Consider the following 72089-nt stretch of genomic DNA (forward strand, 5'->3'; position numbering starts at 1 on the left):
AGGGAGTATGTTTACACTTGTGCTTATACCTACGATGTGTGGAGATACTTATTCTATTTTCTTCTTCTTTTTACAACTTGTTTTATTTATTTTTAATAATAATACTAGAGTAAGTATAATAATATTAGTTTGTAAGTTTCTTAAGCATCTTCACACCGTGATATGACACCAATAGATGTGGATGATATTTCGAGATAAAGGTTGGAATCGATTTAATTAAACATACTAGCAGGGAGTATGTTTACACTTGTAGTTGTGGTTATACCTACGATGTGTGGAGATGCTTATGCTGTTTTTCTTCTTCTTTTTACAACTTGTTTTATTTTTTTTTAATAATAATAATACTATAGTAAGTATAATAATACTAGTTTGTAAGTTTCTTAAGCATCTTCATCCACCGTGGTATGGCACCAATAGATGTGGGTGATATTTCGAGATAAAGGTTGGAATCAATTTAATTAAACATACTAGCAGGGAGTATGTTTACACTTGTGCTTATACCTATGGCGAGTGGAGATGCTTATTCTGTTTTTCTTCTTCTTTATACAACTTGTTTTACTTTTTTAATAATAATACTAGAGTAAGTATAATAATACTAGTTTGTAAGTTTTTTAAGCATCTTCATCCACCGTGGTATGGCACCAATACATGTGGGTGATATTTCGAGATAAAGGTTGGAATCGATTTAATTAAACATACTAGCAGGGAGTATGCTTACTCTTGAGCTTATACCTATGATCTGTGGAGATGCTTATTATGTTTTCTTCTTCTTTTTACAACTTGTTTTGTTCTTTTAATAATAATACTAGTTTGTAAGTTTCTTAACTATCTTCATTCATCGTGGTCTGGCACCAAGAGATGTGGGTGATATTTTGAGATAAAGGATGGAAGTGATTTAATTAAACATACTGGCACGGAGTATGTTTACTCTTGTGCTTATACCTACGATGTGTGGAGATGCTTATTCTGTAATCTTCTCCTTTTTATAACTTTTTACAAGTCTTCAAAGTTTAGTGCAAGTATCATCATAGCATTTTGCACAAACAACATGGTTGAGCTTTATCCAAAATTTCAAAAATATGATTTACAAGTATGTAGTACACATCAATAACGGCAGTGAAAAATATATGTAGTGTACATCAATATAATTTGGGACTTACTTGACTACATAAAATTTGAGGTTCTTTCTGAAATTTTGAATAGAACGACAGCTGGCAGTTGGTATCCGTTGAACTACAAATGATGGCTGACGGTATCGATTGGATAATGAGTCAGAGTTGGTGTCCATTGGACTACGAATGATGGTTGGGAGTTGGTATACCTTTGTATGGTTATGCACATACAATATATGGACATGCCTATTTGTTTATATCAATATTTCACAGGTTTGTGGAGTTTAGTGTAACTCTTTTCATATGCTGTATTACTGCGTACACTACCACGATAAATGGGCTCTCTTGAGAATATTATGTCGGTAGTCACTACTTATATGTCGTGATGTAGTTTGTCGGTTTACCAAGCTAATTTAAACAAACATAGTAGGCTACCAAATAATGTGGGCTAAATGTGTTATAAATGAGGGAGCAGAAATCACATCTTAAAATTGGTTGTGACATTGATTTCAAGTGTTGTATACTATGCGTAGACTTACCTATATCGAACTACTGTTATTTCTTTTTCTCTTCCGACTTTTATTATAAGAGATTTTAGTTTCTTTTGACATCACCAGTTTTGTATCAACATCTGTGTGGTTGGCATTGGTTTTTCACTGATAATGGTCGGCAATTGGTTCACGGTAGTACATTCATACATCAAGGTATTACATAAAAAATATGGGCTCATTCAAGATTTAGTTTGACATGGTACAAAAAGTACAAATAATGACTGGCACTTGGTTTGAGATTATACACTTTCACCTCTAATGAACGAAGATGTTTATATTTTGTTCGAGGTGCTTATTTTTTGTTCGAAATTCAGTTTGTACGTTTAAATGTCTTGATGCCTGTCGACAAAGGGCCAAACATGGCCATGCTATACCATCCATCAAGTATTAATTGAATTTTTGTTCATGAAACTAGAGACTCGTACAATTGTGTCAAGTTTTAAATTAGGTATGAAAGCTTTTATGCCTACCGAACTAACTATTATTTTAGACTAATTTTATTTGGTGATAATTTTTTTGCTTGAACTCTGAGCTAATTGGTTGGTTGAAGCAGAAATGTTGTTCTTTACAGTTTGATCAACATACTTCTCGGGTCTCGTGTTCCAGGCTTTGGATTGCCTTTTGTAAAGCCATACATGGTCGCTATTCAGAGTAAGAATGTCTCTGCTGTGAATGCGGGTCATGCTCTTGAAGTTGATACTTATGCTCATTTCGTTAGAAAGGAGTGTTTTTCTCCATGCCTCTTCTTTTGTTATGATACGCGTGATCCAGATGTTGCACTGGAGACCTGAATGAATAATATGGTGGTATCTTGTTTTAATTTGAATATGGCTTGTCTGAATTGGACTTGTTTTTAACAAAGATGCTATAGTCAACTCAGATTATTCATGCATTGAACCCTTTATTTTATTTTATGCTCGACTCAAATGGATTCAAAATACGAAGTCAGCCATTGAAACGAGTCAGATGCATGAGTCACATGGTCTTCTTTTTTCATTTCATATCTGAAATCTTTTATCGGTAACTTATGAAATTATGTATCATGAGAAACTTCATCAAAAGATTTTCATATTTCAACTTTAAGATCAAAGTACAGAAAAATACATTGTTCGAAGTTTTGCTATTCTGGTAAACAAGTATAATATAATACGATCGGAACAAATATGCTTGGAGTTTGTTTTATTTAAATGTTTCTAGGTTTGGTGTCACCAGTAAATTCAGCAGCTATTGTTTCATGTTGTATATTTGTCGTTTACGACCACTTGGCATGTTATGAATTTCTAAATCCCAAAAGCTGCAAGTGTAGATAGATCCAATATGGATTTGATCCAATTTCTTCTTATTAACGATGTCGTGGAATTATGTGCTCCATGTGCTCATATTTTATGTTGAGCATATGTGTGTTCTCGATATAATGCGCGAGTCCTGCGTATTTATGATTTTTCTCCAAATAGATACCCGATTGCATTATCTATGGAATCTATGTAGGAGGGAACTATGAAAGGCTGTGCGAATGAATGAATTAAGACACATGATAATTTTGATCCGATCGAGTCTTCCACAGAAGAAGGTAAAGATAATTAACTTGTGGAGGTTTTACTTTTCGCTTCTCCTACTAGAGTCTGTTATTTGGCTAAGAATTGATAATATCCGTTGAGCATGTTGAGAAACATGAGCTTCCTATCTCCTACTGGAGTTTGTTATTTGGCTAAGAACTGATAATATCCGTTGAGCATGTTGAGAAACATGAGCTTCCTAAAATGACTACGGTAGCTGGTTCTTTCTATAAGACAGCTGGTAGACGGAAGATGCCTAGACCTTCTGCTTCTGGTGATAATGAAATTTCAGAGGGTTGCTTGTTTCATTGCAGATATGCCAGGTAAAGCTCCCACACTTACCCGTTTCTATAATTTCCTTCAGGAATAACTTGTTGGTAATACTCTTAAAGCTTATAGTACTGATATTATGCTCTTGAAGTTGATACCTTAAGCTCTTTCCTGGTAAATTGTATTGATATTTTGTGTTATGCTCACTCAATCAGACAATGTGCACTTAGTTTATACTTCGTGTTGACTCATAGACCAAAATATACAGATTGTTCTTGAAGCTGATACTTATGCTCAATCATATTGCAGCGTACACGACCATGATAAGTGGGCTTTAAAAAAGTTGTGATGTAGTTTGTGGATTCAAAATGTTAATTTACACAAAGCAGTAGGCTCCCGAACAATGTGAGCCAATGGATGACAAATGAAGGGTGTGAGATCACATCTTCAAATTGGTTGTGACATTTATTTCAAGTGTTGTATACTATGCATAGGCTTCCCTATATCAAACTGCTGTTGTTTCTTTTTCTCTTCAGACTTACATCATACTCTTGATTTGGTTTCTTTTGACATCACCAATTTTTACCAACAATTGTGGGATTAGCATTAGTTTATTATAGATAATGGTCGACAGTTGATTTACGCTATTACATTCATATATCAAAGTATGACACAAAAGACATGGGTTCATTCGAGATTCAGTTTGACGTGCTACAAATTGAAGTACGAATAATGACTGGCAGTTAGTTCGTGGTTATACACTTCCACCATTGATGAGTCCTTATTTTTTGGCCGAGATTCAGTTTGTACGTTTTGATGTTTTGATGCATGTTGACAAAAGGCACAACATGGCAACTAGCTTATACTATCCACAACATCGAGTATGAATTGAATGCTTGTGCATGAAATTAGAGATGCATACAGTTGTGGTCACATTTGAAATTTGTTATGGAAGCCTTTATGCCTACCGAACTAACTATTATTTAACAGTAACTATATTTGGTGAAGATCTTTTCAACTTGAACTCTGAGCTAATTGGTGAGTTGAAGCACAAATGTTGTTCTCGACCATTTGAAGAATAACTTGCGGTTCATGCTCTTGAAGCTGATACTTATGCTCATTTAAGGTACAAAGGTATGTTTTGCTTCATGCCCCTTTGTTTGTTAGGATTTACGCCATCCAGATGTTACTTTGGAACTTGCCTGAATGAACAATATGGTGGTATCTTTCTTTTTTCCACTTTGAATATGAATTGCCTGATCCTAGCATGTCTGAGTCTGAATTTTTGAGTTTGACTTGTTTTTGAAGGGGTGCGATAGTCATTCAGATTATCCATTCATCTAGCTGTTAAGTTATATTTATTTTATGTTCGACTCAAATGGATTTAAAATATACGAAGTCAACCATTCAAACGAGTCAGACGCCCGAACCAGATGTGTTCTTTTTTGAATTCACATCTGAAATCTTATTTGATACTTTTTAAATTATATATTCTGATAAACTTTATCGAAGACTTGTCAAAGTAATGATAAATATATTATTATAAGTTTTGTTATTATGGAAATCAAGTATATTATAATTCGATCGGCACAAATATGCTGAGAGTTTTATTTATTCATGATGTTTCTTGGTTTGATGTCATCAGTAAATCCAAGAGCTGTATTTTTATGTTGTATATTGGTAGTTTAGGACCATTTTCTGAATTTGCAAATTTCAAGCAAGCTGCAAGTGTAGAAAGTTCCAATTGTGTGATTTGTGAATATAAGCTCCATGTGCTTGTAGAATTGATAACATCCATTGAGCATGATGAGAAACATGAGCTTCCGAAAATGACAGACACCTATTACAAAGCTGGTAGACCAAAGTAGTCCATGGTTTCTCAAAAAAGATAATCTTTACACAGAGACCTTGGCTTTCTGGTGATGGTGACTAAACAGAATGAGGCCGTCAATTATAGATGTAACCAAATGAAGCAATTTTTGTACGTAAGTACATTTTAATCTAACGGATCGAGAGATGTATGGATGTCATTGGATTAGCATATGGCTTTATTGCAGGAACCATGAAAGGTTAATGACTGGTTAGTATTGGTTTATATAAAGTATATAGGGGACTATCTAAGACACTACAGTGCTCTTGGTAGGAACTGTGAAACTGGGCAGGAAAAATAAATGGCGTCAACTCAAATAAGAAATTGTTTCTTCTAGATTATTTCGCTTACTGTGCTCTGTATATCATGGTTTCTGTCAACATACACTTGATGTGTTAAAAATTACTCAAGCTACGTTCTTGGGATATGAAATGTCCTTTTATTAGAGGTTGTCCACTTAAGAAGAAGATCGTTTGCTCTTAGTGTTCTTTTATGTCGTGGTTTTTAGTCTATCATAAACAACTCCTTTTATGGAATATTTGCTATATCATGATGTAGATTTTCTCTGGTGCTCTATATGTCAGCTACCTCGTGGCAGCAGTTGGCTTACAAAGCTTGTGGTGCCTATCCCTTGCCGTAGTTGATATATACGCCCGTCTTGTAAGAAGATGCTTACGGAATTCCAGGATGTCAGCTTGTTCACCGTTGGTGACGGGGTAAGAAAACATCTGTTTGATGCTATAGTGGTTCTGATATTTTTTCACTTTTATACTCTACCAAATATTTATCCACATTTGAGTGATCAGAAATCTTTAAACTACTTTTTTAATCATTCACTACCGGTAGACAATGTAGAAACATCAAGTTAGAAGCACTTCAAAAAATATTAAAATGTAATAGCAATTCCAAAGCTAACTTTAGTATAAACTTCCAATTGAAGGCTTGATGCAAAGAGAGTAAAACAAGTTGAAAAATGAAGAAGTGAGAGAAATCTTTAGAAATGAATCTAATTATCGAGGAACATGTAGTAAATATAAACTTAAGAGGGCTGAATGAGAAACCTTTAACAAAGGCTTCTAATTCTTTAGCTGTCTGAGGCAAACGTTCAGATATTCATGCTTTCAGTGACCTACAGATATTGAAAATGTTAGTCTACAAAAAAAAGTATTAAAGCCTCAACAGTCCACTCTATCAAACTTATATGTTCGAATACTCACATTAAGAATGGTTCTGGAATAATTTGGGTAGAGTACAAAAGTGATGTTTCTACATTGTCTACTTATATGCTCAAAGTTAGCTTTCACATTAAGAATGGTTCCGGTATGTTCGAAGCAAGTCTTAACAGTTCACTCAATCAAACTTATATGTTCGAATTGCTTGTTTAGTTGAGCAGGTAATTCTCCCACAATATTTGTTTCTATAATTTGCTTCAGGAATAATTTGTTGGTAATTCTCTTGAAGCTGATATGTACGCTCTTTCGTGGTAAGCTGGACTCATATAGTTTATAATTATTTTGTGTTAGCTCATGGAATATACATATGCTCATGAACAATCATACATACTTGTTTCTGAAATTGGCTTCAGGAATAAATTGTTTGTGATGCTTCTAAAGCTTATAAATGATTAATAATTTTGAATCTAATGCGTGAAGTAGATATTCTATGAAACAGTCAGCTGAAACGTAAAATACATGAGTGCACCATGCGCACATTATTCACGTAGTAGCTTAAATATATGTTAGAGACACAAGAAATTTCTCTACAATAAGCTCTTCACAATGAAATGAAAATATGAAAAGAAAATCATAACTTAGCTTATATTTTATTTTTATAAACAATGGAATTTTGTCTTTTCACACCAGAGCTTATAGTTTGATTTCTCAAATTCGAAACCATTTGGAAATGTCAAACTCTTAGTTCGTATTACGTACCCATCTCATTTGTATGGATTATAGTATCTATGATAGTAAACTTGCAAAGTTAACGAGCTGGTGAAGGACAAACTTGTTGCGTAAAGTGAACCACTTCAAAATAGACCACCCTTACTCATTGACAAGAGATTGATGAGTTAGAAATCTTCACTTACCCACTGTTCTAGACAGAAGAGAATCTGTTTAGTCAACTTGAACAACAAATGTCAAAGATAAAGAAGCAAGTTATTAGCTTCTCTTTAGCTTTCATGTTCTTAAAGAATTAGATAAATAGGTTGGATGAGTAACAAATTATGATTATTTCGAACTCTTGGTCCTACATAACATGAATAATTTTGAAAAGAAGACTCGCATCCTTGGGTCGACTGGAACACCTGTTCACACACAAAGACGGGGTCCTCCTCACGCACCCAATGCGCGAGATTCACTAAGAAAAATATTTACTTCATATTTTAACCACAATTTGGAGTACGAACTTATTATGTGTGTTTATTTGTTTGATCAAGAATTTGCTCTGCTTAGGAAACAACAAATATTTTTTTAGAACTAGTATATATTTGTAGTGGATTAATGTGGCATAGTCAGTTAAAACATATTATATTAGCTAATAGTGTTTTTAATTTAATTTTATATAGTAGTAACAATAATACTGATCTTAACTGTAAATGAGTGAAACATAGTTGCAAATTTTATATAGTAGTAACAATAATACTGATCTTAAATGTACACGAGTGAATTACTGTTTGAAGAGAAGAATGTATGAATATCATCATGATGTGCTTGTAGTATTTAGTATTATATAAGTGCGTGGTATGCACAAAATTAGGGGTTTGAGTTTTTCGTATTTGTATGATTTTGTTTGGTACTTTGGGATTATTAATAGTTTAGTTTGTTTGAGTGGGTTCTATTTGCATTAATATATAAGTACTTGTATGAGTTTGTTTGGTATCTGTGTGTGAATGCCCATGTAATAGACCGTGCAGCATTGGGTAAGTATTTGGATTCATCTGTATGCGAAAGTATTTTGATTGTTTTGCACATACGACTAGTCCGAGACCGAGCTAGGCTGTGAAACTTGGCCAAGACAGCAGGTACGGTATTTTCGCCCACCGTTTTCATATTATTAGTCAGCTGCACCAATCTTCTGTAATCCTGTTATTAATTTTGCACTATTACCTACACCAAACTGTTTGGTGGGTGGAAAAGGAATGATTAATAGGATTAGCAAGCCTTAGGTTTCGTAAGAAATAGGATTGGTAGAGAATGATTTTGTCCATAGACTATTTGATTTACAATTTCTAGGACAGCTAATCACATACCCACCTATTCCATTGGTTTGGGAATCACTCTAGGATGTGATTGCGAACCATTATTGCGCAATTCTGTACTTAAGTACGGGTGTGCAAAAGTACACCAAACCGGCCAACTGGTTTTAAACTCAAACAAAACAAAAAGTGGTGTGGTACGGTTGTAGATTTCCAAGAACCAACTGGTTTGGTTTGTAAGTAGATGCAGTTTTTTAGGAACCATTAAAACCAAACGGAACTAAGCAAATTCAATCATTATACACATATAATATGGTAATGTGATGAAGGGTCAAGATTAAAATCCATCTAAGATGAGATGATAACTCTAACCTAAGTCTCTTCCCTTTCCTTGTTCTTTAACTTTGACCTGTGAAAACAAAACCAATCATACTCACTTCAATCTTTATCTTCCTTTTTCTTTTACTTTGCGTGATTTACGTTGTAGCTTGACGTTGAACTGTTGCACATTTCTTCAATGTTTCCGATGTTTTTGGTTGTATTGTGTTAATTTGATTGTTTCTTCAGATTTTCAAAGAGTGTTGTCTTGAATTTTATGCATCAATGTATGAAGTAACTGGATTTGTTGATCTTCATGGAGCAAATTATTCCCATGGATGTTTTGGTATCCAGTAGTATCCAAATTGCTCATTGAGGATTTGGATGGTAACCAAACCAAATCATGATCGGTTTGGTAACGTTTTGAGAAATCATTAACCAAACCATGAGCGGTTTGGTAAGGATTTGAGAAATTACTAACCAAACCATGAGCGGTTCGGTAACTGATTGCTCCAAAATATCAGATACCGAACCAACGAACACACCTAGTTACAAGTCTTTTGTATGAATTTTATTTGGATACATGTTTTGGTTGTTTGTAATAGTATTTACCAATCTAGTATCTTGGTGTTTCTGGGAGTAGTATGAATTGAAATAGAATATTTTTTGTACATCATACTATTATATATTATGTTTTCCCTGACGTGCCTATGTATTATCTTCATTATTGGATGAGTCGTTCATACAAAATTATTAAAATGGTAGTTTAGCTGTATTTTGTTTTGTAGAGGTAGTATTTTGGTGTATTCAGTGGTATACTGGTATTACCATATTCGTGTTTTAACTTGTTTTGTATCTGTGTTATCTGATGCGTATTTATTCAAAATAAACACATATTAGTGGTTGTTTTTGTTCGATACATATATACACCATCCAATAAAAATAAGGTAGTTGGTAAGTTTATCTTTTCTGAGTTATGTTTGTTGCCAAATTGCAAGATTGGTGTTCTTTATTACTTGGAAAGAAAAAGTCACAGGGGCCAGTTCAGAGCATATTATATCTGAACCAGAGGTAACACTTCTAACCCATTAATCTCGTCAATGAATTAGAGCCCTCAATTTCAGTTAAATTTCAATAAGATAATTAGGCAACATTAATAAGTGGTGGCCTGTGGAGCCACATAAGTGGTGGCTTGTAGATGAAGTCTTCGGGCACACCTCATAAGTTGGGTTTACTGAGAAAAATGCCACTTAACGAAAAAAATATAATAATTGGTATCAGCGAACACGAACCGCTTGGTATGTGTGTGTATGTATGATCAATGATTCATTCTACTACGAAATTAAAAATTGTTGTGGATAAATTGATGTGGTGGGTAGTAAAGTAGCTAATTATTGTGAATGTGTGACAATAAATACTCCGGTCAGAAGTGTAAATGTATGAAACATAATTGTTGTCTACTTTTAGAACTTGTTATCTTTTTCTTCTTCTTTTTCGCGTGGGTTGAAGTTTGAAGGAATGATTTTGTGAATTTTATTTGTTTGTATGCGCCATGACTTGTGTACTTCTATGTCTTGTATAGAATGAGCGTGTAATATAAACAAAACCAGTGATGTGATTTTTTCGTAAAATTAATATTTGATGTGCCTGTATGGAATGAGCGCTTGAATGCTGAATAGAAGCAGTAGTTCAGTATTTCAGTGTGTAGATTTTCAAATACCTGGTGTTTTGATGTGTGAGTTTTATTTGTATAAATAACTGAGGTAGTTACTATGATGTGTACTTTTAGAAATTAGTATTTGATGTGCCTGTATTGAATGAGTGCAATATTCACAAAATTACAGTCATTTTTCTTGTTGGAACAATTTGCGATGTGTAATTTGTCCGTATAGTTGATTTTGGGTCCATTTGAGTCCGACATAACGTAAGTCCGAAAGAATAGTTGTTTGAAATAATGTTAAATTGCTATTTTGCGCACGACTGCGTCATGTTTGGACAATTCCAACTGGAACTTTTTTTGCAAGTCTTAGAATTCAAACTAGGTGGTTTTGTAAATTTTCATACGATCGGTGTGGCACTTTTGAATTAGAAATTGATATTTTATAGGTTGCTTAGGGGCAGTGATATGCATCGAATCAGTATTTTAGTATGTGTAGTATGAAGAATTAGCATCTTGGACCGTTTTGCATATACAATCTTTGGTTGGTTGACCATGCATTAAGCTAGTAGTTTGTGTGGATGTGAACCATGTCCATTTATCTGGATACTTAATTTGGTTGTTTGCAATATAGTATTTTAGTTTGGTATTATTGATGGGGGTATTATCGAAGTTCTTGTGAGCATGTAGGACATTAGGGTTGTCAATGTTCTTTTCTATTTTGTTATTGGATGGATTTTCATACGAAATTAATTATTTTGGTGACTTGGGTAATTATGTGGTTGTATTCTTTTCTGGAGTTGCAGTATTTTATTTATTTAGGAAAGTCTAATTCAAGTCTATCTAGGAAAGTCCAGAATCCTATAAAAGGATATCTAGTTTGTCCATTATTCCGTTGTTGAAGAGAAAACCCAATCAAGTTTAATCGAGTTTACAGTTATTTAATCGTTATTTAATCGTTATTTTATCGTTCTTCGTATTAGTTTATTTTATTCTTAAATTCCGCTGCGTTCTACATCATGTGGTATTCAGAGCCACCAAAGTTTTTGGCTAATGATTCTGGAAATTTTTTTCCAGACCAGTTACATCAGTATCAATCGTATTATATTCGTCAAGATGATTATATTCAATCAAATTATACTGATCAAGAGAAAACGAATCAATGCTCATGTTCTTCATGTTTATATGCGAATAACGACTCGTACAATTATCATTGGAATCCGGGAGAAATCGAACGAGAAACCCCTCCACAATCGTATTCATCATCACCGTCACCACCCCCACCATTGTCTTATACAGCTTCACATCCATATTCTTCTTCTACACCACCTCCGTACTCTTATTATTCACAACCGTTTTCACCACCTCTACCTTCATACACTTATTATTCACCACAATCACCACCACCACCGCAACCTTCATACTCTTATTTTACACCGACACCGTATTCACCACCTCTTATACAACCGTATTCACCTCCACCACCAACACAATCATCTTCTCTTTCCTATTCACCACCACAACAACCACAACCGTCTTTTTTCGAAACAGTTTCATCGCTAATACCCGATTTAGTTAAGGATCAACATGTGGTGAACGACATCAAAACAATAATACGTCAACCATATTCATCGTCTATTTTAACTTTCAATAAGGAAGAAGAAAGAGAAGAACACAAAGAAGTTGAAGAAGACGCTCATAACGATGTTCAAGTCGACGAAGAAGAAGAACAAGAAGAAAAAGAAACGTACGAAGAAGTTGAAGCTATAGGTATTTACGCAATTACTTCATCACAAACTACGAACGAAGGAAAACCTAAAATAACAATGGAGAATAATAATCCATTGGAGAAGATTACGAGCTTGAAAACTCTTAATAATATCCTTTTGAAAGAAACAAAGGAGTTCAGTGATGACAGAATTGAAGTGAATAACGATCGTGAGAAGAGGCAAAAAGAAGATAGATTGAGAAATTTAGTGAATGATTTGGAGAAGAGTAATGAAGAATCTCAGAATGAAATCAAGCAGATATGGAAGATTAATAATCGAATTCTCGAACAGAAATCAGACATGGAGATGAAGTTTTGTAATCTAGAGAAAGAAAAGATTGATCGAGATGTTGAGATCAAGAAATTGCAGAAGCAGCTTGATATCGTCAATGGAGAGTTAGGTCGTGAACGAAGTTCTTCTGAAGTTGTTGTTCGTGAGATGAATTTGATCTAGAAGAATCTCGATATTCAGGTAATTGAATCTAAAACTTTGAAATCAAATTTCATTGAACTTAATAAAATTAGATTAGAAATTCAGGAGAAACTGAATCAATTAGAGAAAGAGAAAGAAATACTTATTGAGGAAGGAAAAGTTAGGGAAATGAATATTCAATCTTTGATTAAGGAGAAAGATTTAGTTGATGGAAAGTTGATTGATTCCTTGAAATCAATTGAGAATCTGAAGAGAGAGAAAGATGAACTTGTTAGAGAGAAGGAAGAGATAAATGAAGAGATTAATGAACAGGGAACTAATCTGAAGATGAAGATGGATGACTTACAAAAGGAAGTTGAAAAGCTTAAAACCACCATATTTGTAATGGAAAAGAGTGAAGTAGAATTACAGTCGAAAGTTTCGAACACTTTGGATGAAGTAGCAAAAAAGTTTAAGAAAATAGACGAAGAGAAAGCTAATCTTGAGAAGGAAAAGGTTAAGAGATGTAGAAAATTATTGGACCTATATTCTCTAAGATCGATTCTCCGAGGATCTTTGCAACGTTGGATTCGGTATGAAGTTGGTGTTTTGGTCCTTATTCTTCTTCGAAATTCCGGCAAATGTCGAACAAAGTGGGAATTACGGATCGCCATAACAGAGTTCACCGTTTGCTGGTGCATTACGTTATTTTCTTCATCAAACGGTTCGGGACGAACCTCTTGGGAGAAGGGGATGCTGATGCAGGGGGACCCGGCGTGGAGGCTTTTTCCATGACTAAACCGGGCCATGGGCCATCCGGCCATGGAGAGTAGCTTTAGGAAGTCCCAATTTTAGTATGATTATGAGAGAATTTAGGTTTAGGAAATTATGTTTATTTCCAATAATTGGAAAGGTCCAGATTTGAGTCTAGTTATTTAAAAAGTTGCAGTATTTTATTTATTTAGGAAAGTCTAATTCAAGTCTATCTAGGAAAGTCCAGAATCCTATAAAAGGATATCTAGTTTGTCCATTATTCCGTTGTTGAAGAGAAAACCCAATCAAGTTTAATCGAGTTTACAGTTATTTAGAGTTATTTAATCGTTATTTTATCGTTCTTCGTATTAGTTTATTTTATTCTTAAATTCCGCTGCGTTCTACATCATATACACTCAAGGGTGCAAGTAGTGATACTTAGGTACTAGAGTGCACTTGATGTGAGAAGCCGGTGGGCGTAACGAGGGTCTCAATGAACAAGCAAACCAAGGAATCAGAACGTGGAGTACGTGGGTACGTTGGGTCTGATCCAGAGGTGAGTGACATTGAAGACGAGTTGCTTCGCGATGGTAACATTGCGAGCACATGGCAAGACGCAGTGGCGTCGAGATGCTAACTCGGGTGAAGGCAACGGTTGCTGAGGTACCAGAGTGATGAGTTGTGTCGCAGTTTACTGCGATACGCATGGCAAGATCGAGATGATAAGGTGTCGGATGCTTGAGACTAGATGGCAAGATCCGCATATGCGGCTTGGTGTGCTCCGCACATATGTTGGTATCCTTTATAGTGGGCGAGAGTCTATGACTCAAGGAAGCGTTATACGGGACGGCTCGAGCAATGCTCGTAGGTTGGGACACGTTGATGTCATGCCGCATTGTTGGTTGGGAACCAAGGTGACTTGATAGTCGAGATGCTCCGAATATGTTCGGGAAGGCTGGTTATGTACTAGGAGGGAGTACATGACGCCGCACGGCACGTTAGGATTTGATATTCCGCACTATCGACCCGTGTCTTTGAGCATAATATGCCGGGTCGACCTAACGGGACAAAAAGGCCGTGACAATTGTCATTTTTACCCTAATTATCATTTTTTCTTCCCACTGTTTTTTTATGATTTTACTCTCTAAAACTGAGTTGTTGAAAATCATCTCAATTTGATTGAGTTAGTATTGTTTCTTCTTTGATTGTAATAGATTATGGAGAGAGTTATTGGGGTAAATTCAAACTTGGAAGGAAGATTGGGAGTGGATCATTTGTTGAGCTTATTCTAGGTATGCAGACTCCTCTTTTTATCTAACTTGACTCTTAATTTCTTGGGAGAGGTACTGAAATCTCCACCTTTTAAAAATGCTTTTACATTAATCCATCTTTTTTTTTTTAATATTTATACTTTCCACCACCTTCTGCCAGAGGTAACCACTATTAGTGAAAGTGTAATTACAACTAAGCCCATTTGCTAAATAAGGACTAATTCGGTAAGACCAAAACTCTAGGGCGCCTTCAATAGAATGCAGGGGCGTTTATTACATAAATCCTTTCTCCCTAACATTTGAAGAATCAAGCTAACTCCTTTTTGTAATCCCCAAATTAACAGAAGAAAATCTAGGGTTCCATTCGAAGAAGATATCTAGGGTTCAATTCGAAGAATTAAAGTTAGGGTTACGTTCGAACGTGCACCAAATCTCTCTTGTCTCCAGGTACTCTCTCTCTTCGTACTCCATAACCTTTCATTTAAGTTCATATGGTTAGAAATGCACATTTACCCATTACAAAAATCATATATAATAGCTCGATTTAGATGAATTGTTATGGAGCTCGATTTAGATGAAAGGTGAGAATACCATATATATAATAGCTTGATGTAGACGAAAGATTTTAGAGCTTGTCTGAAATTTTATAATTCTCCGTGGAGTAAAAATCAAGTGGAGTATAAATTAATGATGAAATTTGATAACAACTCTTAAATCACTTGTCTGAAATTTCTTCATTGACTTATACTCCATTTGATAGCATTTCAGAGAAGTGATTTCAGGCATGGAGTATAAATCAACTAATGAAATGCTCTGAAATCACTTGTCTAAAATTTTATACTACATTTGATACTCCGAAATTCTTTGAAACTTATACTTCTGGTTATCGAACCAGGTCTTTTATCTGTCTCACCTCTCTGAAAGTTTATACTGAAATTCGCATAAATGGTGATTTGATATGAAGAACACCTTCTTATTTGACTAGTTAGATAGTTTGGGAATTAGCTCACTTTCTGTTCTCTACTTGATGTTTTAGAGTAAGAAATTCCACTTTCCTTAAGTTGTGGCCGTCCAAACCTACCCTACCTGGGTAGATCTAACGTGCTCCATTAGGGGAACTGGCCTGCCAAGGTCGGCCCTAATCCGGGCCCAAAAGGTCTCCCTTTTGCCCCCGACCCAAAAGGTCTCTCTTTTTGCCCCCGACCCAAACTCCCTCTTTGGGCCTTTTGTGTTATCTTTGCCTAAACTTCTTGTAGGTCTATGAGACATGCTTATGGGACTTTCCCATGATTATATGTCTCATCCCATTAGTCATATCATCCGATTAAATAGACATTCTTATGTGTAACCTGTTGGGATTTACACCCTTCTACTAGTGTTTATAGCGGAAATAAGACATCTAATGTCTACACTAGTATTCCCAGGATCACATGCATAAGCCCATAATAATACTAAGTAAAACTAGAAAGATAAATTCCTTATTCGCTAGTTTTCCCTCGAACCTTTCCAATTGCTTATGAGAAGACCAAGAGCTTCAAGCGTAGCTCCTCTACTTGGGACACGAGCAATCAACTTGATCTCCCACCTTGTTGTTTAGCTAGCACACTTTCTCCTCACTCTCTGCCCTAAAAGTGTTTATATAGAACCCCAATGAGAATACACCTCCTCAAAGGTTTCCTAAAACACCCTTTAGAATAAGATTTAGGGAAATAGTCGAAAACAACAACTATTGGTATTTTCTCAATTCCCTAATGAAGAGGTGTCCAAACACCACGAAATTTTGCATGCATACTACTGGATATGTCAGAAATCTGCCCTCAAAATTTCATCCCAATCCGATCCCTAGAAGTTCCTGAATCGGCTAAGACCCAAAAACCCTATTTTTGGCCTTTTTGTACTATCTTTGCCTAATTCCTTTTTAGGCCTATGAGATATGTTTATGGGACATTCCCATTGTTATATCTCACTCCCACTAGTCATATCCTAGATCAATTTTGACACTCTTGTGTGTAACCCGTTGTAGGATACGATCGAAGTTAGCCGCGAATTACTTCGTAATTCGACGATCGTAGTTGGTCTCTAGCTACAACTCTACGATCCCTAAATCAATCGGACTTGATGATCTTCCACATCAATTGTCCTATCCGACAAATTGTTCGCATTGTCACCTTGGTCGAAGGACATCTCCTTCAGACTCCCACTTGGACTTAGAACGAGTACAATGATGCTCGATTCCCATGTCACTTAGTATTCCATCTGATACGTCACGTCATTCAGATTTTCTTGATCTCGAGTACAACTGTCAAAACAAATGATTAAATTTTAATCCATTTGAGCACGACCATGCATTTTCAGTTGTTGCTCGTCAAGTGGCCCGAGGACACTGTATCCTAACATGGTTAGGAGGACATCAGGGGCGAGTCCACATAGGGGCCCATGGGGGCGCAGGCCCCCACGACCCTAACGTGGCTCGTTAATGTTATGCGACATTTGCCGCTATATTAGATATATATATATATATATGTATAATATATATATATATACATATATCTATTTTAAAACACAGTTCTTCCCTAGCTTAGTTGGTGAAGTGATTATGTTTCAACCTTGAGGTCAAAGGATCGAGCCCCACACACAACATTCTTTTTTTTTCTAGAAAATTTCTACTACTTACACTTTTTTTTTCTAAAATGTCTACTATTTGAAATTATTGTTTGGTTTAAGATGACTACTTATTAAAAATACATTATAAAGGTCATGCTTGACTTAAAATTGGTTCTTATTAATTGAATAACTCAATTTTAACCTCCTCAAAGTGACCAACTACATGAAATGGTCTCGAAGAGATGACGAGTTTTCTAAACGTCCCCCTTAATTTTGATTTTGTCTGATTTTTCGGTGACTTGTATTTTGAATTTCAAAATTGTCTTTTTTAGACTTTTGCTATGGTAAACATGTTATTAGAAAGAAAACTTAATCTTCATCTTTTCTTCAATTACGATCACTTCCTCTTCATCATCTAGCATCGTTCTTCTTAATCTTCACCATTATCTCTTCATCCCTTCCTTTGTTTTGTATTTCAGTATATTTTGGGAATCCAGTTGGAGGAAAGATTTTTGATCCATATTGAGAAAATTAGAGATTGATTGTCAACAACCCTTGGTTGGAGTGGTAAGAAGTATAATCTTCCACCTAGAGGTCAAGGGTTCAACGCACCCGCTGAACAATTCAAAAAAAAAAATTACCACGAAATATCTAAACTATAAATAAAATTTTGTTAAGAATTTGCTTTTCGATCCTAGCTTGATCGTGTACTGTGGAATTCTTTCATTACCTATAACAAAGAGGTGCCCCCACTCATAAAAGTTTCTGGCTTCGCCACTGGAGGACATAATCCATTCTTGCGCTCCCATTCAACTTCGTGTCTATCCTGTCCTTCCTAGTATCCGTTTTTATAACCTCCTTTTACGGCGCGGCGTTTCACAGAACCAAAGTCAGAGATTCCTTACATAAGATGAGCTGAGCACTCATGTTTTGAGGAATCTCTTTAATCTTGTCTTTATGAGAAGTTTGACAATTCATCATTCTTTGGGTGAACTTCTCATGTTGAGGGTTATTCCAGCGTATAATCCTTATTATGCACTCACGTAGTCGAATCGAATACACTATTCCTATAGGCCATGAAACTGCGCTATCCCATGCACTGACCTTGGCCAAATTACCATAATATTCTTGACTCGAAATGACCAAAGTACCCTTTATGTATATTTTTTCTCATCTTTAACCGTTTTCACTCCTAACTCTTCAAAAGACACCTAATCAAGAAAACCAACCATCTTATTATAATAAGGACTCGAACGGACTAACTTGGCTAAATTAAACGACTCAGATGGGACATTTTCATGACCCATCATCGGATATATCAGAAAGAGATGGAGTTGCTGTTTCCTATTTTCATTGGAGAAGGAGATTAAGAAGATTCAGCTAAGAAATTCTTTGTTTAGAGAGAGAGAGAGAGAATAAATTCACCTGTTTTGTCTGGCTGAAGACGTTAAACTTAGCGCTTTCTGGGAGGCAACCCACGGTTAGGAAGTTGGAATCAGGTAATATCTTTCCCTTCACCCTGTTATTTTGTTTGCATAGTCTTCGGAACATTGAGGACAATGTTTAGTTTAAGTTTGGGGATAGGGGATTAATTTTTTTTGCTAAGTCTTTATTTCAAATATTCAAAAGGGTTTAAAATTGTTCAAATATTTTAATCTTTGATTGAAAAAGTGAATCTAGTTGTTTTTGTATGTTAATTAATGGTCATAAAGTCTAGTTGGTCGGGTTATGCTTTTGCTAAAGGTTTTTCCACGGATTTCGAGTTTTGAAGTTGTCTGTGCACGAGCCTTGTGAGTGTTAGTTAGGTGAAGAGTAGACTTTTCGGAGAGAACTTGATTGATCATTAGTGGAGACTTAACCTATGTGAGATTTTGAGCCTTTCTTTTTGCTTTGAGTGATCTCTTCTGCGCTAACTCCGAGTAGAGTGAAGAGCTACTCAACCTCTGAATATTGAAGAACTCATTTGATCTATTGAGTTCAAATTTTACAACCACTAGGGATGTCCTCAGGAATGTAAACCTTACTCTTGTAGTCTGAGACACTTGAAAGCAGTGTCAACTAGAGGAAGATAGGAACCTCATCCATCATTTAGAACCTCGAAAATAAGGCATGAAGCAAAATGAAAAGAATGTTACCCAAGGAAAGAATAATGTGAAGAAAGTAGTTTTTGTATTTTGAGTATTATTACAAGAGTTGTAAAAAAAAGTGTGTTTGTTTAGTTTAAGTGTTTATCCCTTGAAGTAGTTCTTGAAGATTTGAAGACGTCGAGTTCTCAAGAGTTCTAGTTACATCATCATTAGTGTATATTGACCTCTAGGAAGCATTGTTAGAAAGTAGATCAAGTGAGAAGAGCTTCCTCATTCCGTATTAGTGGTTGTTTCCTTTCTATGAGATCAGTTGTTCAAAGAAAATTTTAGTCTCTATTGTTCATGTGTTGACTTTTCCTTCATATTCATACTCGTACATTGAGTGAACCATTTCTGAGTGACTTGAATTTTTGAGTGTGTATGACCATGAGGCAGTAGTCGAGACGAAATGTATTGAGAAGGTAATCAAGGTCTTGTCTTTTCGAAACTGAAATGATACTCATGTTGGTTGGTCACGTGCACTTCGAGTATAGATTACTGTTGGAGAGATTTTTAACATTTGGATGGTTTGGTCAACTTGGATTTCATTTCTATTAACTTTCAAAAACTTATCTCTCATAAATATTTTTAGTCCATGTCATATTTAGACCTTTCTGGATTTTTGAGATTTTTGAGTTTTGTGGGTATATTCACTGCAAACCCTCACGAGACAAAACTTGTCCTTTAGGGCAACCTAGAGGTTTAACGGCTTGTTGCACGTGCTAAGTGCAATCGTGATTCCTACGAAAGTGGTGAAATGGGTTTAGTTTTATTTTTCTGTTTTGCTCGAGGACTAGCAAAATCTAAGTTTGGGATGTTTGATGAGACATGAAAATATCCCATCCGAATCTCTTAACTCGGGTTAATTAGTCCAGTTCGAGCTGTTACTCTGATGAATTGTTTGTTTATCTTGTTCAGGTGTCTTCTAAGGAGTTGAGCGCGAAAAACTGATAAAATCGGGAGAAAGACACACCTGGGAGCATTTTTGTCATTTGAAGATTGTGGTAGTCTGGTGATTTTGATATTTTTAATGCTCAGATGAAAAAAAGACCCCAAGATGTACTCGTGGGTGAAAACAGAAGTCAAATCGGAGTCCGAACGAGGAAGATATTGCAGGTCAAAGTTGGGGTCAAGATTGGTTGACTAAAGGTCAACATTGGGCTTTGGGGACACGTGGTGCGCAGAGAGAATCATATCACACGGCTGCAAACTGCGCGGGCCATTCGGTCAATCTCGGGGGTGTTTCAAGATTCTTCAGAGGACAAGATTTAGTACACCTGAGCATATGCTGCTACCCGTATGCCCGAGCGCAAACACTAGATCGAATGGTCGGAATTGTCTCCGTCCACAAGACTACATTCGAGATGCCCGTTGTACCGTCCCTTAGTCGTCCGAGAAGCACTGCATCATCCCTTCATCTAGCAAGGCTTTGTTATTTAATTCGTCAATTCCCAGATTTATGGGAATTCAAATTCTCCCTTCTTTTCTCTCATCTTTATTAACAGTAGAGAGAGAAAAAAAAAACTGGAAATCTTAGAGATCGTAAAGAAAAGGAAAGAATAGGAGATGAGATAAATTTTGAAAGGGAAAGAGATCATACAAAAAAAATGGAAAGAGGGATGGTCGGATATATCAGAGAGAGATGGAGTTGTTGTTTCTTATTTTCGTTGAAGAAAGAGATTAAGAAGATTCAGCTAAGAAATTCTCTGTTTAGAGGGAGAGAATAAATTCTTTGCAGATTGAAGAAATCAGAGAGATATCACATAATAGTGGTAACTTGATGGGAGAGATTTGACTAGACGGGAACAAGTTAAAGATGGATTAGATCCAACTTAAAAGGCAAAAAGGGTTCAAATGGCGATTCAGAACAAGATAGAAAGAACCGGGCTTAAAAAAGGTGCCCAGAGCAAGGCTCTAAGGGTTGGCCATATGATGGCCGACCAAGGTAAGTGGGTCGGCCAGATAAAGCCCATAGTGGGATGTGCTGGCCGGCCACACTAAAGGGAAAAGCCAAAATACCCCAAAAGGGTATTTTAGTAATTATCTTTTTTGTGACCCGAAAAATAAAAAGACCTAATTTGAATATGATTCTAATTAGGGTTTCTCTATATAAGGGTCATTAGAGAACAGAAAAGGTGTGGATTTTTCTCAGAAAGAAAAATTATACAACTCTCTCTCTCTCTCTCTCTCTCAATATACAGCTAGTGGAGAGAGAGGATTGTAGAGAAAAAGCTACCGTTCTATTAATCTAGTCAAGAAGAAGGGTTTTGCTCAACCTTTTATTAAGTCCTAGCAGACGTTAAAGAAGGGAGATCAAGTTAACCTACTCGGTGTCTCAAGTAGAGGAGCTACACTTGAAGCTCTGGATCTTCACACGCGATTGGAAAGGTTCGAGGGCAAAACGCGATTAAGGTATTTATTCCTCTTCTAGTTCATTGATTAGTTCACACTTTATGATCCTAGATATTTAGTGTTAACATATGATGTTTGAGATTCCGCTTAGAACACTAGATAGTTGTATTAGATACACCCATAATCCTACAGATTCATGCTCTGTTTGACGACCTTTTATTCTTGTATTCGTAAGGGCGTTGCTCCTTCTAGATGTATTTGTCCAGCTCACCTTTCCTCACCATTTCTTCGATGAGGTTCTTGAGATGTCGGCAGTTGTCGGTTTTGTGACCGTAGCCTCGGTGGAAGGTGCACCACGCGGTCATGTCTCTGAACCCGAACTCCTCCTTGTCATCGTTGGGTTTGTATAGTTCCGCCTTTCTTTTCGCTATGAGTATCTGTAAAATTTCCTCCCTGCCTTTCACCAACGGTGTATAGGTGGCGAAGTCAGATCTGGGTCTTCTGATTCGTTCTCGTTCCCTAGGGGGCCTAACTTCCTCCCGTTCTTTCTTTCGGGTTGGTTCGCCCTCATATGGGATGTTGGCCACCTCCTTCATTCGTCGGTAGTTTTATTCTCTCCTAATGAATTGTTGTACCCTCTCTATCAGCTCTGCACGAGTATCTGGTTCCTTGCCAGAGATGTCCCTGTTGACATCGTCCTGCCTGAGGCCTCTCGACAGAGCGACGAAAGCGACTTTTGGTTCCAAGTCGGGGACCTGCACCATGAGGTTGCGGAATCTCTGCCAATTAATCTTCAAAGTCTCATTTTTTCCTTGAACCACGCTGAACAGCTCGTTAGTCGTTCTCTTGATTGTGGTGCTTCCTCGGAAGGCGTCACAGAAGACCTGGGCAAGTTGTCCAAAAGACTTGATCGATCCCGATGCCAGCGATTGGTACCTGTGAGGGTAAGAAATCGCGGGTCCAGAAGTCAGCTGGACTGGGTCGTTGACCGGATGTCGAACCTACACCTATTAATATTTTTGCGAGCACCGACGATGTCTTTAGGCTCAACCTGTGACAAAAGAGACAAGAACACACGTGACCGTGAGTTCTTAGGGGACACCGGGATGGTGCCGACCCAAGGGGGCTCCGACGGTCAAGTTAGTAAGCTTGCAAGAGAAGTAAAATGTACGTGAGTGATGTCCTTGGAAATATTATCATTGGTTGGTGTCGGAGTTTAGGCACGACTCGTAGAGTGGCCGGAGCTCGCTCTCTACAAATTAACTAACTTCTTGGAGAGAGGTTATGGGGTCTGTCTTTGACTAAGGCAACCCTCGTAGATGTGGCAAAATAAGAAAGGCCTGACCTCTAGGAGAGATAAAGTCACTTGCTTATGCTTTGATCGTCAGGAGAGAGAAAAGTAGGTTGTCCTCTCTAGATGAGTGGTCATCAGGAGAGAGAAATAAGTCGTCTTCCCTTGATGGCTGATTGTTAGGAGAGATAAATATATGTCGTCCTCCTTTGAATGTAGGTCGACCTCCTTTGATGAGTATCCGTAGGAGAGATAAAGATAGGTCGTTGATGCACCCGAAAAGGTTGCACACCCAAGCGGAGGTATCAAGTAGTAACCGGCAAAGCCGGGATCGATCCAAGGATAGGAAGGTGATTCGGATATCAAAGGGTTTAGTCCACCGGTATAGGTATCACTAGCTAACTTAGGCGAAAATGAAAAGAGAACAAAGTAAAGTGAGGTTTTGAATGATTGATTTAAGAAGAAATAAAGACACAAATAAAACTACTAAACAATCAAAGTAAATGGGCAAGAGAGATTCGAGAGAAGAGTTCGGAGGAACAAGAGTCGGGAGATAAATAAGTGAGAGAGATGTCGAACCGAGATCCCGATAATGATAAACCTACAACTATATATGATCCGATCTAATGTTCAAAGTAAAACCGATGTTCGACTCCTAAGGTGATATGTCTATAAGCACTACGTATATCCGGAGATCATACTTAGTCAAACAAACACGTTAATCGGTTGATCCCGAGTCAACGAAAGTGTTGTCTAGTCGCCTAACTATGTGAAGTGCATGACAAGACACATGAAATTTGGATCTAGACTACGATCGATATCGATCACTTTGCCTAATCGATTAACTATGCGAAGTACTTGATAAGACACATGAAAAACGATTGAAACAAGTAATCAAGATAAGAAAACATCAATTTATTATCAAAACATTAAATCATCACATAGATAATCACAAATTCATCACATTTCATCTCATTAACGACACACTTGATTTAGCTAACATAGTGAATAAGTAATAAATGAAAAGAAGATGATGAGAGGATCTCCCTTTTCCGATAAGGCGCATGGCTAAGATCGTCGGAAAATATGAGTAACTAGGTGCAGCCGATCTTCCCTTAGTAAAATTCTGGATTTCCCTTTAACAGTGCATAATGGGTGTCCCCAAACAAAATTCAGAGTTCCCCATAGCAACATAGTCATCTTCTTCATTTAGAAATCACCACCATTAAAGCTTCACCCAAGCTTTCTCTCTCTAGGAAATCAACACCAAACAACAATCAAAAACAAGAGATATAAAGGCAGGAAGGACCCCACTAAAACCCCTAAGATTTCCGCCCAAAAGAGTGGCCGGAAAAACCTAGAAAACCCGGCCAAGGTTGAAGGTTGTTGTCCCATGAAGTCCGGCCATGGTAATGCTCTTCCCGAGCCTAGTCGCGACCTTCCCGATCATCCATAGTGTTGTCCCGTGCGGCTGAAGACCGAGCAGCTGCTGCCGGCGTGAGATCCGAGCTGCTCTAATGGCAGCTCGTGTTGCTGCAAGAAGGGTCGGCTGCTGCTGTGCTCCTTCTTCGTCCCGAGCTCTCTGTGGTGCCGGCCAACTTGGCCGGCACTCCTCCTCATCTCCTTCAAGCTCTCTCTCTCTCTAACTTTTCAACCAAGAACACCAAAACCCTAGCTCTTTCTCTCTCCTTTGATCCCCCAAATCAGACTTAGCCCTCACATAGAAGATGACCCCCCCTTTTGTCTAAAAGACTTCAACTTAATTAAGTCCTTGACCAAGACTTGGTCTTTCAGAATTGACTTTGTCATCTTCAAGGAGGATGCTCATAAAATTCACTATTTCTTCTTTCTTTCAAGTTTGGGTTTTGGGCTTCCAAAGGGGTGCCTTCATCTTGTCTCTACATTTAGAACCATGGGGGTGCCTTCATAGAATCCTTGTTTCAAAACCGAACCTCGGCTTCTTTCATTCACAACTTCTCCGTCCGAACTCCGAATCAACTTCCGTTTTCACCGCCGGACTCGTCATGGACTTCGCTTGTTGTTTGACTTCTGATTTTGACCAAAATGACCAAAATACCCCTGGTGCTCTTTTTTTCCCTTTTGCCACATAAGATGAAAATGTGATAATTCGCTCTCTTTATTCCGAATTACACGCCAAACCTCAAATAAACTACCTAGCAATAAAAACACATAACTAATCAAAGTTAAGTGACCTAAATGTGGCATTTTCACGCCACATCAGTCGTCATCCTTTGAATTTGGGTCGACCTCCTTTAATGAGCGGTCGTCGAGAGAAATATGTGTCGACCTCCTTTTGATTAGGCGTAGGTTGTTCGATGGGTGTTTGATTAGTCGATATCACAAAGAAGGAATAGGACGATGATAGTGGTGGAAGTGTCATTGGCACCTGGTTGATTCCTCTGTATGAGAGAGAAAGTAGTGGGGTATGTTTGGTGATCGCCAAATGGTCGAGTGTATTAGTCGGGGATTGGATGATGAGTCTTTTTTGTCTGAGATCGGATTCCCTGTATCATTCTTGGTTCCGTCCTTTTATATATAGTGTCTTGGGTCGACTGTTACCCGGTGATGAGTTGTCATCTTTAATGGTGGTAACGCATAGGTTGTCACTATTAATATGGATTTCGTAACCCCCTAACGGGTATATCCGGGGTACGGTTATCTTGAATGACTATAATGTCTCTCCAACGGATATAAGGGAGGAGGTCTGTTGAGGATATGAGGCAGACCTTTTTTATCCAGGGCTGGATGTGCTTTCGTATTTGGGTTTGTTGAGAAGGCGAGGGCAGACCTCTTCTTCCAGTGCTGGAAGTGCTTACATATTTCAGCCTGGTGAGAAGGCGAGGGCGGACCTCTTCCTCCAGGGCTGGAAGCGCTTCTTTACTTTAGCATTGCTTCGGGGTGTCCGAAGATGAATGGGTCGGGCCCATTGGCCATTAGTTCATGGGCTTGATCACCGAGTAAGCCCATTAATCGTGAATTTCTTGGGGCACTCCTGGTGACGTATTTTGGCCCATACAATTTGTCCCCCACTCTCTAAGTTGACGTAGTGTGGAAACTTAGAGAGTAGTTTGAAGTCATACGGCCAATTCGCTGTTCGATTTTGCCGCATTGGTAGCCGATTTCCTGTCCCGTGGGGACTTGGCCGCGAGAAGTGTCGCTTTTATTGAGTCATTTTGGATTGCTCCTGGAGAAGGCACGTCCAAGTGATTCAATTGAATTTTAATTTTTCTTGATTCTCCGAATTATGGATTGTCGGTTTGCTAATCGACGTTTGAGCTGATGAGCACAATCAACTTTTGGATCGAACTGAAATATAAACTTCTGCAATTATGCTTTCAAAGATATTAAAATAGTTGACTCAAGCAATAAATTATTTCAGTGAAATGCACTAATCAAAATTTTTCGTATGGAACGAGAGCAACGTGACCGAAAAATATTTCTAATCGGGAAAATTAAAAAGGTGGAAATGTATGGGAAATTTTTTAAAAAAATGTAAGTAATTTAATCTGAGTAATATAAATCGGGCAAAGGTTCCCGGCGGTCTAGTGTTTTAGGTGTATTGCCGCCAGCTGGCGGCGGTACGCCCTTGCACATTGCCATTGGCAGTAGGCAACATATTGTCATAGGCAGGTTTCAACAATATGGTAATTGTTGTTGTATTCATGGGAATCGAACCCACGACCACACGGTTAAAAGCCGTGCGCTCTACCAGCTGAGCTAAGACGACTTCTGTTATCATCTACCATCTTCTTGTTTATATATGCGTTTATTCCTAACACCAAAGGGATGTCTTAAAGGAACCTTTTGCTAGTCTTATTGGAACCTCTATTATTGGCAGCGTCATTGTCTAAAAAGTTGCTAAAAAGTCCTCCTCCTAAAAGAGTCACTCCACTTTTTTTGTCACAAAGTAGGTGGACTTTTGAGCCAACTTGGTTACAAAATCGACCTAAGCGAGTGATTGCAAAAGAACCAAGCAATTTCTACGATACATCTCAAATTCCGTGGACTAGAGAAGAATTTTTGTTATAAAATTTGTTTTAAGATCTGCTGAATTCAACTTCGCTCATTACAATTGAATTTGATGGAGGTGAACCAAATTGGTAACAAAGTTCAACCCGAGTTCATCGAATTTGAGGTGCTTCTAACAAAAATAAGTCAACCACATTTACCAAATCAAAGAGAGTGCATCAGATTCTTTGAACAAGAATGAGAGGCCAGTTTAAGACTTCTCCTATATGCAATACTTTTATTCTTTCCTCCAAAAGCAAAGAATTTGTTAGGGTTTGTATTTCCTTCTTGGGTCAGCCCGATCGCGCTCTGGAAATTTATGTCCACAAAGATAATAGAGTGGACTTAGGCAGATAATTAAAAAAAACGGTGTTTCAAACCCGTCCAGGACTACTACCCTTTCGGGTTTTTGAAATTCACGATGTCCAATCTCGGGACAAACTCAAGAAGGACCAAGTGGTGCACCCTAATGTTACCCGAATTAGGCACTCCGAAGTTGAATAAGGCAGTAAGGCACAAGACAAATATGAATTCTGGACGGTTTCAGGTTTTCCTTTAAAACCTGCTGACTTATGCAAATGAAAAAAAAATGAATTCTAGATGTCTAGAATTTATATAAAAAAAAAAATTCTGGATGTCTAGAATTTATGAAAGAACCAATGCTCAGTTCACTAAACACATAAAAGAAGTTGTGTATCTTTTTCGTAGTAAGACATTCAGTCCGTGACCACATATGTTTGTAGGCCATTTTACCTATCCTGAGTCAGAATATCTACAAAATTGGTTCAATACGATCTTTTTGTACTTTTTCAAAGTTAAAATTGAAGAAATTCCAGTCTCATATTTGTCTGGGAATATAATTCTTCTCATTAATTGCATAAAAATGTGTAGTATAGTTTTTTTAATGAGCAAACGACATCGTCAAGCTCAAGCTCGACGCATTTATTTAATGGGTTTATAGGGTTGAACTCTTTTGATAATCTCGTTGAGTAAAAGCATTTAGACTGGGGGACCTCTGCCACAGATCTACTCGTACTGTCCCATGATAAAAGATGACATCTTGTGGAGACAGACCCACCATCAATGATCGAGACTTCGTAAGTGTCTTAGTCTAGGCATGAAGTTCGCTCAAAATTCTTGTAAGGACTTTTACGCTTTTGTCAAACAATGCATTATTTCGAACTCATACATAACCATTCACGACATAAGACGTAAAAAAATAAATTCACTCAAGAAATAAACCAGACACATAGTATCCTAGTATGATCCCTAACACAAAAACATTTAATCTTCTTTAGGTTTTTATTGATTCGCCTTTCTACGTTAGGATCTCCATCTTTGAACCTTTATTAATTTTTTCCACTTGAATTAGGATCTCCGTCCTTATGTTCTTCAATAGACACTTGACCTTAGACTTTAATTACAAAACTCAACGATGCACAAATCTTATTAACTTGAAATTAAAATTACAACGCAATACCCATCTTTGTTTAAAAAAGAAGAAAATTTCAAAGACATCCATCTGTGTTCAAGATAAATGGAAAAACATTTATGACCATACTAGTTTCCACATTCGCAAAGATCCACATAATATGACATTTACAATATCAAAGTAAATACGTAACTTTGGGTCCGTTTCTAAGAGCATAAACCGTGATTCGATACATTCCCAAATTTGTGGATTTGTAGTTTTTGAGATATACTTTTGACATTTCTATGTCAAACGAGCCTTATGTGTATTTACGTGAAAATGTGATGAAAAACTCGTTTCAATTTCCTTTTTATGATTTTTAGAATCAACTTACCACAAAATTATGTTTTGGGCCGTATGTCGGCCTTGGTCAAAATCAAACATATATGTACGTGAAACGGGAGAACGAGTTTGGAGAACGAAAAAAAAAAATTACAACCTCGGGTCAAGACCCGAGTCTTGTCGGCCTTTGGTCCAAGACCCTTTGGGATGGCCAAAGACATGCCCAGGCTAAGGCTTAAGACTATCTCGCCCTTTGGCCCATGGCATGTCTCAACCCTAGGTCGAGACGCTTCTCAGACCTGTCCAAGACTAGTTCTCAAACGAACAATCTTTTTTTTCTTTCCAAATTTTAAATCCCAATTCTAAAATATTTGAAAAAATGATTCTTTTACTTTTGAACTCTTTCAAACTAAAATCTTTTGCAAATTCAAATTGCTTTGAAAACCCTTCTTAATTTAAATTTTGAAATTCAACTTTGGAAAGCCAATTCCGTAAGAAATTAAAATTTCCAAATGTCAAACAGACCCTAAGTTTTGTATAAAGGAATGACGTCACATGATTGATTTATAGACGTTAAACTAACGGAACGAGGTACTCTCAACATAAAAAAAAAAACGGACCGAGGTTTTATCAATTGACGGAATTGTTTTTAGTTTTTACGGAAACAAATAGGAGAGAGAGATTCATTCTTCTCCATCAAGAAACAGAGAGACTCCGCCATGGAGATCATCGGAGATGTTTGGGAGAACTCGATCTTCTTTGCGTCTGTCGCTAACCACGAAACAAGAGGAACGCTGGATCGGAAATAAAGATGAAGATCGAGAATCTTGATAAAAAAGACGACGGTATTGTAACATCGCGATCAAGAACGAGAATCTAAACATCGGAAAACGAAGGTCCTTTTACTCTTTACTCAATGCTTTTGTTTGCAATATCTCTTGAAAACCCTAAATCAATGATTTTCTTTGCTATCGGAGATCTTTTTTCTCTCTTCGCAATTCTAACATCGAAAACCCTAAATTCTACGGATCAAAGAAAAGACTCGACATTAGGGGAACCCTAAATTGTACATTAGTGAGAGGGAATCGACTTTGACAGTCAGATGGGTTATTGTTGGATATTGCTGGTAGTTTCCCCTTTCCCTTTCTCGTAGACATGCAGTCTATTTGGCTGTTTGGTTGCTTACTTTACTAAGTTAATTGTAACCCTAAAGGCCTAAACCCTAGATTTGTTTCAAAACGAAAATTAAGGTTGGCTATATTTGAAACAACAGTTGATAATATTGCTGGTCTGACTTCTCCTATGATGTACAAAGTCCTAGTCCTTATGGTTCTTAATATGAAAACTTGTACAAGTTCTGATCAATTGTGGGGGCATGCGATAAAATATGCTTTATTCAAGAATACGGATTGCTCTATCTTTATACCCACCAAGAGGATGGACTCCGGCTTGACGGTTACTGCTATTTGCATCAACATCTTTCTACAATTACTTATTTTACTTTTTAGTAATGTACTAATATTTACTAATTTGTAAGTTTTCATAAATATATCTTCATATATTTTTCAAAAACTAAATATCTTCATACATCTAGGTAAAATTTATATTTTGGGGATAACGTCCGGTATCGATTTAATTACAAATTCTTGATGGCAGTTGGTTTACTTTCGTGATTATTCATTATACGATGTATGAAGACGTTTATTTTATTTTCTCTCTTTTATCATATTTTTTGACGATCTTTCAAAAGTTTTTGTGGGAAGTCTCTGCATATGACGTTGTTCAGTGTATACAACAGTGGTACGTGGGTGTTTTTGAGATAATATGCTTTTGTATTGTTGGTAGTAGCTGATATAAGAGATGCAGTGGGGAATATGACACTGAGTTCTTATGTTGTATGCGGAGACTTACCTTAAAACTCATTTTGATTCTTTTTTTTCTTTCTTTCTTTTGCAATTTTTGTAAGTTTCTTTTGACATCACATCTAATTACTAATAATTACTCGAAAGTTGAGATTGAGGTTGGCATTGGTTTTTGAAAATAATGATTGGCAGTTGGTAATATTTGTGATGTTCGAAGATCCTTATTTTATTTTTCTCTTTTATCATATTTTTTAACGATCTTTCAAAAGTTTTTGTGGGAAGTCTCTGCATATGACGTTGTTCAGTGTATACAACAGTGGTACGTGGGTGTTTTTGATATAATATGCTTTTGTATTGTTGGTAGTAGCTGATATAAGAGATGCAGTGGGGAATATGACACTGAGTTCTTATGTTGTATGCGGAGACTTACCTTAAAACTCATTTTGATTCTTTTTTTTCTTTCTTTCTTCTGCAATTTTTGTAAGTTTCTTTTGACATCACATCTAATTACTAATAATTACTCGAAAGTTGAGATTGAGGTTGGCATTGGTTTTTGAAAATAATGATTGGCAGTTGGTAATATTTGTGATGTTCGAAGATCCTTATTTTATTTTTCTCTTTTATCATATTTTTTAACGATCTTTCGAAAGTTTTTATTGGAAGTCTCTGCATATGACATTGTACAGTGTATACAACAGTGGTACGTGGGATGTTTTTGAGATAATATGCTTTTGCATTGGTGGTAGCTGATATGAGAAAAACAGTGGGGGATATGACACTGAGTGCTTATGTTGTATGCCGAGACTTACTTTAAAACTTATTTTGTTTCTTTTTTTCTTTCTTCCTTCTGTGATTTTGTAAGTTTCTTTTGACATCACATCTAATTACTAATAATCACTCGAGAGTCGAGATTGAGGTTAGCATTGGTTTTTGCAAATAATGATTGGCAATTGGTAACATTTGTGATGTTCGAAGATGCTTATTTTATTTTATATTACTAATAATAATATATAATAGTTTTGAAACTTTTGTAAGTATCTCCATACATCAAGGTGTAATACCAAATTATGTGGGTTCATTTGAGACGATGTTGGGATGTTGACTATAAATTAGAATACAAGTAACGGTTGACATTGTATATAACCATGATATACTTTCGAGAATATAATTTATAGTACTGGTGGTTTGAAATACCAGTAGGGATAAATGACGGCAGTGAGGAATATGACACTGATTTTGTGGTGTATGTGGAGACTTGCCTAATTTTTTCTTTCTTTTCTTACTTTTGTGATTTTAGTAAGTTTCCTTGGACATCACAAGTTTTACTGACAATTTCTCGAGATTAAGGTCGGTCGTTGGTTTACATAGTTGGTAATATTTGTGATGTTTGAAGATGCTTACATGATTTGATATAGTAATTTAATAGTTTTGTAACTTTTTTAAGTATCTCCATACACCAAGGTATAACACCAAATAATGTGTGTTCATTAGAGATGGAGTTGGAATGTTGACTATAAATTAGTGTACAAGTAAGCTGGTTGTTGGTTTACTTTTTGTGATTATAGTTTTATACTTATGGGCTATGGCGCATGGAGATGCTTATTTATATTGCTTCTTTAAGCCCCATACATCATTTACGGTCATAGGGACTTACATGTCAAACTCATCTTCTTCTTTCCTTGTAAATGGTTAAAAATTTGTGATATAGTGTCTTTTGACATCACATTTTACCACCAACAAATCTGCATTTTTATCCAAGATTAAGTTGGTGTTGGTTTATTTACAAAAAGTGGCTTTATTCGAGAATACGATACACATCATACAATATGGTACACAGGATTTTTTCGAGATCAAGTAATGTGTAAATGATATGACAGCGGGTTACCAAGTAATGTGGGACTAATGATGACAGTGGTAACTATAACAAATCTGCATTTTTATCCAAGATTAAGTTGGTGTTGGTTTATTTACAAAAAGTGGCTTTATTCGAGAATACGATACACATCATACAATATGGTACACAGGATTTTTTCGAGATCAAGTAATGTGTAAATGATATGACAGCGGGTTACCAAGTAATGTGGGACTAATGATGACAGTGGTAACTATTCTAATTTGTCAAGCCTGAAGGAAATACTTTAATTAGTTGTGACACTGATTTTTTCTGTTGTATGTGGAGGCTTACCTATATTTTGAACTTCTGTTATTTCTTGTTCTTTCTTTTTGTTTTTAGTAAGTTTCTTTTGACATCACATGTTGCTACTAAAAATTGTGGGTTTCACTCGAGGTTAAGGTTGGCATTGGTTTATTCCAAATAATGATAGGCAATTGGTTCACGTTTTTGGTTATATAAGTGATGTCCAGAGATGCTTATTTTTATTTCTAGTATTAAGTTATGATTTTGTTTGTAAGTATCTCCATACATAATGGTCAGATACCAAAATACGGGGGGTCCATTCGAGACGGAGTTGGATCAGACTAGAAATTGTAATACAAGTGATGGTGGCACTTGGCAGTTGGTTTACTTTTGTGGTTCCTAATATATTTGTGTCGGAACATATGAATATGCAGTGATGGCGTTTTTTAATTTATCAAGCTAATATGGGTTAATGCGCCATCTTTGAACTTTGAGGCAATACATGTGATGTTTGAAGATGCTTGTTTAATAACTAAGGTTGGGAGTCACTGTTGTCTAATCAAGCTCATAGCCTCGTTTCCTTTCCGCTGAGGAAGGAATATTACAGGCATTCAGTTCTTTGGTTTTCTGTTTAGCAAAAAATTCAGACAACACTATTCTTCTATCACAAGGTAATTGTTTAATCTTCCTTTAAAAGTTATTTATGTTTGGTTATAAGCCTCTCATATTGTTCTGCAAATAAGAACAAAGAAACACAATCACAAGTTTTCTGGTTTGTCTAATCTATGATAGCTTGTTCGAGATGGCCATTATTGATGTGCATATAAAGGAAAATTTTGGCATTGTTGTTCTGTAGCAGTGGACTGGTTTCAAGTATTATGACGAGACAAGGAGTTTGTTGAAACAGAACTCCTACCATCTAGAGTTTCAAGAAGTGGCAAAAAACAGTAACTTGTTTTATGATAGAAGATACAATTTCAATTAGATCGTAATAGTTCAAATAGTAAGGAGAGGGTAGTATATTGCTGCTGAATCTTATTCCTTACTTGGCCCAAGTATTGATCCAAAAGCTCTTGTGTCGAGTTACTACATCTTTCAAATATGCACAAAAAATGAACAATATGACCACTAACAACATAGTATTCGGGGGCCTCAGTTGGGCTTACGATTCAGACACGACAAAATTGTTAAGTAGGAAATACCTAGTGGCTTGAAGGCTCATGAAGCTCTTAAGTATTGGAAGGTACATGACAATGTAACCACTTAACTCTTGCTTCTTGAAGACAGTAGGAACCATTTATAAACTATGAAAACTACATTAAACTGTGTTGAGCTTACCATTTAACTCTTGTCTTCGGGTTCGGGTCCATATGAACGAACAGTTGGTTCCGGGTGCTAAACGAGATTACTTAGTTGAATAGGCTCTCGTATTCTTTTCCAAAGATTGCTGCAAGTAAGAAAAAAAATGTGATCATAAGCTTCAGGTTTTAGACAAGGCCCAAAGATTCAGACATGCATATAAACAATCATGGGGCAATTCTTTTCAGTAGTTACTTCTGTTAAGTTATAGATTACTTTTCGTGTGACGCCTATGGATTGCATATAGCTGAGTGATGTTGATGTGACACTGAATCTGATGAAACAGTCTCATCACGATCCAGAAGTATTAGACACCCACCTTAAAAAATGGTTCGTTATGCTATAAGCCCCAAAGTTTATTTTGTTAACGATGGATACACCAACCCGATGAAAACAGGTCGATTGGCGAGTTTATCTTCTCCAGTAGTTATGTTATAATTTAGACAAAGTTAAGGTAGGTATGAGAGTTGGTAAACGCTGAATTACACGATGATGGTAATGGTAACTTCTGTTGTGGGGAAGTTTTGCAGGTGCAAGATTAAATCCTAACACATTTGACGTAATGGTTGTGGTATCTTTGCTTTGAGCATTTTGAGCTATTCAGTTAGTCATATATACACTTAGTTTTCACTTCTTTGACTAGTTGTTTGTATACTGACGTTGCTTCCAATTTAGAAGGTCCAAGTGGTGGGAGTCTCTGAGATACTTCAAATCTTACCTTCTCGATAGAGAGAACCTTTGGTATGCCTTAATTCGTACTTGATTATGCTCTTGTAACTTGATGCTTTTCTAAAATAATCTACGTTCCAAATAATAAGTCTCGGAAGCCAATGATTTGTTCGACTTCAGAAGTTTATGGTCTCCAAGAATTCCTCCTAGGGTGAGTTTTGTTATGTGGGCGGCAGTTCTGGGTAAGCTCCCAACGGTGGTGTATGCCTTCCTCTGTGCCCCACATTTTTGAGCAATGGGACTCCATCCCAAAGCCTAAGGCAAGAAAGGAAATCTGGAATATTGTACCAGCGGCGATAGTTTGGAGCATATGGAAGGATCGTAACAATAGAATTTTCAAGGATGCTAATGGTAACACTAGTTTAGACGTGGATGATGTAAAAACGCTTATTTTTATATGGGCGAAGTGTTTCCCTAAGTTTAGTCACTCGTCTTTTGTCGACATCGTTTGTAATTGGGAGGCGTGGGTGTCGTTTGTATAGTTTCTTTTCCCCTTCAATATTAATTCAAATTTTCAATAAAAAAAAATAAAAACAGGTGTGCCAGGTGCAAGCTTCATGGAGAATCGATCGGCCCACCTATTCATTCATTGTCAGAAGCTTGGAAATTTCGAAATTTCTTCATCCGTTCTGCTGGATATCAATGGCGCTCCCCCAAATCGATGCCCCTTTTGTTGGACCAGTGGAAGAGAATGACTCATAAAAGAACCAAGAGGGAGTTGTGGGTATTAATCTCTTTTTTTTCAAGTACATCGCCCATTTAATTTTGTTCTTAAATTTGTTACCTGCAGTGCAGTAGAAGAGTTTGAACTGTGAAGAGAAACTAACGAGGTAACATACCTAAGCTTAAGATTACAATTCCGTTCACCAAGGCACTAAGCAGGTAATAATTACTCTCTCTCAATCTCTCTATGTTTGCTTGTGCGAATCTAGTATGATTGTCTCTGTAATATATCCAAATAATATTTTTCATATTTTGGTGTACTGTAGTGAACCGAAATTGGAAATTTGGTGATTGTATTGAGTAATATGTACTGAGTTAATATTTCTGACTTTTTCTATACATAAATATATTTTGACAATTGTTTGAATAGTAGGATGCTCTCAGTTGGTATTCTGAACTGCTCCGCACGTGGAAGTTATATTTTGGATGGCTTTGTGTATGGTATTAGTGCCAAAGGATCAAAACAACCACTCAAGCAGTTATTAATGGAATTCTTTGTCGGACTGCTTCATCGTGCAAGTGGTTAGTGTTTTGAATGTAGGCTTGTGTATTATGTATATAGTTCTTTGGTGTGTTCGTATTTTAGAATTCGTATTTTGTCGGTCTAAATTAATTTTTTATTATCGGACTGATTAGTAGTATCTACCGATGAAACATGTTGGTGTTTTGTGTATGTTGTGCATTTAGCTGTTCTTATTTTTGTTATTGGTTGAATAATTTATCCAAAATTAGTATTTAGATGTGTTGAAATTGTGCAATTGAATGAGTAGTATGTATATGATATTAAGTTAGTGATCTCCATTTATGCTCGTATGCTTTTGTATGTGCACAAAAATTATGTGTAATGTGTCTGAGTGTTCTGGTGTATTTGTGTTATTAGATGAGTTCATAATAATGATAATCTTTAGGTGTCTTTTGTATTTATTTGATTGTTTGAGTTTTATATAAATTAAATTATTATTTGGGTGTGCTTCTTACTTATATCTATTGGTGTTTTTCTTGGGTGGTTGTGTTTTTTGGCCATATATACTGTCTAGGTAATATTTTGCATCTACTTCTCTCTATTAAGATTTATTTCTAGTTTCTTCAGGAAGGTCTTAACCAATATGAAAAAAAGGACAATTCTCCATTGGTTGCTTTACAAGATTTTCATATAATTGTTGTTTATGTTTATGAGAACTAATTGTTGTTGAAGAATTAGTTTTCTTTTATTTTTGTTCTTACTGATATATGACTTACTACTGAACAAACATGATTTCTTTCGCTGAACTTGGACATAGACGCATTTCTATATCGTTCTTCCTTTAAGCACCACAATTCTTTTTATTTCTCTGTTTCTTTTTTATTTCTCTGTTTCTTTTTATTTCAATTCGATCTCATTATAGGCGTAGTTTGACTTTGATAGGTATAATTTTTTTTTTTTTAACAATTATATGTACTGCAGGTTTTTGATCTTTCAGGTTAAGTATGAATAGTGGTAACTTGTGATGTACATTTTTCTTTTCCCAAGCCAACCTATAACAACCTTCGACCATTTTGTTTTCTGTTATTAGATTCTGTGATTTATAGTTGTTTTAGTAAACTAGCAAAGTACATGTTGTTACTTCTCTATGATGATATTTACTCTTACTTTACTGATTTAACACCTCTTCCCTCTATGAGGAGGCAACGCAAAACGTTTTTGCTTGGCAGTCTAAAGTCTTCAAATTTGTTACGGGGAACAGCGCAAAGTAAGACTTTATTTACAGGTTGCGGGTGGAGATGGCACAGTTGGTTGAGTACTAGGCGTTCTTACCGAGCTTTAAGGGCAGCACCATGAGCCAATTCCTCCTACAGGCGTTATACCACTCGGTACAGGCAATGATCTTTCTAGGAGTTTTGGTTGGGTAAGAATCTTATTCAGATGGATTTTTAGTTCAATCGTCGTTAGCTGACTAGTTATTGAGAAATGTACTTGAATCACTTAATAGGGTGGTTCATTTCCTTACGCATGGAAGTCAGCCATCTAAAGCTCCCTGAATAAAGCTATTAGCGGTCCAATTAGCCGTCTTGACATCGAATTTATTACACCTGAAAAAGTTATATTAAATTATCATAAGTCCTCAAAATTTAGGTATGAGTAGGATATCTTGTTTGAGGACTGTAAAATGTCCTGCTAAGTGTTGATGGCTCTCAATTGAGCTTGGATGGCAATGATATTGGACCATCTTGGAATGTTATTAGCCTCGTGTACCGGGACTTCTTGAGGGTGGTAGAAGCGTCATAGTTGTTTTTTCACTATGGGTTAACGGCTATTCTTCGGAATGTCTTGATTATAATATATAGGTGTTTAGATTTTAAAACAGTCCACAAATCGAAGATATAAATGGCAGAATCAGACACTAGCTGGTCAACCCCCAGGAGTAGGGAGTAGTCACGATTTATCAAAGAGAATTTAATAATATCTCGTCGGGAATTAGTTTAGGCGAACCTAAATCAAAGTTTCTACTTTTATCCAAGCACAAACTTGTGGTCTGCTTTATAGATAAGTTGCAAGTTGGTGTTCTGTTCGTATGAATTAAAATGATAAATGTGAATTATCATCTAGAGTAGAATATGAGAACCAGCTTTCCTAAGGCTCGTCCTATCCGGTAGTACTCATCGGCGTGGAAAACACTCATCTTTAGCTTTGCGACAGAATAAGTATTGACAATTCATTCTTAGAATTTTTATTATTATGCTAAACAAGTCAAAGAACTTGTTTTATTTCTGATGTTTTTTGGTTTCATGTCATGATTATGTTGGTAGTTTAGGACTATTGAGTACATCTTTTGAATTCCTCAACTTTAAGCGGGTATAATACATATGATAATATCTTGTGAATATTGGGTTTACCTTCAGTAAAACGTTGTTACCTAAGCTTAAGAGTACAATTTCATTCACTAAACTAAGCAGGTAATATCACTACTCTCCCAATCTCTCAATGTTTGCTTGTTATAACAAAGTTGTAGTATTTACGCGCAATTTTAGTATGGTTGCCTCTAGTATATCGAACTCAATATTTTTCATGTTTTGGTGCAATGTGGTGAATCCAGATTGGAAGTTTAGTTTGGTGGTTGTACCGAGTAATATGGATTGAGTTAATTTCACCGACTTTTTATACATCAATGTATATTGGCGATTGTTTGAATAGTATATGCACTGAATTGGTATTCAGAACAGTTCCATATACTAAATTAATATTTTCTTCTGCATGCGGTATTAGTAATATGTATGGAGTTATTTCTGTGTGTGCACAAAAACTATGTGTCCAAGTCTTTTGGTGTATTTTGTATACTGGGTATGAGTTAGTGCATAGTTTGTTTTAGTAAGGACATGTAGGGCATTAGTAGTTTGGTGTATTTTTCCATTTGTGTTGTTAGATGAGCTTGCAGGATAATCCTTTTATGTATTTCGCGTTTATGTGATTGTTTGAGTTGTTTATAAATTAAGTTACTATTTTGGTGTGTTTCGTTTCTATTGTCTAGGTTATGTTTGCCCTTTCGTTTTTGTAGTGCTTTATTGTTTTTTTTTTTTTGTTGAAGATAGTGCTTTATTGTTTGATTATTGAACTGAATCAATATTTTTCTAGCTATTGTTTTAAACAATTAAATGATCTTTTGTATGAATGACATTTGTGTGTTTAGGTGTTTAAGTGAATTTAAATCGAAACTTTTGGTGATTGTACTGGGTAGTAGTATTGATTTAGTATTTCAGACTATATAGATATATTTATAGAGGCGGTTGTTTGAATAATAGTATGTACTGAATTGGTATTCTAAATTGTTCCGCATATGATATTAATATTTTATACTGAGTGTTTAGTGCTTTGATTGTATGCTTGAGTTGTATGTATGGACCTGTTTGTATTTTACAATTAGTGTTTGGGTTAATTCTATTTTGGCCCCCTAAAGATGACCAACGGACCAAAATGGCCCCCTAAAGATGACCAGCTTCCAATATGGCCCCTTTTTTTGTTTCTTCGTCTTCTTCTCCGTTAGTCGTTAATGAGCTGGCAATTTCTTGCCACATTCACCCCTACCTGTATCTACCCATATCTTGGATGAAGCACTGAGAATCTTTATAGTCCCTAGGTTGTCTAATACACTTTTACCTCCTCTCTCTTCCTTTCTTCGTTCTTTAAAAAATTCATGATGATACAGAGGCTTAATTTTTCTTCAAGTTTTAAAGAGAGAAAGAGAGATTTAGTAGAGTGGGAGAGAGAGACGAGGTAAAAGTGTATTAGGATGTGCGAGCTCCATTAATTTATAGAATTTTTCGTATCCACTTGGGTTTTATCCTCCTTTCTAAGTAACCTTTTCTTGTCTTTTGTATCTTGTATCTATTTGACTGTTAAAGTTGTATGGAGATCAAGTTACCATTTTTTTCTTTTTTGTTGCCAACAATCCTTGGTTGGAGTGGTAAGAGGTATAATCTTCCACCTTAGGGATAAAGGGTTCGAGCCACACGTTGAACAATTAAAAAAAAATTACCATTTTGGCATGCTTAGTTTTTACATTATTGATGTAATTTTTGGGTGGTATTGTTTTTTTCGGATATTATTTATATTTTCAATCTGGCTAATGTTCTCTCGTACCATTTTTGTAGTTCGAACCAGACCTCCTCTCTCTAGATTTGTTTAGAGAAAGAAGAGAGAAGAATTTTTTTTTTTAATTAAAGGTTGCTCGCCCAAAAAATTGGTCGGTTGGCGACTTTTGCTTGTGAAGACGATGAGGTGGTAGAGAAAGGCGATGAGATGGAAGAGAGAGAGGTGATGACTAGTTAACGGAGTTATAACGGTAATTGAAAAAGGGGCATCTGGGTGTTTTTCACAAAGGTGGGGGCAGACAAGAAGCTGGTCACAAAGGTGGGGGGCTATTTGGGAAATAACCATATTGTAACAGAAGAAGAACTGAAAGTAAAAGAAGAACAAAACAGATTATGTTAGAGAGAAAGTGAAGTCGTGAAGGTTAGAAAGAGAAAGTTAAGCAGATTTATTGTTGAAGAAGAAGAAGAAGCAAACCGTTGGAGATAAGAAGTGAAGAACACTTAAGGGCTAGAGCACAAGGCCGAACTCGTCGTTATAGGGAGTTGATGCATGACACCCTCCGTTATGTGTGAATCCTCCGTTATGTTGGGGATTGATTAGCTCTGTGTTCCTGATTTCGGCTCTGCTTCTCTTCGTCCCAGCTCCTCGCTCCTGTTCCTTCCTCCTGCTCCTGGCTCCAGCTCTTTGCTCTTGCTCATGTTCGTCTGTTCTCGAGGGGGGAAAACCTGCAAAGGGTTCGAAAACCGCTCTGACGCTCAAGCCAGTCAGTGTGTTCTTTGCAGTAAAAGAATGAATATTGATTGATTTTTTTGGGAGGCGAGTTATGAACACTCTGAGTTTCTTGTGATCTTTTTTGGGTAAAGAGATCGTGTCATGTGAAGGACGATGTGGGGTCTTTTATAGGCGATGCTAGGTCGACTGTGATTAGCGGTGGTGGTGAGGCGGTTGCCGTCAATCCCAAGGGAAAGTTTCCTCCCTTGAGTATCTAGGGTTTCTCTCAGAGTCTATCCCGGATCTTTGATAAGTGGAAGTTCCTAAGTTGAAGGATTCTTCGTAGATATCTTGCCGGTGTGATATACTTTAAATGAGAAGTTTCCTCCTTTAGATACGTGGAGTCCAAGCTAGCTTAAACACTTCGATATATGGCCGACTGAGATCTTTCTAGAAGTTTTAGGATTAAGTCAATAGGTCGCTTGGCGCTGCTGCCTCCCCAGTTCTGGGCGTAAGGCACTGGCCGAACCTGTGTGGACTCCCCTCACTCCTTTGAAGACCCCAGGCCTGATATGTCGATGCCAAGGGTGTCTTGTAGGGTTGGTTTCTTCTGGCCGACCTCCCAGTTAGGGGAACATTTGGTGGACCATCAGGGGCTCAGCGGTCCTGCTGCCTTAAGGCGGCCTGACTCTGTTGACTTCGGGTCTGATCTTGACTCTTCAGACGTTAGTCAACGTCTGGACATTTTATGCATAATCATGAGTCCCGCCACTCCTTAGTCGAGAGTAATGAGACTGAAGAGTAGAAGTAACTTGTGTGTTTTAAACATTGAAGACCTTGAAATCAAGGATTTTACCTGGACGAAAGTTGTTTCGCAAAGCTCGGTCTTTCTTTTGGTTTTCCAGAGCCGTATATTCTTGGGTTGATTTGTACCGAGCTGATAGGGATTGTTGATGGTGAAACCTTTTTTCTGTAAGGTTGTTCTTGTCAGAACTGACTCAAGTTTTGTGTTGAAGGACGTGTGGTTTGTTCTTCCGAGATATGTTTCGATTTCTGCTCGAGCAATTAATTTTCTTTTCATGCACGATTATGTGACGTCACGTAATTGATCTTATGATCATGCGTTTTTCGATGCTGATCTTTTGGGCTTTTGTATATGGCAGTTAATTCAGCATGTGTGGACACGTGGCGCCTTGTTAGTGGGAGATCAAGCACGTTGCCTAGGATTCCACTACCTCCTACGCCGGCTCTGATTAATGCGAACCGTCAATGATTTTAAACGAGGGTCGGAAGGGTTTGTTTGTAGTGAATGTCGCCACGTGCCTTACTTCTATTGGCATCCTTCGTATCATCTCGGATTCGAGTTTCTCTTCTTGTGGAACGCGTTATGTTTAAATACCTTGATTCGCTGTGCCTATTCCCCTCTCACCTTCTCTGCTTCACCAAACTTTCCTTTCCTTAACCTTCTTTCTCTATCTACTGTTTGCGTGTCTCTTCTTTCTTTTCTGGTGAGTAACGTGTCTCTCGACTAAGGAGTGGCGGGACACATTTAACACTGTCATATAATATTAATCTCTCCCAAGTCTCATCTAACTACCTGCTTCTAAAAGAAATACTGACTTGTATAAGTAACATCAAGAATGTGCCAAGAGCACAATTAATCTAATAAGGAAGAAACCAAATTTTATACAAAACAGGCTAGTGAGATAAAAAAAGAGAGTATCTTCTTCTTCCTTGATGACTTTCTCTTTCTCTCTAGAATCTTTTAATGGATTTCTTCTTCTTGGGTTTTTTTAATTAAGATAATCTCGCCAACACATAAGCATAGTAATGCATCTTCTAACAATATAGAACTTAGCTTTTTGAAGAATTAAGAAGATTGAAATGATGATTAGTACTATAATTAGGAAGATGATGATGATGATGATGATAGATTTTTCCACCATGTTGATGATGATGAATATGTAATCCTCCTTCATTTTTCTTCAAGTTTTAGAGAGAGAAAGAGAGATTTAGTAGAGAGAGAGAGATTTTTTTTAAAGAAGGGAGAAAGGAAGAAAGAGGAGATAGAAGTGTATTGGACAACCTAGGGACCATAAAGATTCTCGGTGCGTCATCCAAGATATGGGGTAGATACGGGCAGGGGTAAATGTGGCAAAAAATTGCCAGCTCACTTACGGCTAACGGAGAAAAAGACGGAAAAACGTAAAAGGGGGCCAGTTTGGTCAGTTGGTCATCTTTAGGGGGCCAAAATGGAATTAACCCTTAGTTTTTTGTAAGTGTGAATTGATTTTTTTTTAATTATCGGGCAACGGTAAGAATAGTAATTTGTGTATATTATACAATTAGACATTCTGTATTTTTGTAACTGGTTGAGTAGTTTATCCAACATTAGTATTAGGATGTGTGAGCTCCATTAGTTTATAGAATTTTTCGTATCCACTTGGGTTTTATCCTCCTTTCTAAGTAACCTTTTCTTGTCTTTTGTATCTTCTTTCAAATGTGGGGATGAATTTTTGTCTATCAAGAGGAAGCAGCGTAAGTTAGGGTTTCAAGTTGTCTGGGAGGCAGCTCGTCGCTTCTATGCTCCCAAGGATTCTTCTCCCCTGCGTCATATCGACAAGGATCGGGTGGTTATGTTTGTCGATGTTGTATCTGCTGACTGGGGCCTGAAGGAGGACTTCCCCTTCAGTGGTGACGAATGAGACCTCGAAGCTTCTACCTCCGTGGTTCCTGTGGACGACGACTCTGACGAGGGTTCTACCTTTTCTGTCCCCCAGCCTAGCTCTGTCAGTCACCTTGATCCTTCTCCTTTTGATGAACAACCATGACTTGTCTTAATTTCTATGTTTGTTTCTTATTTTGGATGTTTGACTTTCTTTTTTTCGGCCACTTGAATCGTGGCCTTGTCGTCTTTTATTACTATAATGGGTTGACTCTATACTTCTGCTTCCATCTTCTTTTATTGACTTACCTTCTGCGTCCTATTGCTGCACACTCACGAACAAGGTATTTATTGTAATTAGTTCATCCCTAACTGACTAATGCATTTCCCCTAAGCTTACTACGCATGCTCCGAATGATCGCCCCTGCAAAAATTATAATTTAGACTTATTCTAGCATGACCTAGGCTTACTAACTCCTTCTGCAAAATAAAACCCGAATTAGCCCTGTATAATTATTCGCAGATCTCGATTCCGCCCCTGGTTATGGCCTTAGCTATCAGGGTTGTTTTCGTTGGCTTGGGCTCAACTAGTGTAACTAGGACTTATCCCTGGACCCTTGGTCGTGGCTTTCGCTCCCAGGGCTGGTTTCGTTGGCTTGAGCGCAACTAGTTTTCGCTAAGACTCCTCCCGTACTTCCGGTCGTCGCTTTTGCTACCAGGGTTGTTTTGTCTGCCTAAGCATGACTAGTTTCACAAGGAATTCTCCTTATACTCCCGGTCAACTTTGCCAGGACTATAGATTAACTAGGACTTCTCCTTAGGATCCTCCGTGGGAATCGCGTTTCACTCGAGTAAAGTGAGTTTGACTAGAACTTCTCCTTACAAGGGTTCCGGTCGTCGTCGTAGCTACCAGAGCTGCCTAATTTGCCGGCTTGAGCACGGTCTCTCCTCCATGGGACCTTGGTGAAGGGTCGGTTTTACTCGAGTAAAGTTTCAGTTTAACTAGGGTTGCTCCTTAAGGCTTCTGGTCGTCGCCTTAGTTACCAGAGCTACCTGTTTTGCCGAACCAAAGTGAGTTTGACTAGGACTCTCCTTTTATAGTGTCGCCTTTTTGCTAAAATATTTTGTTTATTAAAAAATATGTAGCTGGTAGCGCTACTTCTCCTGCCTAACGGCTTTTATTTGCAGAGATATATGTTAGGTAACAAAAAACCAAGGGGGGGGGGATGAGGTGGTGACCTGTGCAGCTTTACTCTTGCATGTCTGTTGCGAGCTCGCGATTGGCGACCTCTCTTTTACCCATGGGGGCTGGAACTGTTACCCTTCTTCTGCAGCGTCAAGCCGAGACTGCATAACACTCTCTAGCCGCTTCCTGGTCTCCTTTCACCGTGCCCGCGAGACTTGTTCCCGGGATTGGGAATTTTATAATCAGATGGTTCATCGATATTATAGCTCCTGATTCTCTCAGGAAATTTCTTTCTAGAATGATGTTGTATGCATATCACTTCGGTGGAGCTGCCAGTGTCAATTCGGATGCGCCCTATACTCCAGTTAGCCACTAACGACGTTATCACTAGAGGGTCCGTGTGGGGTGTGATTACCCCTCTCAAATCCTCATTGGTGAAAATCACGAAGGGCGTCGTTTCGTTATGTATTGACATGATTTCGTTGTTTTTCCGACGCCTCTTGTTATCCCCGTATCTTTCGTGGGTTGGTCCACCAGCTATGACATTGATGTCTTCCCTGCTTTCGAACTCCCACTTCGTTTCTTTCCACGTGAGCTCCTTTACCAAAGTTTCTGATATGCTATTGAACTCTTCTGCCAGCTCTACCAGGCGCCTAGTTATTGTTATGGTGAAAATCATTTCTCGGAACGCCTGATCGTTGGTCTAGTTATCCTTGCTGGAGTGAGCGGCTCGTCTGTCAGTAGGTTCTTTACCAAAAGTTTAAAGGAATATGTGCGTGAATTCCGCGAAAGATCTCGTAGACTCCGACGTCAACGATCGGTACCAATTCCGGGCGGGACCTCGGAGCAAGGTAGCGAAGGTCGAGAACCAATCGACCTTATTGGTCATGCGAAAACTCATTATCGCGACACAATTTTCAAGGAATTTCCGCGAGTCTCCCGACCCGGAGTACGATCCCAGACCTAAGGTTAGTGGGCCGACTGGGTCGTCGGTCTCCGTAAGCTTTTCCAAGAGCAGTTATTCGAGTGTTTCCGGCACCAGCTTTCTTATCGCGGTTTCCGCCGCGCTAAGGTTCCTCTGTAGTTGTGTGATTCTCTCCTCTTGCTGCCTTCTCTCGGCCTTGAGCCGCTTGAGGGCCGCTGTGAATATCATGCGATTGAGGGACGTTTTCCGAATTTCGCCGAGCGGGTAGTCTTCGGCTGACATGCCTGTCTGAGGGACTCAGGGAAGTAGTTAGTAAGAAAAGATTGTTAAGTAAGGTTCGGTTACCAAATTGATGATTTTGTTGGAGAGCCATCTCCTTCTAGAGCCAAATGCTAATGTCAAAAAATGGTTTTCTGTTAGATCAGCATGAAATAGGGAGTTGATGCATGACAGCCTCCGTTATGTGTGAATCCTCCGTTATGTTAGGGATTGATTAGCTTTGTATTCCTGATTTCAGCTCTGCTTCCTGCTCTGCTTCTCTTCGTCCCAGTTCCTCGCTCCTGTTCCTGCTCTTAAATCCTTGCTCCAGCTCCTTACTCTTGCTTCTGTTCGTCTGTTCCCGGGAAGGGAAAACCTGCAAAGGGTTCGAAAATCGCTTCGACGCTCAAGCCAGTCAGGGTGCTTTTTGCAGTAAAAGAATGAATATTGATTGATCCTTTTGGGGGGCGAGTACGAGAACTCTGAGTTTCTTGTGATCTTTTTTGGGTAAAGAGATCGTGTCCTGTGAAGGACGATGTGGGGGCCTTTTATAGGCGATGTTAGGTCGATTGTGATTAGTGGTGAGAAGGTTGTCGTCAATCTCAAGGGAAAGTTTCCTCCCTTTAGTATCTTGGGTTTCTCTCAGAGTCTATCCCGGATCTTTGATAAGTGGAAGTTCCTAAGTTCAAGGATTCTTCGTAGATATCTTGCCGGTGTGATAGACTTTAAATGAGAAGTTTCATCCTTTAGATACGTGGAGTCCAAGCTTACTTAAACACTTCAAGATGTATGGCCGACTGAGATCTTTCTAGAAGTTTCGGGATTAAGTCAATAGGTCGTTTGGCGCTGCTGCCTCCTCAGTTCTGGGCGTAAAGCAGTGACCCCCCTCACTCCTTTGGAGACCCCAAGGCTGATCTGTCCATTCCAAGGGCGTCTTACAAGGCTGGTTTCTTCTGGCCGACCTCCTAGTTAGGGGAACATTCGGTGGACCATCAGGGGCTCAGCGATTCTGCTGCCTTAAGCCGACCTGACTTTGTTGACTTTAGGTCTGATCTTGACTCTTCAGACGTTAGTCAACGTCTGGACATTTTATGCATCATCAATCTCCATCATCGAAAAAACATCCTTCAAGCAGGTAACTGCTATGAAATCAAACAGAGGCCTCATTTCGGATCTTCGGTAGAAACAAAAGATAACGAAAAAGAGTTAGAAAATTGTGTGAGATGTTTTTTATCAACTTTTGGTGATGAGGAGTTACAGAGCCAAAGCAGGTTATTTATACTAGGAAGGAGTAGCCAAAAGAAATCTTGAAAACAGATGAAGGGGCATTAAAGCGAAGACCAAACACATCTCAGAAACGCTCAAAGGAATGATGACCCAGGAAACACGTAGCTCGAGACTGATCAGATTCGAGGAGATATCAGCGGGTTTCGAGGGAACGCGTCAACTCCCCCTCTAGCAAGACACCACGTGTCCTCGCATGCCGAAGTAGTTGCCGTGCGCAGTTACCTCAAGGATTATCGCCGAAAAACGCGTGATCAGAAGATCATATCTATGACATCACAGAATCACGCATGGAAAGGAAATCAATTGCTTGAGCAGAAGTCGAAACGTATCTTGGGAGAACAAACCACGCGTCCTTTAATGCAAACACAGCTCGCATCAGTTCTGGCAAGTACAACCTTAGATAAAAGAGGTTTTACCATCAATAGCATCTACCAGCTCGATATAAATCAGCTCAGGAATATGCAGCTTTGGGAAATCAAAAGAAAGACTGAGCTTCACGAAGCAGCTCTGGTCCAGGTAAAATCCTTGAGTTCAACGTCTTCAAGGTTTAAAACACACGAGTTACTTCTACTCCTCCTTCTCATTACTTTCGACTAAGGAGTGGCAGAACTCATGATGATGCATAAAATGTCCAGACGTTGACTAACGTCTGAAGAGTCAAGATCAGACCTGAAGTCTACTAGGTCAACCCGGCTTAAGGCAGCAGGACCGTTGAGCCCTCGATGGTCCACCGAATATTCCCCTAAGTGGGAGGTCGGCCAGAAGAAACCAGCTCTGCAAAACGCATTTGGCATGGACAGTCAGCAATGTGGTCTTCAAAGGAATAAGGGGGGTCCACACAGGTTCGACCAATGTCTTACGCCCAGATCTGGGGAGGCAGCAACGCCAAGCGACCTACCGACTTAATCTCGAAACTTCTAGAAAGATCTCAGTCGGCTACACATCTCGAAGTGTTTAAGCCCGCGTATCTGAAGGAGGAAACTTCTCCTTTAGAGTCTATCACACCTGCAAGAAATCTACGGAGAATCCTTGAACTTAGGAACTTTCACTTATCAAAGATCCGGGATAGACTCTGAGAGAAACCATAGATACTCAAGAGAGAAAACTTTTCCTTCGGTTTGACGGCAACCGCCTCACCACCGCCACTGATCACAGTCGGCCTAACATCGCCTATAAAAGGCCCCCCACATCATCCTTAACAGGACACGATTTCTTTACCCCAAAAAAGATCACAAGAAACTCAGAGTTCTCATAACTCGCCCCCCAAAAGGATCAATTAATGTTCATTTTTTTACTGCAAAGAGCACCCTGACTGGCTTGAGAGTCGGAGCGGTTTCGAACCCTTTGCAGGTTTTCCCCCTCGGGATTAGACGAACGGGAGCAAGGAGCTGGAGCAATAGGAGCCAGGAGTTGGAATAAAGAGAAGCAGAGCTGAAAGCCGGAACACCAGGCTAATCAACCCCTAACATAACGGAGGATTCTTACATAACGGAGGTTGTCATGCATCAACTCCCTTTTTCATGTTGATCTAACGGAAAGCCAATTTTTTACATCAGCAATTATTACTACTGAGACTGCCTCTCTTGAAGTCACGAGGTAGACGGTGAGCTCTTCTCCAAGGTTGGGGCTGGCCAGCAGAGGTAATCCTATTAGGTGTGTCTTCAACTCTTGGAACGTCTTTCCTGTTTTGTCTGTCCATGTGAAGTCTGGTACTTTTCGGAGGGTTTTGAAGAAAGGGAGGGCCCTATCCCCCATTTTACTTAGGAACCTGAAGAGAGATGTTAGTCTTCCCGTTAGCCGTTGAACGTCTTTTCGGCTTCTCGAGCTAGGCATGTCCTTCAGTTGATCTTAGTTGGGTTGACTTCTATCCCTCTATGGCGCACCACGAAACCTAGAAATTTTCCCGATGTCACTCCAAACACACACTTTTCGGGGTTTAGCTTCATATTGTAAGCTTGGAGCCCGTTGAAGGCGATTTTGAGGTTAGGTATCAGATCTCCACGGGTCCTGCTTTTCACGATCATGTCGTCCACGTAGCACTCTACCGCTCCGACGCCCAAGCTCCTGTTCGTCTGTTCCCAAAGGGGGGAAAACCTGTAAAGGGTTCGAAAATCGCTCCGACGCTCAAGCCAGTCAGGGTGTTCTTTGTAGTAAAAGAATGAATATTAATTTATCCTTTTTGGGGGGCGAGTTATGAGAACTCTGAGTTTCTTGTGATCTTTTAGGGTTAAGAGATCGTGCCTTATGAAGGACGATGTGGGGGGCCATTTATAGGCGATGTTAAGCCGACTGTGTTTAGTGGCGGTGGTGAGGCGGTTGTCGTCCAAACGAGAGAGAAGTTTCCTCTCTTGAGTATCTAGGGTTTCTCTTAGAGTCTATCTCGGATCTTTGATAAGTGGAAGTTCCTAAGTTTAAGGATTCTTCGTAGATATCTTGCCGAAGTGATAGAGTTTCCACCTTTAGATACGTGGAGTCAAAACTGACTTAAACACTTCGAGATATGTAGCCGACTGAGATCTCTCTGGAAGTTTCGGGATTAAGTCGGCAGGTCGCTTGGCGCTTCTGCCTCTCCAGTTCTGGGCGTAAGACATTGGTCGAACCTGTGTGGACCCCCCTTATTCCTTTGAAGACCCCAGGGATGATCTGTCCATGCCAAGGGCATTTTGCAGAGCTGGTTTCTTCTGGCCGACCTTAGGGGAATATTCGGTGGACCATCGAGGGCTCAGCGGTCCTGCTGCCTTAAGCCGGGTTGACCCAGTAGACTTCAGGTCTGATCTTGACTCTTCAGACGTTAGTCAACGTCTGGACATTTTATGCATCATCATTATTCATGTTGATTTCGTGGGTAAAATTGTTACTTTCTGAAAATGAATTTTTTACAAATATTATTCAGATTTGGGTCTGGTTTTCAATTATACCCAAATTTTAGGTTCTTAGATATTCCTCCCAAAAGAATATGTAAAATTTGCAATTGTTGGGACACTTCGGTCTTCCAAATTTGTAAATTATTCCTTTTTTTTTGTTTCAAAAAGGAAGATCTATTTGTTTCTCACTAGTCATTTAACTCCCTCATACTTATACAAGATCTGAATTGCCCAACCACAAGGCAAACTACGTTCTTTACACGAGTTTGGTCAAGGATTACATCAAATCAGAAAAAACAAACATCTATGTAAAACTTTATACTAATGAAATATAAAGGTCGAGATTTCGGAAAATAAAGAATAATTTCAGAAGAATAAATTCTCTAGTAAATTTGTCTTTTTGTACATTGTCGGAGGCATATTTTATTTTAGTCCAACAACTTACATGATCAAACATTGACCCCTAATCTTCATCTTCTTTATCTTCTTTATCACCTTTACCACCATAACTTCCCACCACCACCACCCCGACCGCCATTGCCATCTCTTCTCTCTTCTCCCTCCGTCCCTCTCTCCCCCTCTCAACTTATGATCAAACCTTACTCTCAGGTTTGATCGTAAGCCGAATTCACCTTCTCGGCTTGATCATTCGTTCTTGAAAAAGCCAAATAAAGTGACAAAAAGTTAGAGAAGACTTCATTCAATTGGAGAATATTGTTCTCTTAAACTTGTAATGTGACTACATACTACCTCCTTTGACATTTGACATAGACTTCCAAATCTCAAACCCTTTTACATCAACAATAATCTGATCTTCATAATTCCTTTGTTTCTTGAGTCTTCCCTACAAACCTATTCCAATATTAGATGAATGGAAACTCATGAAACTAAAAAAAAATAGCACATGGATAAGAGAGAACAGGTTATACATGAAGATTAAGAAAGCTGCTTGGTTGCTCGTAGATACTGGGATTGTGAGGGGGTGAGTTTTATACTCTACTGCTTTAAGCTTCTTACATTTGAGTATGTCATAAAGGGCAACTGCAACTAAAACACCACATACATTGCTGCAAAAAATCAATAGCTTCAACATTTCAGTCATCACCAAATCTCCAAATGAAACCCATAACTGAAATGGGTTCTAAAATTACAGTCACCAAGTCCACAAAACTAAGAACATTTACAATGAAAAGGATAGAGAGACAGAGAGAGAGAATAGAGAGAAAAAATTAGAGAGTAATGTTTGATCAAGTCGACTTACTAAGCAAAAATATACCCCTAAATCAATATTTGTTATCTAAATCTTTGTTTCGGGGGGTAGAATTACCACTGCTTAGCTTTCAATTCGCCTCTGACCATCAAATGAAATGTGAATAACCCGTCCTCCTCTCTTTGAAACAAGAGGCGCTTCCGGTTCTGTCGGTGCTTCAAACAATTTTGTCTTCGGCTACCACAATAGTATAGTCCATCGCTCCCCGTTCCTGGAAAGTAGTCACTACCTGAGCCACAGAAGATGCTTTTTGACCAATAGCTACATAAACACATATTACATTTTGCCCTTTTTGATTGAGAATAGTATCTGTGGCTACTGCTGTTTTACCGGTCTGTCTGTCCCCAATAATTAATTCCCGCTGACCGCGTCCTATAGGGATCATCGAATCACTAGCAATAAGCCCTGTTTGAAGAGGCCAATATAAATTTGAATGTTGATTGGTATTGACAGTCTCTTTGGATGATCTGGACCCAGGCTTAGTCATGAACTTCGACTTTTTAAGGTTAATGCCACATACCCTCAAAATACCCATGCCATAAACTATACAAATTATATCTTCCTTCTCCTCAGGTCCACGTACACTAATTCCAAGGTCACAATGATTCTCATTTTCCTGCTAGAGAGTAGAGAGCCCCTCCTAGGAGTCTAAGACCAGAACGGTGTACGAAAGTGAAGCAGATATTAGGTCGCCCTCTAAATACCTTTAAACTATTATTTCCTTTCCCGGTCACTGGGCGAGAAGTCAGGTTGTGAGACAAAGCAATGAAAATAGGATGAGAAGTAAGGTTATAACTCAAAGGGGGCGAAATAATTAAAGGTGCTTCTATAGGCACCAGGGCAAACGGCTCAAGGCGTGCCGTCATCTCATTGACTCGGGACAATGACCATTGACCTGAGATCTCTATAAGCGCTTGGTTATTCTTCAACATATTAAGTTTTCAGAATTTCAATCTTCTATTTCAGAACCCTTATCTCTCAAATCCATCATTATCATTTTGATCTTACTTTACTGCTTCTTCCAATCTTCTCTCTCGTTTCAGCATAATGACTTCTTCTTAGCAACTACTAAGACAGTTGTTGAATATGCAAAATTTAATTGATCTTCTTGTAAAAAATGTACCGAGTTGATTCATTCTAAAACGTTGAGATTCGGTTTCGAAAGTAGAGATGTACGAGTGTTTGATATGACAAAATGGCATCATTTGAATTCCTTTCCTATTGATCCTCAATCTATTGTTGGTTTTGAATTGCTTTCCTGTTGATTCTCAGTCTATTATTGGTTTTGTAGATAAGATAGGTAGCCTTTTGGGATTTGAAGGTATAAAAATCTGATCTTTTTCGAATTCGAAATTTGGGTTTCTTTTGTTAATTCAATGTTCAAAGTTTGTTTGCTTTTACTTTTATGGGTTCGGAATAGTGATCAAGAAAACACTGATGAAGTTAGATGTGGAATGCAATCAAATGCCAAAAGAGACTTAATGATTTGAGCTAAAGTTCAAGGTTACTGATTTGAGCTAAAATAGTGATTCTAATATTGGTATTAGTCTAGAAAGGGCTTTAGAGAGAGAAAAATTAAGACGCCGGATGTCCACAAATTTTCCACTGCCTGTAAAAAAAATAGATGTTCAGGACAGGTGCTTATAGAACCGCCGGCTTCCAGCCACTGGGCCCAGTGCCTTGAGAAGCGCCCAATAATTAAAGGCCGCGGCTTTGGGGAATAAAGAAAATTCTCCGGGGAATAAATTCTCGAGGGAATCCAGATTTTTTCGAAAATTCTCCAGGGAATAAATTTTTATGGGGAATACAGAATACATTTTTTTTGAAAGTTCTCCTCCATCTCATCACCTCTCTCTGCCACTTCATCGACACCTCATCATCTTCTCCGGCGAAAGTCGTCGGCCGGCCAAGTTTCCGGCCGGCGACCTTCAAACATAATATTTTAAAAAAAAAAATTTCTCTCTACTCTCCCTCTCTCTAATTTTTTTTTTTTCTTTAACTCTCTCTCTCTAGAACTGTTCTAGAGAGAGAGAGAGGCCTGTTCGTGATGGAACACGAACAGATCTGTTCGTGTTCATCACGAACACACCTCTCTCTCTCTCTAGATCTGTTCTAGAGAGATCTAGAGAGAGAGAGAGAGGTAAAAAAAAAAAGGGAGAGGAGAGAGAAAAATAAAATTATGTTTTGAAGGTCGCCGGCCGGAAAAATTGGCCGGCCGGCGACTTTTGTCGGAGAAGATGATGAGGTGTCGATGAAGTGGCAGAGAGAGGTGATGAGATGGAGGAGCTTTTTTTATAGCATCTTTTAAAATTAGAAGCCCCTTAGCAATAAAAAAAAACATAAAAAGTCAATCTTATTTGACTAGTTTTAAGAAAAGTCTTTATTCCCCGGAGAATTTTCTTTATTCCCCAAAGCCGCGGCCACACGGGAATCTCACAAACCTATGGGTACCGTTGGAATCATGTGTACAATTTTGACGCTGCCTCACCACCCCGGCACTTAGTAATTTTTTTTTTGTTCAAATTGGCCTTTGTAATTGGGAAGTGTACCGATATTCCTAAAACCAACCAGCCTCATTCTCTAGGGTTTATTTATATTATGGTCACTACAATGCTGTTGACAAATATACCTTTTTTTTTTGTTGACAAGTACACTTTTTTTTCGATGATATTGTTGACAAGTACACTTGACTATTTGGGCATTGGTGAAAAAGATGTGATAATTAGAATTAAATGAATGAGATTATTAGGGCATCCCATTTCTGTTTTGGGTCATTGATGAAAAGCATATAACCATTAGGACTAAATGAATGAAATTACAAACCCTAACCTTGCTTCCGTTAGCTCTTTTGCTAGATATAGACCCTGTTCTATTCTATGCACTAAAGATCAATCCGCTTCATTTTGTTAAATGGAGCTTCATACTTAAGTATGCATCTTCACATGTACATTTGAAGCGTTCTTCCACACTCCAGCAAAGACTCTATCTCCCCATCACTGAAAACACTGAAAACCATTGAGCGGACACCCTTGGTAATTCTGCTCTATGACTTAAATATAACATGACTATTTCATCAAAAAAAAACATGACATTCGTATCAAGAGCACCTATAAGAGCATCTCCAATGCAAAACTCAAAAAAATCTCCATTCATCGTATGTTTCAAGTTCTAATAGAGATTCTCACTCCTAGGTGGTAGATATACAGATCCACAATTTTTTTTGTGCCTCAAATGAAAAACTCTAAACTTATCTTATGTACTTATGTGACATAGTTATTTTTAAAACAAATAATTAATTATTTGGAAAATATAGAAGACTCAATTCTATTGGTTGAAAATCATATATTGATGAGTTAGAAAATTAGAGAATAGAGTGTCCTCTTGAGATAACTCTATTTCACCCTCTACATATTCTTAGATATCCAAATGGAGTGTTACATTGGAGATAGTTTTTAAGAAAAAACTCTAAAAATCATGCGACAAGATTGTCGCATTGGAAATGCTTCCAATACGCCACGAGAACTGATCAGCCCTAAAAGTTCACTGCAACTAACCCATAAAGGTCTTGTAAAATATAACTATTTATAGTCAATTACATATAGTAGAGTTCCAAAGCAAATACACGCGTGAAGGATTGCTGCCTGGATTTTGGAGAATCAGGAATAGTTGGATTGAACCACCATAAACGACATTAGAGTTTCATAAATCTCCCATTATGGTTTAAGAAGTGTTTAGGTTTCAAAATACTAGAGGAAATATTACATCAAGATTGAAAGCTACTATATTTGCATATATTGTATTACCTGCATACTACCTAGGAAATAGCGCATCATACCATCGATATAAACCGCAGTATGTCAAATCCCTTGCTTGGGTCTTTCAACATAAAAATAACCCCTTTTCATGCTCTTGATCTCCCTCTCGGTTATGTTGAATTGAATCACTAACCATGGCAGGCCGCTTCTTGCCGAGACCATTCACCCGATTAGTTTGGTTGTTAAGCTGCTTCCTTGTATTGTTGCTGCCAACCTTATTCATCTCCACACTTTTCTGACCTAATTTGGGATTTGGAAGGTTTTTTTTGAACGGTAAGCAGGGATAAAGGGCCTGAACCCTACAAAGCAAAGCAACAAAAAACAACTACAAAAAAACTAAGTACGGCTCTTCCTAAGCCTTACAATACCCTCTTTGTCTTGCTTAATAATGGTGGCCAAATCACAAGGTAACCGAGAGGGGTCCAACTCAAGAATGTCAGGCCCTGGCTTCAATTTGGACAACCAGTCAGCAACCTGGTTTACTTCACGAACCACATGAACAATGCTGCAGTCTTCAAATCTGCTCCAAAGACTTTTGATTCTATTGAAGAGCCACCAATTCACCCAAGGAGGATCCTTATTACCAGCTAAGAACAGACCACAAGTATGCAAAGAATCAGTAGCTATAGTAACCTTACGAAGGTTCAGCTTAATAGCTAAATTGAGGCCAAGTTCCACTCCTTGGAGTTCATGAGCAATGACTGAATCAGGAACAACAGAACCAGCAACTGCAGCCAGTACCTCTCCCTCACTGTTTCTGATGACTGCACCAAACCCAGCTGAATCAGGATCAAAGGAACCATCTGAATTAATCAAGTAATAGCCCTTTGAGGGAGGAATCCAAGTATGCTTGCTGAAAGAAGGAAAAGCCAGAGGCATCTCAATATTCCATCTATTCAAACATTCTGCATTTACAAAAGTGCAGTCCACCTTTCCCTTCCAAACAGAAAGAGCAATCTTGACTTCATTAACAATCATTCTAAGAATTGTTGAGGCAGGCTTGAGCTCATGTTGAATAACTCTTCTATTCCTTTCTCTCCAAATGTGAGAAAGGTAAGTGGTGAAGACCAGACCTCCCAGTCTCAACTTCAGAAGAGAACCTGCTAAGAGACCAAGGAACCAAGAGATAACCTCCTCCCAAGAACCAGGATTAGTCCACTGAAACCCCATAATAGCAAGAAGGCCCTCCCATACAAGAACAAAGTACTCACAATTGAAGAAAATGTGATAATCTGTTTCCAAACCATTAGAACAGAGAATACAGCCAGGGTCCACTGCCACACCCCAAGACAACAGTCTCTCACATGTCTTAAGCCTCCTATGAACAACCACCCAAGCTATAAAGCCATGCTTGGGATCACAAGGTTAGACCAAATCAAGTCAGCCCAATCAACCTTCACACCATGGGGTCTAAGCATAAGATAGGTCTCTTTAACAGTATAGGTTCCATTTCTAGCAGGAGTCCAGACTACCTTATCATAGTCTCCTCCTCCAATTTCCACATCATTGAGGCCCGACATAAGAGAGTCTAGGTGCATACTAACATAAGGAGGGACAGTCCATCTACCATTGTGAATGATATCAGCAACTTTAGAATTAGCATGTAGGAGGGAACTATACCTTAAAGCCTCAGGAAAGAAATCCCAAAGTAAGCCCTCGGATGCCAGATATCTTTCCAGAAAAGAGTATGAGTGCCACTGCCAATCAGATGAACCACCATGACTTTGGCCAACTCCCTGCTCTCCATAACTTTCCTCCAGCACCATGAACAGTCATGGGGGACATGCATAAGCCAGAAGTCCTTGGACTTAATCAGGTTGCCTTTCACCCATCTGACCCACAAAGTATCTTTGTTGCTAATCAAATCCCAAACATGTCTAAGGTTAAGAGCATTATTCATGGCTTCAATATCTCTAATACCCAAGCCACCCTCTTCTACTGGAAGGCAAACAGTAGCCCATCTGATTGCAACCTTCCTAGCCTCCAAAGACAAACCTGTCCACAAAAATTTGCTAAACAAAGAATTGATTTCTTTATATACTCTCTTGGGAAACATGAAGACAGAGGTCCAATAAATAATCATACTAGAAAGAACTGCCTTGATCAATAGCACTCTTCCTGCAAAAGAGAGAAACCTGGCTTTCCAAGAATGGATTCTAACCTGAATCTTATCAATAAGAGGAATGCAATCAGAATAAGATAATCTTGAGGAAATTAAAGGAAGGCCAAGATACTTTACTGGAAGCACACCCTTCTCAAAACCCAAGAATGATTTAACCAAAATACCACCACTCTCACCTCCTGCCCAAAAGATAGTACTTTTCAAAGTATTAGCAGATAAGCCTGTTCCCTTAAAGAACCTGTCTAAAACAGACCTTAAAGCCAAGGCAGAGTCTCATCACCTCTCATGAAGACCATCAAATCATCAGCAAAACAAAGGTGGGAGACCTTGGGGCTCTTGAACTTGGGATGGAGATGAAACCTACCTTCAACTTCTTCTTGGGAGAGCAAAGAAGAAAAGACCTCCATAACCATAACAAACAGGTAGGGGGAAATAGGGCAGCCTTGTCTGAGCCCTCTCTTCCCCTTGAAATAGCCATGAGCCCCTCCATTCACCACTATAGAATAGCTAGGGTTGGTAACACACTCCTCTATCCACTGAATAAACTTAAAAGGCAAATTAAACTTCTGTAGGACTTTCAAGAGAGAAGACCACCTCACTGTGTCATAAGCCTTTCTCAAGTCTATCTTCACTATGCACCTATCAACTCCATCTACTCTATGGGAGTTTTTAACAATTTCATGGGCAAGCATTATATTGTCCTGAATTGATCTACCAGAAACAAAGGCAGATTGATTCTCACTAATCATGGAAAAAACAACCCCTTTAAGCCTCTCAGTCAAGATCTTTGTAATACATTTATACATGACATTGCAACAGGAAATAGGCCTAAAATCTGTCAAAGAGGAAGCATTAGCAACCTTTGGAACTAAAGAGACAAGAGTGGAATTTACATCCTTTAGGAGCTTGCCAGACTTGAAGAAGTTCTGAACAGCAAGGACAAAATCTTCTCCAATGATACCCCAACACTTTTTAAAAAAGAATGCAGAAAAACCATCTGGATCAGGGGCTTTCTCTGAACCAATGGTGGACAAGGAGTAAACAATTTCATCTCTAGAAACAGGCCTAACAAGCATATCCATATCACCTGCAGGAAGGGGGATTTAAAATCAATAGATTCCAAAATAGCATCCTCCTCATCACAAGTTGAATCAGACCCAAGCAATTTTTTTTGAATTGTTTAGCGTGTGCCTCGAACCCTTGACCTCTAGGTGGAAGATTATACCTCTTACCACTCCAACCAAGGGTTGTTGGCATCAGACCCAAGCAATTGCCTATAGAACTCAACACAATTCTCAATAATATCCTCCTGCTACTCAAGCTTATTACCCTGGCCATCAAAAAGACAGTGAATACTGTTCCTAGACCTCCTTTCCTTAATGGAACAATGGAAGGAGTTATTATGATCATCTAAAGTCAACCACTTAACTCTGGATTTCTGCTTGAGCATAGAAGCTTCAGCAGAGGCTAGGTGAGCATATGACCTCAGAGCATCCCTCTCTTTATGCCTCAAATCAATGCTGATTGGATCATTATGAAGAGCTTCTTGAATCCCTTCAAGCTCTGACTTGGCTTGCTCCACTTTGGAAGGGAGCTCCTCAAACCTACTCCTCTTCCACTCAATGAGTCTGGCTTTAACTGCCTTCAATTTAGTAACAAATCTAAACATTGGGTTAGCCAACACACTTTCAGTCCATACCTCTTGCACCATATCCATAAATCCAGGCTCCTCAACCCAACAGTTAAAGAACTTGAAAGGCTTCCTGCTCCTAGTCTGGGGAACAATCAAAGAGACCACAGCAGGGGAGTGGTCAGAAGAACCAGGCTGAAGAAATTCAGCTCTAACATCAGGAAATAACATCAAAAACTCCAAATTAACTAAAGCCCTGTCCAGCTTTGCATAGATGCAATCCTCTCCCTCTTGATTATTTGACCAAGTGAAAAAACACCCTTGGAAAGCACAGTCAAAGAGTTGAGAAGTCTGAAGACAGTTCACAATACCATATAGGCTAGCTGGGCTCACTCCATCTCCTCACTTTTTCTCCTTAGCAGCAATCACTGTGTGAAAATCCCCCAAGAACAGCCAAGGCATGTCAAAATTGAAGACCAGCCTTTCTATGTCCCTCCATAGCTCCATTCTATTAGTCATGGAGTTTTTGGCATAGACAACACCAATCATAAATCTTTTACCATCCAGGAGATCAACTCTCCCAATAATTATCTGATCTGATTTGAAAATCAGAGAGACAGTAACTTGGAGGGGGTTCCACCCCAACCAAATTCTCCCCCCATCATCCTCCTCATAATTATCAAGAAAAGCCCAATAAGGACTTAAACTCCTCTGCACTTTATCTTTATTTCTAAGGGAAACTCTGGTTTCAACAAGAGCACATAATTCCAATTTATTAATACGAATGAGGTCTCTCACCTCCTTTATTCTAAGGGAACCATTAAGGCCCCTTACATTCCAACTAGCCAATCTATCCATTTAATTTGGTGGAGGAACCCCTCCCAGCTTACTGAGCACCTCCCTCACCCACATAAGAACCTCCTTCCTGTCTCATACTTCTACTAGCAGCACTAAACATAGCAATCTTACTTGCTATGGTAGCCTTATCACCAGGAATATCAGAACTGGCTAAGGCCAAATCATCCCCACACTCAAGCTGGTTAAAGCTCCCAGTACCCTTCCCTGGCCAAGGACTACTAGGTAAAGCCCTAGAGCAATGCCTTTTATTGGCCACCCTGTTCAAATCCTCCTGAACAGGAAGCAGAGGAGCATCGACATTCATTTTAGAACCCTTCTTCTTCCTATTGGTCACCACAGACCAACCATCATTCTCAATATGAGCAGGACCAGGATCAACAGGGACCAGGGGTTCAGAGCTAGGAAGGGCCATGGAACCATCAAATTCAACCATTTGAAGATCCACCATTTTCAGGTGCAGAGAATCCTCACCAGTCCATGGAGGGGGAACCTTCGCTCCCTCATTAGTCAGCATTTACATCAACCGAGGTAAACACCAACAAAATGGGAAGTTGTCAACAGAAATCCGACCGGAAACAACACAGAAAACAAGGAGAAATAGTAACCTGACCGGAAAAAAACGTCACCACCACCACCTAGAAAATCGCGCCACCACAGACCTTCTCTCTCCTCCAAACCTGTTTATAGGTTTGCTATGTCTCGGGATTTGGAAGGTTATTGATACGCTGGCTGCCATTTTGTCGTGTGACATGGGCTGGTTCCATTTCTCTAGTGACAGTAGGTTTCGGTTGTAGAGGACAATTGGACTTATCATGTCCAAACACTTTGCATGCCCCACATGTTGGTGGTTTCCACGAGTACTCAACATGTACTTTTGCCTTATGTTCCGACATTCCTTCTTTAACTCTAATATCTATTTCATCCGGTAACTCATCATCAGCATTAACTTCCACACACACACGTGCAAACGCCATTCGTTCTTTCTATTTCGTTCGGCTATCTTGCCTTAGGGGGACACCAAGTACACTCGCTATTTTGGAAATCCCTATAGAGTTCCAAAGTAGGAGGGGTATGTTCCTAAAGTTAACCCAGATTGGTATTATTCTCATATCTTGTAATTCACGTTCTACATTTAGTCGCCAAGGTTTAACAACGAGAAGTCGACCAGCAATAAATATAGGATCACTTTCCATCGCTCGTCTTCTATCCTCGGAGGAAGAAAACTTGATTACATAGGCTGAGTTACCATCTAATGTGAGCTTCATGTCTCCCTTCGGCATTCACATTTTTGAAAGAACACTATGCACTAGTCCATATGCTAATCTTTCCCCAATGAAACTACCAATAAGCACTTCTTCAAAAGATTTGATTTCGGTTGCAAAGTCAGAAACATCAAATTCTGCTACTCGTCCACCATCTCTTACTCCTGGTTGAACATAATGAAGTTCATCTTGTTCGGTTTCTTGCTGCGAGTGAAAGAGATTAGTCCAATTACCAATTTTAGAAGCACCCACCAAAGGAGGCCCAACTGATGTTTGGACCTGGTTTGACGAACCTCCTGCTCCCATCGGAACCCTAATCTGTTCTGCATGGGATCTCAAGATCACCGGCGAGTTGAAACTAGCTTGTTGATCGGAGTTCTTCCTCGCATCTGCTAACCCTCGAAGAACTTCAGCAAACAAGTTATTTCGAATAACATCAGCTGATGGATTAGAACCCATGACCCTTTTCTTTGCAGCAGCCATTGAAGAACCTCCATTAACCCTAAGCGAACTCGATGTAGTTATCTCCTTTGAAACAGAACTTCGTGATGAAGAAACCCCATTCAGTGGTGTTGATTTAGGCATTGCTTTAAAACAAATACCAACCGAATCTGATATTTTTGGATCTGTTCGCTGCTCTTCATCATTAGTCTCCTTTAGGGTTTCCTTTTCCATCTCATCGTCACTGCTAGGTTGATTTCCAACCAAGAGAAATCGACCTTCGCCTACTTCCCCTTTGTCCTTCATGAATGCTTGATCACCGTAAGTGATCTCCAACCCAACCGGAGATTCCAGCAAGAAAAAACCCTAAAAAACTTTCAGATGTTGTTTTTCTTTATTAATAAAATCTGAAAACTTGACTGAAGGGATTGGAAGTCTGAATGGGCTGAATAAAACCCATTTTTTCACACTTAAAACACAAGTCTGAAACTTGAGGGCACCATTTGAAATATGCAAAAAGACCATTTTACCCTCGCGAAAATAACACTGATTCGGCTCATTCCCATCTTTAGTTGAGAAACACAAAACCCTAGGCCGACTAGTCTTATTCTTCTTCTTCAACGTTTTCCTCCATTAGAGTTTGCTTCTCATCTTTTCTTCTTCTAAGTTAGATATTGATTCCTCCATTAATGTTCCTTCGTAGTAGCATTCCTTGTTAGATCTTGATTTCAGACATGTAGAGGAGTGAGATCTAATTCTGAAATTTTAAAGAAGTTTTCGTTTGATCTTCTCTTCATATGAACTTGTTAGGTATTGAGTGAAACCCAACTTTCTTTCCTGCTATTTTTCTGCTACCCTCTTTCCATGCACGGTCACCATCACCACCAGGGTCTTCACAGTGGTGTTCGAGCTCAGCCGCCTCCTCCATGAACACTCTCTCACCCACAATTTCATCACCACAATCCTCCAAACTCTAATCTTTACTTCCAAAACCCTTGTTTCTCAATCCCTCAAATTTCTTACTTCTAGAACCCTAATTTCTCAAACCCTCGATTTATTGAAGAAGATTGGGTTTTCTGTGTTAGAAATCAGGGAATTTGGTGTCAAGAGGAGATGAAGTGGAAAGAAGATGGGAAATTTTCAAGGTGTAGGAAGTAAAAAAGAGGAGAGAGAAAGAGTGAGGCGGCGCGATATTCTAGGGTTGGTTTTTTGAGCTTTTCGGCGGTCGGTGGTTGGTGGTTCTGGGTTTGTGGGAGATTTTGCTTGGTCTGGCGACAGGGGAGCATATGCTCTTACTCCCTCCAATTTCTATGGAGGGAGTAGGAGATGATTCTACTGGTTATGATTCAAAATTTGAAGAAGATGTGAGTGGTTCAGGAGTTAAAGGGGGTTATGCTGATTCGAATGAGAAGAGAAGTGCGTCGAGTTGGACTTCTCTGCTTCGACCGGAGGAGACAAAGTTCAGATCTAAGCTGGAGTATTCACCTCCAGTAATGGGGAAGGAGGGTGAGCTTCCAGAAATTTTATTAGAACAGTTTGAAGATGAAATCAAGGAGTGTGAGAATCTGGTTATTAGGTCGTTTGTTGGTCAGAGACTTCCTTTCATGGTGGTTCGAAGGGTTTTACTTGATCGATGGAAGCCCAAAAGAAATATGCTTTTGACTGCACATGGAGATGCAGCCTATATTATTCGGTTTGATCTCGAGGAGGATAGACATAGGGTTTTAGAGATGGAGCCACTCTATATTGCTAACCGGTTGTTCTTTGTTCGACCATGGGAGTTGTTTATTGAAGATGATGTAGTTGCAATGGAGTCCTTGCCTGTTTGGGTTTGTTTTCGTAATGTTCCCATGTTTCTTTGGAATCCAAAAGGGTTGGCAAAGATTTCTAGTCACTTAGGTAAGCCTATTATGTTAGATGAACCAACAACAAGGAAGTCTCGGCTGGCTTATGCTAGAGTGTGTGTGGAGATCTCCAAGGATTGTCTTATGCCTGAGGTAATTTCTTTTTCAGTTAAGAATGTTAGAAATATTGATATTAAGGTTGAATATGCTTGGAAACCAATGAAGTGTACTTGGTGTGGTGCTTTTGGTCATTCAATTGGTAAGTGTAAGGTCACTGTTCGACAGAATGCCTCTAAGAAGGCTAATGTTGAACCTGATCTTCCTGTTCCTAATAATGGGAAGGCAGTAATTCCTGAGAGTGGACCAGCTCGTGTGAGGGGTGTGGCTTCTATGAGGGAGCCTCCTCCAAAGAGCTCTAAGCTTTCTTTAGGTCCTGCTTGTGCTCAGAGCTTGCCTCCTTCTAAGGAGACCTCTGCAAAAAGTATGGATGGAATTGCTTCTTCTTCTGTTCCTAGTATTGAATTGATGGATGAGGGTGGTTGGACCCAAGTTAGGAACTCTAAGAAAAACAAGAATTTGGATGTGGCTAGGAGGCTCACTCCTGCAAATAAAGAGGATAGAAGTAAGGTGACTGCTCATAAGAGGCTTTTTGCAGTTGATTCTACTCAGGGTACTATTGCAGCTGATATAGTGGGGTCTAGTTATGTTGATCAAGAGGTAGATGCTATGGAGGTGAGTGGAGCACAAGAAGGGAATGTGGGTGTTGCCACAAGAGTTGCTCTGTTTAGTGGTGTTGGGGGAGGTCAGGTGAGAGTTGGGGGGGAAGGGGAGAGGTCCTCTTAGAACTCTTAATGATTAGCTTTGGGAGTTGGAATGTGAGAGGGCTTAATGACTCTCTCAGAATAAAGGAAGAAGTAAAATTTATTAGAGACAATAAGTTGAGTCTTTGTAGCTTGTTGGAGACTCATGTTGGTGTGGTTAATAATTACAAGGTTAAGCATCTTTTGATGCCTACTTGGTGCTGGTTTAATAATTATGATTGTGATAGAGCTGGTAGAGTGTGGCTTGGGTGGGATCCTTGCCAGGTCTCTGTTTCTTTGGTTTCAATGACTGATCGAAGTTTGACTGTCATGGTGGTGTTGAGGGACAGTAGGTCCTTTATGTTGACTTGTGTCTATGCTAGGAATACAGTGGTGAAGAGAAGAGCTTGTGGTCTGAGATGAGGGGGCTTGATCAGGCTCATATTGTTCCTTGGATTGTGGGATTTTAATGCCATCTTGGAGGTGGAGGAAAAGATGGGAGGTGCTGTGGTGAGAGCCAATGAGCTTGTTGATTTCAGAGATTGTGTGAGTGACACTAAGCTTTTTTATTGTCCTTTTTCAGGGTGTTATTTTACTTGGTCTAACTTACAGGAGGGGGATTATTGTATCACTCAAAAGTTGGATAGGGCCCTGATAAACATTGAATGGATTCAACTCTTTCCAACTGCTAGGGCTGAGTTTCTTAATCAAGGTGTTTCTGACCACTCTCCTTGTCTGGTTAGCTTGTTTGAAGAGGTTGGTGTTGGGCCTAGACCTTTCAAATTTTTCAATTGTTGGACTGAGGAGGAGAAGTTCTTGGAGGTGGTGGATAAGGCTTGGCAAATGGAAGTGACAGGAAACCCAATGTTTAGATTGGTTAGCAGGCTTAAGAAGGTGAAGGCTGCTCTCATCTTGTGGAAAAAGGAGAGGTTTAGTGACTTCTCTGGCAAGGTTGCTTTGGCTAGGAAGGAGATGGAGACTTGTCAGACTAGGTTGCATCTAAACCCCCTTTGTGTGGACTCTAGGAAGGCTGAGAGGGAAGCAGTAGCTTCTTTTGTGAAGAAGGCTAGAATGGAAGAGTCTATGGTGAGGCAGAAAGCAAGGGTCCAAAAGATTGACTTAGGGGATGGGAACACTAAATTCTTCCATGCCTCTTTGAAGGAAAGGAAGTCTAGAAATATCATTCCTTTCCTTTATAATGAGATGGGAGAAAAGGTTCTCAGAGCAGACTTGGTGGCCCAGGAGTGTGTTGATTTTTACCAAAATATGTTTGGTGTCTCTGATTTTAATACGCCGAGTGCTTTTGATCGTAGACTTTTAATGAGGAGGAGTTGGTGTGCTGATCGAGGCACGTGCAAGCTTGTAGTTTCAAGGCAAGGTGAGTTTGCCGAGTGCTCTTGGTGCGGACTTAGCTGTTTTGCCAGGGTGTAGTTCCGCCGATGAATGCCTCATATCCATAAGGGTAAGGGTATTACCCTTTACAGATACATATTATTTGCCTCTTCTATCCATAAGGGTAAGGGTATTACCCTTTACATATAATTTATATTGTACCTGCATTGTGTTTGGCGTGGCCAAAGCTTGGAGTATTTTGGCAAAGCGTGGCTTGCCTTGTTTGAATACTCGAGTCTGCTGATGTCGAAAATTGGTCTCCCATTAAATCAGCATGAAGAAGGGAGTTGATGCATGACAGCCTCCATTATGATGGTATATTCTGTTGTGAGAGGAGAGATTCTTCTAATCAGCTCTGCTTATAGCTCTGGATTCTGCTCTGTTCTCTGTTCCAGCTCCTCGCTCCTTGCTCCAGCTCCTTGCTCCTTCCAGGTCATCGTCAGTGAAGACCATGGGCGGTGAGGTCTCGTAGCGTATTGTCATGATCTCGTGGTTTTTCCGGCGCCGCTTGTTGCCCCTGTCTTCCCAATGAGTTGGCCCACCGGCTATAACGTTGATAATGATGCGGGAGCATCGGAGCTAGATCAACCCGAGCTGACCCAAACAGCTCTGGATCATGAAGCAGGTCTGGAACAAGCAACGCTGGGATACGACGATATTCTTACCCGGGGTCTGAGCGTTACTTTGCTGAAGTTGGACCAATCAACTGGATAATTATGGTCTTTAAAGAAGTTTCTCGCCGACTTAAGGAGTCATTCTCGTTTTAGTAACTTGCATTAAATTTGGTCTAGTCTTTCTACATTCATGCATTTAAACTAAGAAAGCATTTAAACTAAGAAAGTTTCCAATGTAACTAGATTCTATGCATTTAGACTAGCTTTTATTTCCCCATTTAGTTATTTCCCCATTTAATGTATTCTCCTCTATATAATGAGGCTTATTATGAATGGAAAAAAGGGCAGAGAATATTGAATTGGAAATTATAGAGTCTTTGTGACTTTGGATTTGTTTAGATCAACTCCTTTATCCCCTGGTTTTGGAAGAGCCATTGGTGGTGGATTTCGAGCGTCTTTATCATCTGGTGGTGGCAACTTTATCCAGGTGTGGTGTTAGCTCAATCAGTTTCTTTATCACTTTGTGGTGGCAACTTTATCAAAGTGTGGTGATCCGGATCTTCCTAGTTACCTGTTACGATATTTTCCCTTTCACTCCGTACTCACGCTTCCGGGAAAACGCATCAAGTGGTATCAGAGCTCTAATTCAGGTTGGTGGAGTGAAATTATAAGCCACTGTTTTGGGGAAAGCATTAAAGTTTCCGGGGAAGACGGTGGAAGACAAAAAAAGTTAAACCAAACACCCCTTTAATGTCGCCAGAAAAAAGTCGTCGGCCAGATGTTGCTGGCGACTTCATCATCTTATCATAATAATAAGATAATATTATTATAATGCAAAAAAAGATAATATTATTATAATATTATCTTATTTATTACGTATATTACTATATTATACTACTATTAGATTATTATAATATTTTCTTTTTATTTATTTATTTATTTATTTTTTGAGTAAAACCATACATTCATTCATAAGTGATCAACATCACGAAGTTACATGGTAGATATTCTTATTTCTCTCCTCAACTTCGTGAGAGTTACATAAGATAAGTTCATGTCTATAGAGAAGCCAATCAGGCTGCAGATTTCTTGTCGAAGATGAAGCTCGGACCGGGGGTGACTCACTTGAATATTAGTCAACTTCCGGTGGAATTAGTCAATATCGTTAATGCGGACTCTAGAGGAACAGTGAGAATGAGGAAAGGGTGGGGCTAATGAGATGATGTAATTTGACTTCTTTGCTGTTTTTTATTTCTTATTTCATTGTATTCGTTTCGGGCTCCTCCTGCTTATCATAATAAAAAAAAATTGACTCGACACTGACTAAAAGCAAAGACCCTAAAGGCCGACAAAAGATCCTGAAGATCGTGAATGAAAAGACCCTAAAGGTCGACAAAATAATTACATTAATACTAATAAAAAACGAATCAAGATGTTTTCCAATCCCCTTTCTTTGCACTAATTGGTCTTCTATTCTTTAAATCCTCCATTTATAAGTGGTGATGGTGTAGGAGAAAGATATGTTATGTAATGTTGTGGAGGAACTGCAATAGATCGAGTTTTATAACCGTTTTACCATCATCGAACGCAGCCGATGGATTGGTTAAGTTACGGTGATCGTAACCTTGTTTTTCCACTTCAATAACGAAAGCATTCTTGTACTCAAATAAGAGAGAATCGACAACTTTAAATCTATTCTTAGTAGCACCTAGAGTGTACATGTAGTGTGATTTGCCTGAACCACAGTGGTGATTGAGATGAGGATCCCTTTGCCGGAGGAAAAAACTCAGATATGTACCTGGTTTAGGAGAGAGAGAGTGACGGTTATAGGGAGAGGTTAGAGAGAGAGAACAAACTTTGTTGGGAATATTTTCTTATTATTATATTATATTATATTATGTTATATGATTATATTATATTATAGATATAATATAATATTATTATATTATATTATAATGTTATATTATTATTATATTATAATATTATATTATATTATATTATGTTATATTATATCTATATAATAAGGGAGGAGGGTATCTTTTTCCCTCCTCCCAATGGTTAGGATTTATCCTCACCAATTTATATCAAGTGGTTGAGGATTGAGTTTTTTTAGAATTGGAAGGTCTAGATCTAATTACTTTTCATCCAACGGAAGAGAAGAAAGCAAAGAGCATCTTTCAAAGATACCCTCCCAAACAACTCCTTGCGTCCCTCATCTTCCCGTCCACTCTTCTTCCAATCTTTCTCAAGACATTCTCTGACTCCCTCTCTCATCTCTTTTTTTTTTGAAAAATCTCCAAAACTCCTTCCTGCTCATCTCTTCTCACAGGTACGTCTCTCTCTCTCTCTCTCTCTCTCTCTCTATCTTTTTCTCTTTATCTGCTCTCTCTCTATTTTTGTTTCTTGATGTCCCTCTCTCGCTCAGACACAGAAACGTTCTCTCCATCTCTCTCGGTTCATACAGGTGATTGATGTTGAAATTTGTAACTTTCGAAATTAGGGTTCATATAATTTGATGATTTTTTAAATTAGGGTTTCTGGGAATGAGATAGTTAACCTTCTTTCAAGCTTTCAAGGTATGTTAAATCTAGGGTTTTGAAGATTTCTTAGGTAACTGTCTAATCTGATTTATGTTATGTGTTATGGGTGTTGATTCAAATGTTTTGATATGTTATCTAGATTGAGATGTTATTTAGGTTTTTAACCTGATTTATGTTATTGGGATTTATGTCTAGGTTTCTTATCTATGATTTCACATCTAGGTTTCAAATACCATCAATAATGGAGTACCCGCTGTTTTGCAATTTTGCCCAATGATTTGATATGTTATCTACAACTAGAAGGTTATCTCGGTTTTCAAATACTATCACTCTGCAGTTTTGCCACCATTTTGGTTTTTTCGGGGTAGTCAAACTTAGGAGAACTTAATTTAACAGTCAAATTTCTAGGTTTCGCCAATACACTCTTACGTGAAAAATTTATTCGAGTTTCCTTCCCATCTCATGCTCTCTCTCATCTTCTCATCTCACATCAATTTGTCCACTTGCAGGCATCTCTCTATCTCTCTCACGCACAATCTCTCTCAGGTTTCAAGTCTCTGGATCTGACTGTAGGATTTTAAGGGTAGCCGTTCAGGTGCTTCTTCTTAAAAATTGTTTGTGTTATGCTAAATCGAGATTAAATTTGTTGTTTAGGCCTTTAAGGTAACTTGCAATGTTAGTTTTCATGTAATTTGATAATAGTTTGGGTTTAGGTTATGTAAACATTGAAGCTTTAAGGTTAACTTTTAGGTTAACAAAAAGTAAATTTTTAGGTTAACTTGCTATGTTAGTGTTACTTCTTATATGGGTCTTCTAATCTAATTACGTCCTTTTTTTCCATATAGTGTTACTTTGTTCTTCATTGCAACTCTCTTAGGTAAATATCTTGCCACTCTATACATTTTGTTTGATTTTATTGTCTTTTCACCTTTACATTGTTACTGGATTCTTGGCCTCTTATGCTACAATATGATTTAAGTCATTAATTTGGTGTTCAACTATTATCTTGGCTCTTAGAGTCAGTATAACTTTGGAGAAATCTTTACAATTTTACTCTCATCTTCCTGATTTTCTTATTTGAAGAAATCTATGTGGTGTAAGCTTACAATGTGCTGATTTTTCCTTTTGAAATGATTCAACTTAACGGTTTTTATTGTGTGACTGATTTTCTGATTGCAGTTCTCAATAAGTATTAAGTTGGTTGGCAACTTGATATTTATAAGTTTCCCCATCCTCCCATGGTCAAATATGGGCTCCTAAGTTTATCTCGAGTGATCTAACGGAGTAACAGTTTATATGGGTATGAGAGGGAAAGGAAAAATCCTTTTTTCTTTACTCTTAAGATAATACAAGCCACACAGAGTACCTGAAGCAACAATTTGCAATACTAATTATGCCGGATGCTAGAACTTACTGAGGTGAGATTTTACCTAATGATTCATAGTTTTGTTACTTATAGTCTCCTTATTCTGCAATGTTTATGATTGTCATTTGATTTCAGTATTTTTCAAATGGGGCATGTGACTGTAAGATTCATTGTGTCCGGTATCTTTAAGTAGTCTGACCTGTCCGTAGACTCATAATTAAGTGTAGGTTGAACATGTCAGCCCCTAAATAGACTCACAAGCTGCGTGAAGTAGCCCAGTCTGGGCATGTGTTCCAGCCCTCGGTGAAGCATGGGTTTGGATTAGACCGGGTGTGAGCATCCTAACCCTCTCTCATGCACACTCTTACAAAAAATTGAGTTTGGGCTTCCTCTCACCACCCATGGGTCTTTGTTCCTCTCTGTCGCTCACACTCGTATCTCTTTCTCCCACATATACACATAACGTCTTTGATTAAGAGCTTCTAAACATAACCTCTTTCTCTCTCTCTCTCAACATAAGGTTTCGGTTTAAGGCCTCCAGACCGAGATATACGTCATCTTTTAGTTCATATTTAATTGTTTCATTAGTTCCTTCTACTTCATTTTCTTTCATTTGTCTGTGTTTAGTTGATGTTTTGTCTATCTCACCATGTTAATTTGAACTGTGTGATTTTGGTTGCTAAAATGTTTTGCCTTATTATAGCTGGATTTTTTGGCTTATTATAGTTTGTATGCCCTTCGTTATTATGTCACCATGTTAAATTTTTTTTTCTTAATTTACAGGTTCTTCTAACTTCGAACGATCTTCTATAGGTGTTGTTCGTCAGATTAGTCTGCTACGAGTGAGTAATTTCTTCGGCTTTGATCACTGGTTGTATAGATTCCCCTCTTTATAATTGTTAATCAAGTGTTGAGACTTGGTTAATGAAGTTTGGTCTACGAAACTTGGTATTTATAATGGTTGGAGTAGCTAATTCTTAATGTTTTTTCTTTACTTCTTATTAGATAGATTCACATTCACTCAATGCGAATCGAATTGCATAATATGCTTGAACTTAGGTATAAAATATGGTTGAACTTATTAGATAGATTAGATAGATTCGCATTCACTCAATGTGGAAAGTAGAATTAGTGTAGTTAAGTTTCTTATTTTTTACAGACATTTTCACATCTCTAATATTGTCACTTCTCTCTTTATATAGTTTGCTAAAATTTTCCCTCTTTCTCTTTACAGTTTTGGTGAAATTTTTTGTCTGTCAATGTTAATGTAATTTTGTTGGTTTTATCACTTTTTTTTTGTAACATTGTTACTGAATTTTTGGCCTCTTAGGATTCAATATGATTTAAGTCATTATTTTGTTGTTCTATTATCATTTGGCACTTAAACTACAGTAAAACTTAGGAGAAATCTATATATTGAATCTTGCATCTTGCTGGGTTATATTCTTTGAAGAAATTTGTGTGACCTAAGCTTACTATTTGTTGATTTTGTCGTTTGAAATTATTCAAATTTCTATGTGTTACTGATTCAAACTCTAGGCTTACTGAATTTGTGATCGATTACTCATTTTTGTGTTTGTGATTAGGTTCTCTTTTACTCATCAACTCAACTTACGGTTTGTTCGAGGGATTATTGAATGGATTTATTACAGAAAAAACCTCCTGCAGTACTCATAGGGGTTCATAATCCGTCTGAGCGAAGTTCAACAATTAAATATCTTCACAAATATATCTACAAGAGTGAAGATTGTACGACTATGGTAGCGGAAGAAATCACAAAAGATTCGTTACAAGAACCTCTTCCAAAAGATCGTACAGTTGTGGTTGTGGAAGCGCCAAACGAGATTCAAAAGGGTTTTGTATTCTAATTTGTAATGTTTATTTGTCACAAGAACCTCTTCCCAAAGATCGTACAGTAGTGGTTGTAGAAGCGACAAACTAGATTCAAAAGGGTCGTGTATTCTAATTTGTTT

At 38.4% G+C, this 72089-nt stretch overlaps 1 protein-coding gene, 3 long non-coding RNA genes and 1 other non-coding gene across 6 annotated transcripts in view; 3 read left to right on the forward strand and 2 right to left on the reverse strand.

Moving 5' to 3' along the window:
- Positions 1 to 26780: 26780 nt before the first annotated feature.
- Positions 26781 to 26855, reverse strand: TRNAK-UUU (transfer RNA lysine (anticodon UUU)). The gene has a single exon. It is a non-coding gene; the product is annotated as a tRNA-Lys (tRNA).
- A 2692-nt stretch (positions 26856 to 29547) lies between these two features.
- Positions 29548 to 38036, forward strand: LOC147544066 (uncharacterized). The gene is made up of 3 exons (XR_015239606.1): positions 29548 to 29785; positions 33323 to 37585; positions 37670 to 38036. It is a non-coding gene; the product is annotated as an uncharacterized LOC147544066 (long non-coding RNA).
- Positions 38037 to 50841: 12805 nt separating this feature from the next.
- Positions 50842 to 51208, reverse strand: LOC147544067 (uncharacterized). The gene is made up of 2 exons (XR_015224390.1): positions 51092 to 51208; positions 50842 to 51006 (listed from the first exon to the last, which is right to left on the reverse strand). It is a non-coding gene; the product is annotated as an uncharacterized LOC147544067 (long non-coding RNA).
- An 11662-nt stretch (positions 51209 to 62870) lies between these two features.
- On the forward strand, positions 62871 to 66068 carry LOC147544068 (uncharacterized). Its single transcript, XM_086635592.1, has 4 exons — positions 62871 to 64211; positions 64397 to 64553; positions 64788 to 65582; positions 65992 to 66068. The coding sequence occupies exons 1-4, from the start codon at positions 62871 to 62873 to the stop codon at positions 66066 to 66068; spliced, it is 2370 nt and encodes a 789-aa protein (XP_086491718.1).
- Positions 66069 to 68465: 2397 nt separating this feature from the next.
- The window catches only part of LOC147544069 (uncharacterized), a 3699-nt gene continuing 75 nt past the window's right edge, over positions 68466 to 72089 (forward strand). The window contains exons 1-7 of one of the 2 annotated variants that reach the window (XR_015223691.1): positions 68480 to 68539; positions 68973 to 69053; positions 69260 to 69345; positions 69596 to 69627; positions 69930 to 70168; positions 70900 to 70958; positions 71703 to 72089. The exon at positions 71703 to 72089 is cut by the window's right edge and continues 75 nt beyond it. This is a non-coding gene — a long non-coding RNA (uncharacterized LOC147544069). Of the gene's footprint in view, positions 68540 to 68972; positions 69054 to 69259; positions 69346 to 69595; positions 69628 to 69929; positions 70169 to 70899; positions 70959 to 71702 lie in introns of both variants that reach the window. The other variant, XR_015223692.1, reaches the window with a different exon arrangement.

The sequence above is a fragment of the Eschscholzia californica genome, unplaced genomic scaffold (assembly GCF_041429995.1).
Source record: "Eschscholzia californica isolate CP2 unplaced genomic scaffold, dmEscCali1.0.p SCAF_4, whole genome shotgun sequence".
Classification (NCBI taxonomy): domain Eukaryota; kingdom Viridiplantae; phylum Streptophyta; class Magnoliopsida; order Ranunculales; family Papaveraceae; genus Eschscholzia; species Eschscholzia californica.

Coding starts and splice junctions, on each gene's coding strand:
- LOC147544068 (XM_086635592.1), top strand. CDS start 62,871: ATGGAGGGAGTAGGAGATGATTCTACTGGTTATGATTCAAAATTTGAA. Junction 64,212..64,396: donor GTGGTGTTGGGGGAGGTCAG/GTGAGAGTTGGG, acceptor AATAATTACAAG/GTTAAGCATCTTTTGATGCC. Junction 65,583..65,991: donor GCTTGTAGTTTCAAGGCAAG/GTGAGTTTGCCG, acceptor TCTCTGTTCCAG/CTCCTCGCTCCTTGCTCCAG.